General features: G+C 34.6%; 1 protein-coding gene across 2 annotated transcripts; it reads left to right on the top strand.

The window, feature by feature from the left end:
* The first annotated feature begins 20657 nt into the window (after positions 1–20657).
* On the top strand, positions 20658–58011 carry DCN (decorin). 2 transcript variants are annotated; one of them, XM_003823401.5, is made up of 8 exons: positions 20658–21308; positions 25340–25583; positions 39200–39312; positions 45028–45241; positions 46353–46466; positions 50340–50433; positions 51750–51888; positions 57285–58011. In XM_003823401.5, exons 2-8 carry the CDS (start codon positions 25373–25375, stop codon positions 57477–57479), a joined length of 1080 nt encoding a protein of 359 aa, XP_003823449.1. In that variant the 5' UTR covers positions 20658–21308; positions 25340–25372; the 3' UTR covers positions 57480–58011. The 2 variants fall into 2 exon arrangements, with proteins under 2 accessions (XP_003823449.1, XP_008975306.1); XM_008977058.5 differs by having other exon boundaries at positions 21130–24563.
* The last annotated feature ends 14078 nt before the right edge of the window (positions 58012–72089 follow it).

Raw genomic sequence — 72089 nt, 5'->3', positions numbered from 1 at the left:
TTCAGTACTGGCACAAGGCCTTGTGAAGGGAGCTTTGGTGGGAAATCAAAAGGAGTTCATTTTAGGCAGGTGAATCAGAGAAAAAAAAGATACCCCGTGGGCAGATAAAGGCAGATTAAAGGTAGGATTTCAGCTGTCACTCTCACCCATGTATAGACACCCTGAGCCAGCACCTAAACTGTCCAAATGCAACTAGAAGCTTTGCTAAGTAAACCCCCAATAAGTGCTTTATTTGCTTTCACTTCTTAAAAGGACTTTTGAGAAGTACTTGTTTTGTTCGTTTGTCATGCAAACAGAAATTGTTATATGCTGGTAAGCCTCTGGCTCATGGAAAGACAATAAATGTAAAGTATTATATAAATGAGAAAGTACAAAAACACCACAGTAATTACTTAGAGATAAGTGTTAGTAGCCTTGGTGAACCATAAGGGCCAACTAAAAGTGCTGTGGAAGAATACCAATAATCAATGACTCCTGTGGAGCACTGTATCATTTATAAAAACCTTTCCCTCTGAAGTCACTATTTCACCAGATCTTCCTAATAATTGTAGGAAGGAGTTGTTACTTTCTCATTTTTCAAGTGCAGACTCTAAGACACAAAATATGCACACTTGTAATAGTATATACGCCATGCTGAGAATATAAAAATGATTGTAATATAAAGTCAAAGGCAAAGTTCAGACATTGCAAACTGATGGACTATGTGGCATATGTTCCCAGTGTTATGTTTTGTTTAGACTTTCAAGTGTACCCCAAGAATTTTAAGCAAATATTTTGTTTGTAAATTGTCTATAAAAATTCAGATTTTTTTTTGTTTGTTATTTTAAAAGAGTGCCAGAGTGTTGGAGGTGAGTAGTAGTGACTCTTTTAGAAAACATGTCTCTTTCAGGTGGCCACAGTCTCTGCAATTAACTCAATGTAGGCAAATGCAATTACATGAGCCATCTTCAAGCAAAAAGATGGTCCCACCACTCCCTTTTTTTCTAATTCTAGAAATTAAAATTTTCTCTGATTCACTTACCCAATGTTTATATGTGTATTGAGTGTCTATTATGTACATCATTTTGAGCCTGGGATAGAGCAATAAACAAGGCAGAACATCTTTCTGCCCTCATGGACAGTACATTGTAGTTTGCGGAGGTTTTGGTGGGGCTTAATAGATTCTTCTATTCTATTTCACTGTAAAGGCTACATGCGATCATATTGAAGTATATTCATTCATTTAACATACTGTGGCGTTTGGGACTATTAATGAATTATGATATTTCAGGTGCTAGGCACATCTATCTAAATGTGAAAGCCCAACAATAATTATCTGGGATGGGGGTTATTATTTTCTTTATTTTAAGCATAATTTTATAAACCAAGTCTCAGAGAGGAAAACTTGCTCATAGTGCCTCAGCTGTGAAGCAGTGAAACTATGATTCATATTCAGGTCTGATTAACACAAAAGACCATCTTTCTTGTAGTAACTAATCATAAGCTGCATAAAGCCATTAGTTCTTGCTTCAACATTTTGCCTGGAAGTCATCTTCCCAAATCTGTAAGTTCATCGGGTCCATTTACTATCTTCCAATTTATAGCAGTAAATTTTTATTATAAGTGGGTAGCATAGTTTGCCATTTTTCTAGCTTCCTGTATTATTATCCCTTCCATTTGTGAGCCTTTTAAAGAATCTGTTTTCTTGGCTACCACCATTTAGTCCCAAATTCAATACCCAATATTTTAGGCATTTGTTATAACAATAACAAATGTCCAAGTCCTGCCCCCTCCCATAAAGAATTTACCTAGAAAATTTCTGCTTTATCAGAGTAGCTGTCCCTCATTAGCCTTGTAAAACCAATGTACACATATTTGCAGTGGTTAAAAGAGAGTAAGGAAACAGATACAAAATCAGATTTAATAATCTTGAGTGATTAATGAATATTATCCTCATTGATAATGTTAACCATGCCATGTAGAATACGTAGCTGTCAACAGATTTTGCTTTAAATGCATGAATGTGAGAATAATTAGGCCCTAAAGAAATTAATTTCCATAACAGTAAACTTAATTAAGTGTCTGGCAGAGCTGTTTTATGGCTATTGCAATTTCTTATGTTCATAGATGGAAATTCTCTTAAAACAAATGAATTACTTTCTGCAAGCTATTTTTTTCTTAAGAATAAAAATTACTTCTGAATGCTAATCTTCATCCACACTATAAATCAAGGAATTTTGTGTTTTCATATCAACCAGAAAAAAGCAGCTTGAATAATATTTACAGTTATCTTCGGGGTATAATTTAATACAAGTGAAAACATGCAGTAATGCATTCCTCCAAATACATAAATTATGTGTCTTTATGATTCATAGCTCTATATTCCATGCAACATTATGGGAAAATGAATTTCTTTTAGCAAACAACCAGGTTTTTTATCAATAATTACATACAAAAAACAATGAGGGGTAAAAAGGCAATCAAACAATAAGAAATTTTGGAAATCTTAGATTAAAATGACAATTGTTGAAAACAGGATTAAGAAATATCTGAACCCATCTATTCTTATATTCTCTCACTAAAACCTATAAAAGTTTCAAAAAGTAAAAATTATACATGTGCAAAGATGAATATATTCCTTTTCCTTTATGTTTCCATATATGATAATCAAGGTCTACCATGGAGGCAAGGTGTAGTAGGAATATTTAACACTGAATTTGAGATTCACAGTTTCCCAAATCTCAACTTTTATTATGATCTCCAAATAATCTCTCATATATATAGTCATAGAGATACCCTGGTGGAATTTAAAGGAAACTATGATCATATCTCTGCATCAACACAACTAATTTCAAATTTTATTTTTATATATCCTATAAAATGAAAGAGATATTGTTCTCTATCAAAGTTTTAGAGACTCTGATAATATGGCTCTTATTTAATGGAGTTATTTTTTTTAGAATAGATATTGGTAAGATCATGTAACCAGTTTTCAAATTGATTTGCATCAGAGTCCTAACTGTCTATGTGTTGGTTTATTCCACATATACTTATTTAGTACATATAGAGTACCCACTGTGCTAGGTTACAAAGGTAATAGTGCATTATCTTTATTCTTGAGAAGTGTATTAAGTGCACTCTCTTTTAATAAGAGAGAGACATATGAAAAAACAAACACAATGGAATGTCATAGTTGATTTGAGACAATTCTGTGTTAAGTACCTGACGGTGTAAATGACAAAAAGGAGTAACAGCTACTTGTAAAGATCAAGACAATGACAAATATCAATTTAGTCTTTATTGAGAAGTTATTTTTAAATGAGTATTAAAGCCTAACTGAATTTCATTAATTGATGGAAGAGAAAAACATGAGCTAGGAGGAAGTATAAAACTGTGATGCATTTGGGACATTTCAGGTGGTTCACTATGACCAGTGAGTTATGTACGACATAGAAGAACATAGTAAAAAATAAGACCAAAGACCTAAGCAAACTCTAACATTAATCTCATATTCCAAGTAGTGTGGTTTGTTTCAGTATTGTCCAACAAGAACCACTAACCACATGTAGCCACTCAAATTTAAATGTTAATTAATTAAAATTAAATATAATAAAACACTTAATTTTGCAGTCACCTTAATCACATTTTAGGTGCCCCACAGCAACATGTGGCAAGTGACCACATTTGGGATAGTAAAATATCAATCACTTCCATTGTTGGAGAAAGTTCTACTGAATAGCACTGAATCATATAGAATGGGAATCTCAAATTTTAATGCTTACAGAGATCAGATGAGTAATAAAAAATGAGTAAATGTGAATTAAGATTTTTTTAAGAGTAGGAACATTTTTAGGCAAATAAATATATAACTATTGGGTCATTGTGAGATCTTCCAGTTGCTCAGGAAATCAGATAAATTAAAATCATTGAGCCTAAGGTTATATCCAAAGTTTAACCTCTATTTATAACCTTTGTGCAGTGTTTCATGAATTTTAAGCAACAAATATCATAAGAACATTCTTTTTTTTTTTTTTTGACAGAGTCTTGCTCTGTCACCCAGGCAGGCTGGAGTACAAGTGGCTCAATCACAGCTCACTGCAACCTCCACTTCCCAGGTTCAAGTGATTCTCCTCCCTTAGCCTCCTGAGTAGCTGAGATTACAGGTGTGTGCCACCACACCACATCTGGCTAATTTTTGTATTTTTAGTAGAGATGGGATTTCACCATGTTGGTCAGGCTGGTCTCAAACTTCTGACCTGAAATGATCCATCCGCCTTGGCCTCCCAAAGTGCTGGGATTACAGGCATTAGGCATCACGCTTGGTCTATAAAGACATTATTAAGTCACACATGTCACTCTGGTAGCTTTATGGATGATGGGTTAGGGGAAGATAACATTGGAGGCAGATTATAACAATAGTTTATTCAAGACATAGTGACAGAGAGCTTCAATCAAGGGAGTGCCGATGGGAATAAAGAAGAGATAATAGACAAATATCACATGAAGAATCCTCAGGCCATTGAAAAAGAACAAGGTTGAAGGCATCACACTTCCTGATTTCAAAATACATGACAAAGCTACAGTAATTAAAATAGTATGATACTGGCATAAAGACAGACATATAAACCAATGAAACCTAATAGAGAGTACAGAAATAAATCCATATAAATAAGTTAAATTGATCTTTGACAAAGGTGCCAAGAATACAGAATGGGGAAAAATATTATCTTCAACAACTGGCCTTGGAAAAACTAGGTATCCACATTCAAAAGAATGAAATCAGACCCACTATCTTATACAGTATATAAAAATCAACTCAAAATTGTTTAAAGACTTAAATGTAGGACCTGAAACTCTTGTCTTGAAGAAAACATAGGGAAAAGCTTCATGATATGTCTTCACAATGATTCTGGGATATGACAAAAAAGCACAGGCAACAAAAGCAAATATGAATAAGTGGTATAATATAAAACTAAAAAGCTTCTGCACAGCTAAGGAGATAATTAATGGAGTGAAAGGACAACCTACGAAGTCAGAAAAAATATTTGCAAACTACATACCTGATAGCATGTTAATATTAAAAATATAAAAGGAACTCTTCCAAATCAATAGTAAGAAAACAAATAACCCGATTTAAAAATGAGCAAAGGACTTGAATAGACATTTCCCAAAGAAAATATACAAATGGCCAATGGATACATGTAAAGATGTTCAACATCATTAATCATCAAGAAAATCTGTATCAATACCACAATATTATTAGGTTGGTGCAAAAGAAATTGTGGTTTTGTTATTACTTTTAATGGCAAAACTGCAATAACTTTTCCACCAACCTAATACTTCACACCTGTTAGGGTGGTTGTTGCCAAAAAAAAAAAAAAAAAAACAGATTTTGGCAAGCGTGTGAAGAAATTGGAATCTTTGTGTACTGTATTTGCACTCCTATGTTCATTTCAGTATTATTTAAAATAACAGAATGTGAAAATAAACTAAATGCTCATTGACAAATGAGTGGGTAAAGAAAATGTGGTATACACATACGATGAAATATTATTCAGCTTTAAAAAAGAAGGGAATCCTGCCATATCCAACAACATAGACAAACCTTGAGAATATTATGCTATGTGAAACAGGTCAGACATAAGAGACAAATACTGCTTGATTCCATTTATATGAGGTGCCTAAAGTAATCAAATTCTTTGAAATAGAAAGTAGAATTGTGGTTTTCTGGAGACAGTTGGAGGCAGAAATGGAAAGTTGCTATACAAGAGATATAAGTTTCAGTTATGCTAGGTGATTAATTCCTAGAGATCTGCTTACAATGTTGTGCCTGTTGTTAACAATTCTGTACTTTACACATAAAAATTTGTTGAGAGTAGATCTCATATTACATGTTCTTACCACTATATCTATATCATCTGTATCTATATCTATATGATCTATCTATTGATCTATCTAGGAACAATAAAAAGAGGAAAGCAGACTATAGCAGTAGAATTTTGGAAGCTAAAAAGAAAGACAAAGTTCACCAATTTAAAATAAATGGCATTTATGGTTTCAGCAACAGCATGTAAAGAACTTGGAAGTAACTTCCATCCTTACAATTTAAAAAATCTGAAGAAACTGAAATACAAATAATCTTTCTTGGCTCCAGCAGAAAACTTAGGTTTCAGGGCAAAATGCCACCTAAAATATAGATAGATAGGTGAATTCGGAGAGTCACAGCTGAGATCTGCTTAACTGGAGCAAAAGTCACTGGAGTCCAACCTGGGTATAAACACTTCAATGGTAATTTTTATTGGTTGCTGGAAGCTGAATATGGACTAACATGAAAGTGAGAAACTCCTGGGTTCTGTAGTCTTAGGGGTAGACTGCACTTTCATGGGTTTTTCCTTTAGAAACTTTACCAAGTTCTCAAGTTGAAGATGTAAGTATGTGTCCCTCATGGCTCTGGAATGGGCAGAAGATGGTCATTGTATAATAAGTCTGGAGTGTTCTCTGTAACAGAGAACTACTATCCAGCAGAGAAGACATTACCAGGGTTGTATCCTAGCTGAGGGTAGTGGTTTCCTGCCAATCCAGCTCCTTTAGCCTTCCTGTTTTATCAAGGAGGTAGGAAGCTATACCAGGAGAAACATACTTAAGTCCAGTAAAACTAAGAATTAATTGTAGAAGAGAATGATTTATCTCCCCCATTTCTTATTAGGCTTAACAGTGGATTACAGCTGTAAGCTTTGTGAGGCACATACCCTCTTGGAGGAGTAGTATTTAAGCAAAGTCAAGGCCAAGCAGGGAGACAAAACAAGGACAGTAGGGGAATTGAAAACGTTGTCACTTAAAGCCAAATCAAATATTGATACAGTTCAAAACCTAAGAAAATTTACATATATCCTCACACTAAAAACCTATTTACCTTCATTCCTATCAATCAATAAAAATGCTTAGTTTTTAATAAAAAATGACAAGGCAGAAGCAAAAAAAAAGTCTAAAGAGGCAAGTAAGCATCAGAACCAAACTCAGACATGACACATATGTTGGAATTATCAGACAGGGAATTTTTTAAAAACTATGATAATGTTACAAGCTCTACTGGAAAACATAGACAACATGCAAGGACAGTTAGGTAATGTAAGCAGAGAGATGGAAACCTTGAAAAAGAATCCAAAAGAAATGTTAGAAATTGCAAACACTGTAACGGAAATGAATGTCTGTGACAGGCTCATTAGTAGACTAGATACATCTGGGGAAAGAACCATTGAGCTTGAAAATGGGTCTACAGAAAATTCCTAACCTGCAATTCAATGAGAAAAAATAATTGAGGAGAAAAAAATAAGTAAGTTTTAAAATGTGGACAATTTTAAAGGTGTAACATACACATAATTGGAGTACCAGAAGAAGAAAGAAATATTTGAAACGATAATACCTGAGAACCTTCTAAAATTAATGATAGACACGAAATCATAAATTCAGGAAGCTCAGAGAACACTAGACAGGATAGATACCAAAACAAAACCAAAAACAAATCTAGGCAAATCATATTCAACTTTGAACCCCTACTTCCCCCTATAAAAGACAGAGAAGAAAAAATATCTTTAAACATTTCAGAGGAAAATGCTGCATCCTACCTACAGAGGAAAAAGAGTACAGTGGAATTCTTGTCCCAAAGCAGGTGATATGGTTTGGCTGTGTCCCCACCCAAATCTCACCTTGAATTGTAATCATCCCCACGTGTCAGGGCCAGGTGGAGATAGTTGAATCAGGGGGGCAGTTTCCCCTGTAATGTTCCCATGTTAGTAAATAAGCCTCATGAGATCTGATGGTTTTACAAATGGGAGTTCCCCTGCCCAAGCTCTTTTGACTGCCACGTAAGATGTTCCTTTGCTTTTCCTTTGTCTTCCACCACGATTTTGAGGCTTCCCCAGCCATGTAGAACTGTGAGTCCACTAAACCTCTTTCCTTCATAAATTAGCCAGTCTCAGGTATGTCTTTATTAGCACCTTGAGGATGGATTAATTGAGTAGGCAAGGAAGAATGTAGTGGGATAAATATTTAAAGTGTTGAAAGAATAAAAAAAAGCTCAGACAATAATTCTATATCCAGCATAATTATCCTTCAAAGTGAATGAGAGATAAAGACTTTCTCAGACAAAGAAAGATGTAAAGAACCCATGGTCAACACACCTGCGTGCAAAAACTGTTAAAATTTTTCTTTAGGCAGAAATAATATTATATGAGTCACAAGCTTTGATTACATACACAAAAGAAGAGCCTCAGAGATAACAAAAAAGATAAAAATATTTTATTTTTCTTATTTTCATTTGATCTAAAATTAACCATTCCTTAAAAATAATAATAGGCACAAGTTATTGTGTGATTATAGCATATGGGTAAGTGCAATGAATGAAATGAATATCATAGGGAGAGGAAGAAGGATTTGAGAATAGTCTGTTATAAGGAACCTGTACTACAAGTGAAGTGTCATAGTGTTATTGAATGAAAATTAGATTAGTTAAAAATGTATATTGGAATCTCTAAGGAAATCATTAATTTAAATATATATATATATATATTCTAAGACAGGAGATTAAATGGAATTATATAAGATGCTCACTTAAAACCAGAGAAAGTGGGAAAGGAAAAAAAAGAAAAAAGGCAACAAAAAGACAAAGTTACAAACATATTAGATCTTAACCCAACTATATTAATAATAATTCTCAATATGAATGATCAAAAAACCACTTAAAATACAGATTGTCAGAGTGGATAAAAAGCAAGACCTAACTTTTTGTTGTGTAATATAAACCAACTTTAAAAATAAATAGATTGGTTCAAAGTGTAGGTATGGATGAAGATATATCAATGCCAACAATAATCAAAAGAAAGCTAAGGTAGCTGAATTAATTTCTAACAAAGTATACTTCAGAACAAGAAAATTATCATGGATAAACGAGGGCATTACATAATGATAAAGTCCATTTTAATTTTTTCTAAATGTGTATATACCTCAAAACATTGTCAAAAAACATGAGGCAAAAGCTGATAAAATTGAAAGGAGAAAAAGACAAATATACTATTATAGCAGAAACTTTCAACACCTCTCTCTTAATAACTGATAGATCATCAAGCAGAAAATCAGAGTATATTTAAGGTGAACATCACTGTCAATCAACTTGGGCTAATTGACATTTATAGAATACTCCAATCAACAATAGCACAGTATACATTCTTCTCAAGCTCACATGGAACATTAATCAAGATTGACCACATTCTGGAACATCAAATATGCTTTAACATGTTTAAAAGATTAGATGGCATGCGAAGTATTTTCTCAAACCCAATAGGATTAAAATAGAAATGAAACAGAAAGATAGTTGGCAAATTTCCAAATATTTGAAATTAGGTAACACACTTCTGAGTAACATTTGAGTCAGAGAAGATATCTAAAGAGAAAATTTAATAAATATTGGAAGTATTTAAACGTAAATGAAAAGACAACATATAAAAATCTGTGGGATGCAGTGAAAGTGCTAAGAAGGACATTTGTAGCATTAATTGCTTAATGAGAAAATAAGAAATATCTAAATTCAATAGCCTTAATTTTGCTTTAGGAAACTAGAAAAATTTTGCTTCTTTAGTTTGACTAAAAGCCAAATAAAAATAAATTGACATGATAAATGTAATTTTATACTTTTTTATATATTCTATTTTATATTGTATCCCTTCCTTTAGAGATGTTTGTAAATGTGAGAAATTCATATATGCTTTCTTCGTATGTATACTATGAAATGACTGTTCAGAACTATTATATATTTTTATAGATGTTTTCTTAGTGGTAGGAGGTTTGGGTAAGAATCAGCCACGTTTTCCTTCAACCCTCAAAGGGTAGCATGTTTGAAAACCCCTACAATATATTACAATTCATTATACTTTATAACAAAATGCTATAATATAGCCCATTTGGCATTTATATCCTATGAAAAATATATAAACACTCATGTATAAGTTTGTTAGCCAAGTTTATTGTTTCAATATACTATCAATACAATGTAATTTGATAGTATATTGAATATAAGATGAGTTCCAATTTGAGATGAGTTCACTTCCAGATCAAAAGGTAGAACTGACCAACTGTGAGATGAGAAAGCATCATGTATTTCTTTTTGTCCAGATCTCCATCTGAGCTTTGGGAGGCTTTTCCACTACCTCCTGCTAGTTCTGAATATTTCCTTTGGATCTTCTCACCCTCAGAGCAGTACTCTTCTAAGGGATGCTCCTCTTTGTAAACAAACTTTGTCATTTTGCAACCTGGATGGACCAGGCTATGCAGAGGGAAGTGGGATGGTGGGAGGGCACTAGAAGTTTTGTTTTATTTTTATTAATATTATTTTAATTTATAGATTATAATTCTGTACATTTTGTGGTATGATGTGATGTTTTCACTATGAATAAAATGTGAATGATTGAATTAAGTGAATTAACATATCTATCACCTCACTTTTGTTGGGAGACACTAGAAATTTACTCTCTTAGCTATTTTGAAAAATATAATACATTATTGACTATAGTTACACTGCTGTGCAATATAGCTCAAAAGCGTAGTCCCCAATTGAAATTTTGTGCCATTTGACCAACATCCCTCCATTGCCTCCTCCCCTCAACTTGCACCCCAGCCTCTGATAACCACAGTTGTACTTTCTACTTCTATGCATTCAATGTTTTTTATTCCACATACAAATAAGACTATGCAGTATTTGTCTTTCTGTGTCTGGAGCATTTCACTTACCATAATGTCCTCCAGGTTCATGCATGTTGTCACAGATGACAAGATTTTCTTCTTTTTTAAGGCTCAGTAGTACTCCTTTGTGTATATATACCATTTTCTTTATTTATCTGTTGATGAAAAATTAGGTTGATTCCGTATCTTCCATACGTATAGTGTTGTAATGAACATGAGAATACAGAAATTTCTTTGACACACTGATTTCAATTCCTTTGGATATATACCCCTAAGTGGGATTGCTGGATTGTATGGTAGTTCTATTTTTAGTTTTTTGATAAACCTCTGTACCATTTTGAGAAGTTTGAATGTTTGGGGTCCATATGTAGTAGAAGTAACACATAAGACATAAGATTAGTATAATCTTTAGATGGCTTTTTGTATTAAGCTGTTCTTGCATTGCCTCAAAGAAATACCTGAGACTGGGTAATTTATAAAGAAAAGAGGTTTAATTGGCTTACAGTTCTGCAGGCTTTCCACGAAGCATGGTGCTAGAATCTTCTTGGCTCCTGGGGAGGCCTCAGGAAGCTTACAATCATACAATCATGGCAGGAAGTGAAGAGGTAGCAAGCACTTTGCATGGCTGGAATAGGAGCAAGAGTGAGAGGTGGGAGTGGCAGGAGAGATGTCACATGCTCAAGAGAACTCATTCACCATGGCAAAGACAGAACCACGACACGAGGGATCCACCTCCATAAACCAAACAGCTCCTACCAAGCCCCACCTCCAGGATCAGGGATTACATTTTAACATGAAATTTGGGTGGGAACAAATATCCAAACTATGTCACTATTATTGGGAATCTTTTGTGACATTAAAGACAGAGGTTTGAATGACCTCACAAGGTTGGTGAACTAAGACTATGTGTCTGATATGATCCCAACAAACTAAAGGGGTCTTCAGATAGAAACCTTCCAAATATCTATACACCTGATATGTTTTAGGAATTAATTGTTACCAATGTTAAGTTAAATACAATGTCTTGGAATTTGGTTTTAAGAGCATCAGGTTAAAGGATGTTAAATATTTTTCAAAAAAAGTAAAATCTATACAATTGGTAGTAGGCAACATGAATTTAGATGATACATAGATAAATAGTTTCATAATTATTACATATGTATTTTAACGTATCACATAAAATATAACTACTTTATAATGATATGATTTTGCATATTTTATCATTTAGAATACTTCAAAAAGGTTATGAAGTTGTTAATCAACTGACTGCATTTTGAGGATTACCCAGTTGTGGGGAAATCCTGCCTCTGGCAAAAGCCTTGAGGTATGGAAATAAAAGAGGAGAGGCAACAGGAAGTACAGACAAGTAGGGTTTTGCAATTTAATTTTTGGGTGCCTGGGGGATCATTTGTGAAACTTTGAGCAGAGCCAGTTGGGATGGTGAAATCTCAACTCTGGAACCTGGCATGGCACTGGATGGACTGAGATGTCAAAAATTACCATTCTGAAGGGATATTCAGCTTGAGTAGAGCTTGGACTTGAACCAGTGCCAAGCTAACAGGCTTTTGCCAGCAAAGACAGAGTCTTCTAGCTGCTTAAAGGGATGTAACATGGAAAAATTGAATGTGTATGCCTCGGGGTTTGAAGAATCTTGACCTCTACAGGGCTAATAATCAACAACTATTTATTTAGGTTTACCATGTGCCATGCCTGTTTTAGGCATGCAAAATACAAAAGTGAACCAAAGTGACAATATCCTTGCTTTTCTGGAGTTTGCATTCTGGGAGCCACATCTAAGATGGCTTAGCATGATTTAACTGTGGGGTGAGCTAAATTATGGTTTTAAAACTGCAACTGAAAGTAACCTTAGGCAAATTTTGTCTGGTACTGATTTTTTTCTAAAACTCTTTACATAATATTTAAATTATTTCTGTTGCTTAAATTTAGACATTTAAGTCATTTGTTTTTAATTTCAAAGTACTCAGTTTTTGTTTTTGTTTTTGTTTTTGTTTTGAGATGGAGTCTTGCTCTGTCGCCCAGGCTGGAGTGCAGTGGCACGATCTCGGCTCACTGCAAGCTCCGCCTCCCGGGTTCATGCCATTCTCATGCCTCAGCCTCCCCAGCAGCTGGGACTACAGGCCCCCGCCACCACACCTAGCTAAATTTTTTGTATTTTTAGTAGAGACGGTGTTTCACCGTGTTTGCCAGGATGGTCTCGATCTCCTGACCTCGTGATCCGCCCGCCTCGGCCTCCCAAAGTGCTGGGATTACAGGCGTAAGCCACTGTGCCCGGCCCAAAGTACTCAGTATTTAAAAAAAAAAAAAAACACTGTACAGCAATAGATATTATTATTTTAGGAAGATATTTATTAAGTTGTTCCATAAAATAGTTTTTTTTTGGAAAATATTTCTCGTAAGACCAAGATTAAAGCTTTTATTTGACTATGACAAGTTAGTTGAACTGTATAGTCACAAGATATATCCTTTCCTTTTTTTCATAAAACTGCTTTAACAAGACAGGTATGTTACTGAAGCCTTATTGTCAATACTGATTAGAGAACTTAAAATACGGCCTGTTAATAGGGAGTCAGTGTCATCCCTCCACATACCTTAGCTGGTCTCCAAATTAAGTCCGCAGTGCATATTTTGTAAACAAACATTTGGTGACATTAGAGCTTCTTTGATGAATTATTTTTACAGAAAAGTTGTACATTTTAATTGCTATGTTTCTGTTTGGTACAGATTTTAATAAAAAAATGTTAAGCCTCTCCAAATTGCACCTTTAAAGAACCATAGCAAATTCCCAGTGCTTACTGACTAAAGCCATGCCTGTCTTCCTAGAAGTCTTTCCCTTGAAGCCTCATAGTGCTGTCTCCTCCCTTGCCTCTGATAGTTTCTTCCCATTTCACTCTCCTCCCACTTAAATTTGAAAAAACAATTCTAGCACAAAACAAAGAAATGAATACAGAAAGCTTTTTTTTTTCTAAATTGAAAACCTCTATGATTTTACTCATATGGGGTATCTGAAATGGGCAAATTTATGAAGACAGAAAGTAGAATAGAGGGTATAAGTGGTTGGAGGTGGGAAATCTGAGGTTATTGTTTCATTGATGCAGAGTCTTTAGGATGTAGAGAAACTTTTGGAAATAGATAGTGGTGATGGTTGCATGATGTAAATATACTTAATTCCACTAACATGAACACTTAAATATAAAATGGTTAAATTCATGTTATGTATATTTTTACCACAACGAAAAGCACACATACACAAAGGAGTCATTTAAACCACCGCATTTGCAATGGCATCATTAAGCATGAGTTAATGTAACATTGGTACTACCACATTTTAATTGTCAGCTAGCAGCAGTCAAGATTTGCAACTACATGGAATAAAAACAAAAAACCTTCACAGTATTTCCTGTAATCTCTCAGCAGCTTTCCCTATGTGGTTTTACTTTCCAGTGACAGGCACATAATGTTCTTATCATTCAGAGGGTTAACAAATCACCTATTTGGAGAGTGTTTTGATAGCACAAACTTCTATGGTTCTTGGCCCATGGAAAGAATTAAATACTCTGTTTCTAGTTGGATTTGAATTGTCATAGACGATGAGTAATGCTAGAAAAGTTATTGAAAATCGCCTCCAGGAATGAAGATGTTTCATAAGAAGCCAATCTTTTGATGAAGAAAGCTCCAAAGAGATTTAAACCTGAAACACCAAATGTGATCATGCCCCAGTTTTCTCTTGTTGCCCCCATAGGCTCATAATTATAAAGGAAGCTTGCATATTGGTGATTTAATGCTTTTATAAATGATAAGCTCAGACATTATTCCATAAAGAATGGGCACATAAATTATTTTCAAGCAGCCTATTTTCTCAGGTAGTAGAAATGGATCTATACAAGATACAGGATTATTTCCAAAAATAAAAACACTCATGATTCAAATAGCATGTTTTACTTTGTTGTCAAGTTAATATATATCTGCATCAAAAAATCATGTCATGAATTATTAGAGAAATAATCTCAAAAAGGCAAATTGCAAGGGATGAATTATTGCCTTTGAAGGAGCAACTTGAATCAAATCAAATAGTTCTCAAGGGGCTGAAACTATCTCAGAAAAAGTTCCTAAACTAAGTTATTATTTTATACTACCAACATTAGAATAAAACTTTTCATTCATTTGCCTACTTAAATTCTGCAAGGCTGTACCCTGTGGTGGAGCATTTACTTTTCCTAAGATACTGGGTAAATTGAAAGGAGAATATTTACACACCAAATAGGGGCTCTACAGTAAATACACGCTGCACAGACATGACCTGCATTTGAATGCTCCAAACTAAACAGGACATAACTTTCAGGTTAGAGTGTGAATAAAAGGCAAGTAGAAAAAGAAAACAATCTCTTAAAATCTTCAATCCATCCTGAAATTTTATTTATGTGTCATTAACTTAACAGAGTTTGTCTTACATGACAGTTCTGTTCTAAACCTTTACATATACTGACTCATCTTATTCTCATCTGAAGCAGTACTATCCATGGAGAAGGTCCCTAAGGTCACACAGATAGCCAGTGGCAGAACTGAGAATCAAACATAAGCAATCTGGCCCCTGGTCTGCATGCTGAACTGCTGCATTATGCTACCTTCCTGAAAAGCTAGTGAAGAGAAGAGATCTTTGTTGAAGGAAATCACAAATACAGGGTCTTTTTTGTTTTCCATATGTCAGGCATTCCACACTATTCTATTATATCGTATCTTGTGCTTGGCCTCAACTTCCGACTTCACACAGGGCATTTTTCTTTGTTGGAAAAGGAGGTAAGGCATTGTTAAAGGGTCTATTTTGGCAGGTATATGGTAGCAGGCCTGGTTTCAGCAGCATATTCAACTAACATGCAAAAAGGCAGGAGCAGGACCCGGGAAGGAGTCTTCCAGGTAATGTCTGGCTTTTATCATTCTCTTTTGTAGTTTTTCCCTCACTCCCAGTATACGCAGTTCCAAAGATCACCTCATCTGTAAAATGTCAAAATTTTTGCCATCACTCAGTGCAAGAAGCTTTCATTCAACACAAGGTCCTTTCCCATGTGAAAAACCAGCCAATCGGGAAAATTCCATATGAACCTTCCCTTCTTTCTGTCATTCTATAATTCAGATTGTGTGATTCTCCAACATTGCTCAGACCAGAGTCCCTTTCAAGATGATACATTATTTTAGTACCCTAAAAGTAAAGTTGAACTCACATAGAATGAGTAATTTCTTATAATTTTCACATACATCAAGAAGTTTAGTTAACGTAATCACTTTTGTTTGTTCTTCCTTTCCATTGGAAGCATCCTTGGAGATGAAAATGCAAACAAAGCAGTCAACTTTTCCTGCTATCACTTACAATGGCAGAAGTGTTGGTTAGAGTGGTGCAGAGGGCAGTGTTCAGAGTACGCTGCCTCATCACACATTATTTGTGCTTTTAAAATTGACTATGTACCATGGTGCCTGGTGCAGAATGAGTACTCCAAACTTTTCTGTTTAATGTATTACATCATCTTCCTGAGAAGTAGCTCTATTTTCGCCATGCTCATCTATCTTCCTTCCCCTTACTAAGATATTAATATACTGAGATTAAAACTACAACCTTCTAACTAGTTTCCTTGACTCTAGTTTCACCACCCTACATGTGCTTGCTAGATTTGATTTTCTAAAATAATAATTGGATCATGTTATTACCTCATTCAATTACCTTTGATAACATCTAGATTCAAGCATGATAATTGGCGCATATTCATCAACAAATTAATATTTGATGAACAAATGAATGAATAAATGGATAAGTGCTCCATGGGAGAATTTCAAGTCCTTCCACAGTTAGACCTTTCCCTCATTTATTTCATTATCTCCCTTTAGTTATTTCCATAAACATGGGACATTTATTTATTGTGTGACTTTGACATGTCAGATACCATGAGAGTTACTGAATGTTCAAAGAAATAAAGGAGCTCAAGGCTTCTTTGAAAGAAATTATCTGCTTAACCCACATTGATTTATTTATTGTCTTCTGCTTTCCCATTGCCAAGGTTTGTTAGTGTCATTTTGCCAACATAAAAAGCCATTTCTTTCTTTTCTCTCCATGCACATTCTTTTCATCCCTCAGGATTTAGCTCAAATTGTACCTTGTTCATTATAAACACTTACCTAACCACTCAAATGTAAAGTGATCCATCCCTCAATCCCTTCTCTGACTTTCTAAGACAATTATTTTAATTACATCATACTTTACTTTGGCCGGGAATTATACATTATAACTTTTCTGGTATGCTAAAGCTAAAATGTTATTATACAAATCTATAGTTTATGCTGTATCTCCTTATGCAACATATTTCCCTTGAGGCTATGCCCTTCACATCGTACTTTGTATTTCTTGGTATCTTCCATGGGGCCTGGTATAACACTTCCTCCCACAGTGGTTCCTCAGTCTATATTTTTTGATTAATTGATTGATGAGTTATTATAAATTTCCTTGTATTTAACAGAGAGGTATGTACCTTGTGCAGACTAATGGATATTCAATAAGTGTTGATTTACTGTCCAAGTACAAACTAATCAATATTATGGAAATAATAATTAATCTTTTACTTAATTACAACTGACAAAAGAGATGCCCCAGAGCATTCAAGAAGAGTCAGGAAATTAAGGAACTGAATATCTCCTTGATACTTTTTAATCTATTTTAATTCATTACTTATCCTTTCCCTGTCTCTATTCCCATTTCTACTTTACTGCTCAGAGTAGAAATTCTTAACCTGGAGTCTCTGTTTCCTTATAAAGTCCATGAATGGATTTCAGCTGGACTTGGAGCCCAATAAAATGTTATGCATAAAGAAAGCCAGGCTGTTATGTAACAACACAAAGTCAAGGCTTAAACGAAAGCTTATCTAACTCCAAACTATATCATAGCTTAGCTGATTTCTTCTGTTGTTAGGCAGAAAATCCACTGGACTATAAAAGACATGCAGTCTGGTTATTGTACTGGAGTGTCCAAGGTAAAGTTTGTAATAACAAAAAACACAAGAGAAGCAGCAGCAGAAGCAACAAGTGTTGCTTGAGATGTGTCAGGCACAGTTCTAAATGTTTTTTGTATTAAACTTCTTTGAACCTCACTATAAACTCATGAAGGGGATACCACTGTGGCTACTCACATTGTATAGATTAAAAACCTGGAGAACAAAGAGGTTAAGTTACTTGTATAAGGTACCAGGACACCAAACACAATGGTAAGGGATGGAGGAATAGAGGCACGGGAAGGTAGCCAAGGTAAAAGTTGTCTACACCAAATTTTCTTTCAAGCTATTCTGTATTCAAAGTGCCCTCGGTTCCACCCTAGTCATCTTTCTTGGCTGGGGAAGAACTCTGTCTACAGTGGCAACTACAGAGCCAGACAATTCACACCAGACCCAGATCTGACTTTGAAGAGTCAGTCTACAGACAAACCAGTCACATCAGGATTGTGAAGATAATCACTTGCCTCTAGACCTCTTAGAAAGTAAAGGGGTGTCAGAAGGAGACCTTTCTAAGCTCTGGCATTCTTCATATCCTTAATGGGCAGGTACAATTAAATACTTTGTATGTGATGTCAATGAGAGAGAATGGCCCTGAAATGAACTTCGACAATGTGCAGAATACAGTTAACCCTGTTAGCTAGTGGGTTGTCAGTAGAAATCAAAGTTTAAGTAGTTTAACAGTAGATGTGGGATGTGCTCTGAATTGGAATATTTCACATATCTATATGTCAGCGAGGGATTCAGGGAATCCTACCCCAAACATTCCAAGCCAGAATGACTTTAAGCAATCTGTGCACAGTGCTGTTTCTAGTCTTAAAATGGTTCCATTTCATGTTGGATTGCAAGAGACCTGGTTTCTGGTCATAGTGTCATGACTTCTTGGTGACTTAACTGCGTATGACTTTGTTGGGACATAGTTTCTTCTACCGAAAAATGAGTATGACAATAGATGTAACTTGTGATTAAAGATGCAGCTTTTAAATATGATGATGTTTGGTAAAATGCTTGAGATTTTGGAGGTGAGTTTCTTTCCAAACAACAACAACAAAAAGAAAATTTTTATTTGTTCCTGAACAAATTAAATAAAGTTTTAAAAGCATTGTAACTTGGTCATGGTTTGTAAAATAGTCTGAAAGATGTTATCTCAAAATTTTGATAATTAATTTTCTATATGTAAGAGTTTGCTTCCTCTTTCTTAAGATACATTATAGTTTAGTATAGTTTAGTAATGAAAAGTGGATTAGGCATGAGAAGACCTGGATATTAGTTTCTGCTTTGTTTCTTGCCAGCTCTGTGAACTTGGGCAAGTCACTGGGCTTCAATTTTCTCATTTGTAAAACAGAAATAGTAAATATGACTTATCTTGCCTAACTCAAAGGATTGTTTTGAAATATGTCAAGACATAATAAAAGCTTGCATTTACAGAGATTTTCACTTATAAGGATTAAGTTCTGAGTTAAGTGTTTTATATATATTGCCTTATTTAATCTCCACTCCAACACTATGAGTTAGGTAAGAATTTGTATCCGTTTTTCAGATATGGAAACTGAAATTCAGAGAGGTTAAGCAAGTTGCCTGAGTTCATATAGCTTACTATCGGGGGGAAGGAACAAGATCTAAATCTTAACCATAATGGTTCTGCTTTTATAAAAGTAAAATTATCTACATAAAAAGGCATTATGTCTTTTTTTCTCCTCCTCCTCATTTTTCTTCTTCTACTTTTTCTTTAATACTTCCTTTTCTCTCTCTCTGTCTTGTAATGATGGCCATAATTTGTCATATACACTTTAGTAGAGTTAAGTTTTGATAAACAGTAAGCCAGGATTGGGGCAAAACACCAGTCCGGGTACGGTCCATAGCCAATCATTTGATTGTCTTTACTAATTTAGCAAATGTATCTTGGTAACTTAGTATATACCATGGCTATTCTGGGTGCAGGGATTCTACAAACATGAACACAATGTCATTCCTCCCTTGGAGTAAGACACGTACATAAATAATGTGAGGCAGGAGTGATTATATGTCATCAAAAAGAGATAAATGCCATATAAGGAGAGTTCAGAAAGGAAATTAATAAATTCCAAGTAAAGGGGATCATGGACTTTTGCACCAATGTCCAGGGACAATAGTGCTTGCCTTTGTCTAAACTATCAGAATAACTAGATATGTCGTTATTAAATGTTAAGGAGATGCAGAGTAGGGTAAATTGTTTATCTGAGAGGCTGGGCTTAGGAAATAAGGCAAACTATAATGTGGTAACACGCCTCCCCCTCCTTAGATACCACTTGAGAATTTAATTTCTCTAAGTTTTTTTGAGGAAAAAGAATATTTACTGTGGAAGAATATACTTTGATGGCTGGAGGAGGGAAGGAAGGAGGCTGGAGGATGGGAGGGGGATCATCTCATGTTTCAAACTGTTGATTTCCAGTTTCCACCTGGTAACAGCCTAGGGGCCAGAGCATAATGATACAAGTCAAAACACAGAGACCTACACAGAGACAACTAACAGCATCCAGCAAGGGAATTATAAAAGCTCAAAAAAGATTTCCAGTGGCTAAATAAATACCTTTCCTTGTAGTTGCACTTGTTTTTCTTTTCATTTACTGAAATTTGGAAAGACACATAGACTCTATTGCCTTTTCAAAGTTCTAGTTTACATAAAAGTATAATCTATGAAAATAAAATTTTTCATATATAGATGATGAAACTATGTTGTGATCAACTACAGGTTATCTATGTATTTTATTTAAAAACTGGTGGACAAGGAGAAAGATTTTAAACTATGACTAATGAAAGCGATAGATGACATACTTTTCATATAAAACCATGACTTTCTTTCAGGACACTTTAGAAATATGTCCAAAATATACAGAAAAACTCCACAGCATAGTGCTTGAATTTACACAAACATTCCAAGGCAAGTAAGAATCCGAATGAGTAGTTTCACATAAGGCTACTCATTTATTTTTGCAGTCCACATTTAAAACAACTACAAGATTAATTTCATTCCATTTTTCTGGACTTACACAGCCCGAAAGCAAGAAAAAAAATGTCATTTTGGAAGTATAATAAATGCTACTTGTAAACAAGGCTAGAAAGGGTGGAGAATGAAATGAGATGGGGGGTGGGGAAACAAACCCTTTAGTTACAATATCTTAGGGAAATGAATCTACAATAAGACAAATTTCAAATCAAGTTGCTCCACTATACTGCATAAGCAGTTTAGAATCTTAAGCAGATGCAAAAAGAATAAAGCAAATGGGAGGAAAAAAAAGGCCGATAAAGTTTCTGGCTACAATACAAGAGACATATCATTACCATATGATCTAATGTGGGTGTCAGCCGGATTGTGTTCATTGAGAGAAACCTTATTTTTTAACTGTGCTATGGAGTAGAAGCAGGAGGTTTTCAACCTAGTGACAGTCACAGAGCAGCACCTACCCCCTCCTCCTTTCCACACCTGCAAACTCTTTTACTTGGGCTGAATATTTAGTGTAATTACATCTCAGCTTTGAGGGCTCCTGTGGCAAATTCCCGGATTAAAAGGTATGGTTTTCAATAATTGTCCTGAACTCTGCTACAGACTAATAAAACTTCGGTCAAGTTGAGAGCAAAAGGGATTATTTGGTGAGGAAAAGAAAAGGAAAAAAACTGTTAAACTTTTATAGTTTTTATGCAACATTTTAAACAAGTATTATTTGAAAACAGAAGTTAAATATTTGATAAAATGATTGAATGCATTGTTTTATTTCTTTCTCTTCTGTTTTTGCGAAGATGCCTCTTAAAAAACTGTAACCTAACACCATGACTCTCTATATTAATGTTTTTGTGTTTGTATTAATGAATGTTTAGCTCTTCAAGAGATGGTAACCGAAAAGTATTCTAAAGTAGCATATCTGTAATTGAGCTATATATTTAAAAAATGTATTTTTCTCCTGAATTTTTGATTGCTTTAAGAACTTTTAAAAGCCCAGAAGAACTGAACTCTGGTGATTAGCTGAAGATACCTAATGTATATTTCTTCAACCCCAGAAATGAATAGAAATTATCACCAGAGAAGTGAAAATAAACATTGAAAATATTTATGTTATTAAATGCCAAAGATATTAAAAACGCTGTATAATTTCTTAAATGTAAAGTGTCCCAGTCAGTATCTTCACTGCAAGTGAAATTTTAAGATACATTCAGTATAAAATGAGGATGTGGGTTAATTTTCTAATTTTAAAACAGGGTAACACAGTGACCACTGGTTAAGTGGGCTCCCAGTGATGTAAATACTTGTGGCTTTTTTTTTTCCTGTTGCTGTTTCTAACCAGAAAAGAGCCAAATGCCTCCTATAGTAACCCTTGTTTGTGGATAAATGCCGCCTTTATTCTTTATTTTAAAATTACATGTATTATCATTGAAGTTTTTAATCATCTAGTGCTGTAGGATTTTAATTTTGTTTTGCATTTATAGCTTCACTTATCCCTTGAGGGTTAAATTTTGACTTTGAAGGTGACACCAGAGGCATAGATAACATAATGCAAATGTTGATCTGGATGACATAGTTCATTTAATGGGCTTAAGTAGTTTTAGGAACCAGAAATTATTATTTTTGGTAAAACATTTGTAAATTATGGCAACTAGCTTCAGTGGAGTAGTGATATTACATTAGTAATTAGCATCTGGGACATTGTCATGCATTTTTAGACTACTTAAAACAGTTTCAGTATAATTTAAACAGCATATCATCTCAATAACAATCTCTTTGGTTACTACTTGGACAGCTGCTCTTTGCTCTTTATATTTCTGATTAATTAAGGAAAGAAGGAAATGACTAAAGGAATTATCAGTATTGACAGCCCACATTAAATGTTTTAAGATGCTGGGTCTTGAAGTACCATGACACTAATTTAAAACAGATGATTTTATGGAAGATTTTGCACAAAGTTTCTGGACATGCAATTATTTTTTCACAGTACAGTCAGGGTTAAATGCACACACACACGTACACTCTCTCTCTGTCACACACACATGAACACACACACATACACTCTCACACACACATACGAGCAAATGAAAATGAAATAAAAGTCGGTGATTGAAGTTAAAAGCTGCCTGTCTATATTCAGCTTCAATCAAAAAGAATATTGTTTGGAGAATTTGTACCATTTTAACAGGAGTAAACAAACATAAATTATAATACTATTTCTCTCAGCTAATACTCAACATTTTCTTTTTGTGGGTTGTTAGTGAAACAACCAGGCATGTTCTGCTCTGGAGAAAAGATTACAAAGCGACATCTGCATTAACTGTCGTTGCTATTTATTAAATCTGCAATTACTTTGCTTCATTTTTCTTTTAAACTTGTAAGACATTAAATATGCAAGGCTAGCAAGCTTGTGGTAAACCATAAACATTGCATTTTTAATGGGAAACAGATACAAAACCACTCCCTCAGATACAATCCAAAGGAACAGGCTGCCAAAACAAGAGTCTTCTCTTAAAGGGATACTCAGTAACTGAATGAGAGTGGGCTGCTAGAAGAAGCTTAATGTTGAACTTAAAGTGGCAGTGTGAATAATAATCTTTATAATATTTTGTTAAATGAAAAGCCGCAAGCCTGTATTCAACATGTGCTGCCTTAGACACATATCAGTAGTAAATATAAACTAAGAACAAACATGTAAGAAACTGAAACACATTTGTTTCTTCTCTAGAGAATCTAGGCAAAAATTCCCAGAAGATACCTTAAGGTTAGATCATACAAAGATCTTTCTTTTCTCTTCTCTTCTTTCTTTCTCTCTCTCTCTCTTTCTTTCTTTCTTTCACTTTCTTCCTTTCTTTCTTTTTCTCTTTCTTTCTTTCCTTTTCTTTCTTTCTTCTTTCTTTCTTTCTTCCTTCCTTCTTCTTTCTTTCTTTTTAATATGCTACAATTGGATAATGACTCAAAACAGCTGTAAGATTCTACTTACGAACGTACAGCTTTAATATGGATTCGTCTAAATGTACAATTCAAGGTAGAGATGATGGGACTAAATATCTGCTATGTTTTGGAGATATCAGAATAGTTTCAATGCAATTTAAAAAATATTTCATCTCCCAAATGACTTTGTTGCTATAAAGTATCTGTTGTTATTCAGATTTATTACGATTTTGTCACTCAGATTTATTTAGTGCACTTCAGTTGATTTAACAACATAGATTCGTGCTTGTGGAATGAATGGATAAATATGGAATACATTTATCAAAACAATACTTGTTTTTTTACAAAATGCCCTGTTAGCAAAATGAGATCATATATACATCACATAAAAATCAGAATTTTCCATATGTGTTTATTAGCTTATTAAACATAATGTTTGAGAAACTAGGAAACTGATTTATTTTTTAAAGCTGATCTTCCTTATACCAAGTTGAGGTTTTCAATCTGCTTTTTTTATATCAGAAATTCGATACTGAAAATAAGCTAATTTTGTGTTTTAAAAAATCAGACTGATTGCTTGGAACAAATGGAATAAATCGTCTTGTCAATAAAGTGATGGTCAATTGAGTCATTTGTGTGCAAAATATTGTGCAAGGCCCGGGTACAGAACAAGGAATAATAAGACACGCCCTGAAGGAGTACATCGTTTAGTGAGGGACAGACCAAGCACGCAAAACAAATTGCAATATAATGTGATAAGTTCTTTAAAAGAGGTAAGAGCAACGTGCTTTGGGAGCAGAGAAGAGGGAGAAAGCAGCATCTTGCCTGGATGAGCCAGGGGACACAGAAGAGAAGCCCACTATCTCATTTAATCTTTACAACACTCTTGCAAGGTCGGTATTCTACATGGCAAGTAGCTTTGATTGTCAGGGTTCAGGTGAGGACTGGGAATGGAGTGACAATGAAAAGGAATGTGGCTAGAGCTATTAATTCATACCAATTTATGAGTGGTCTGACATACAGCACAGGGACTGTGGACAGTATTGATAAGCCATAGGAAGTTAATAAATGGTTTGTAGTAGAAATTAATAAGACAAAATTGAATTTTTAGACGATGACTCAGGCAGCAAAGTGGAAGATGGACTGAAATAGAGGAAATATGCAAGGCAGAGATGAATTAGAAGCTCTTGTAGTACTTTAGGGAGAGATGAGAAGGGCCTGGATCAAAATAATTGTGGTAGGATGGAGAGATGTGACTGGCTTCCAGAGATATTTCTCAAGCAGAAATTGGAGATCTCCTATGTGGATAGAGATCATTTTATCTGACCATGTGTTAAGTGAGCATTGAAAAGCCCAACATGATTTATTATCATGACAATTTTGCAAACGACTTGGATATATAGTATATCATCTTAGTTTAGACCCAAAATTCCAACAAGCAGATTTAAATAATACTCAGATTTCTCATCCTAAGTAAATAGCTGTGCAAATGATACTATAATGTACCTGATCATCTTTCAATACATTTTTAATGCTCTGCTTCCTGATAACAAATGAAATATTATTTTGCACCTTTTCTCTGTGCTCACTGTATTGTGGCATATTATATAAGAAACAACACACGGATTAGGCAGTGCTACTCTTCTTAAATCTCTCATTTGTTTCCTAGGTTCCCTGGTTGTGAAAATACATGAGATAAATCATGAAGGCCACTATCATCCTCCTTCTGCTTGCACAAGTTTCCTGGGCTGGACCGTTTCAACAGAGAGGCTTATTTGACTTTATGCTAGAAGATGAGGCTTCTGGGATAGGCCCAGAAGTTCCTGATGACCGTGACTTTGAGCCCTCCCTAGGCCCAGTGTGCCCCTTCCGCTGTCAATGCCATCTTCGAGTGGTCCAGTGTTCTGATTTGGGTGAGTGGGATGCAGTTTCTCTTTACCTACCTTACTTGTTTTATTCTTGGGAATGGCAACTCTGAGAGTTTAGCATTTTCAGTTTTAATCTCTCTAAATTTGAGAGACAGTGCCACCTAATGAGGAGTAAAGGAAGCAGAACAGGATAGAAAGAAAAGTAGCGTTGTGGTTCTCTCTTTCTCTCTCTCTCTCCCTCTCTGTCCCTCTTCCTTTTTTCCTCCATTACTTTGCAATCTTGGACAAATCATTTTAAAAAATATTTCTGAGCTTTACATCCCTTCTTCTACAAAATAAAATTTTGAATAAAAAAAGTCTTATGTTCTAAAATTTCAGAGTAATGGTTTAATCTTAATTCTATAATATGCTTTTATAAAATATTAGATATTAAGAAAATCAGGTCAGTCTCTCTACTATTCACTTAGCCCAGACAACAGAGTTTCAACATTACTAAATTGTAAAATATGCAGTTATCAAAAGCAAAACAATCAAATTTTATGACAAAATCTTATCTTTCAAGTATCAAAATACTCCCTTAATCTCTGAGTCTTAGTTTTGTCTTTACTTTTGACATTTTGTAATCCAGCTGCTTATATTCTTTAGAAAGTTTCAAAGGAAATATTTATCACTAAGGTGTGGTGTAAATATTCAATATAATTGTGTTACATATATCTTTAGCCTAACACCCTAAAGACAGTTTGATTTATCATCTTTTCAGAAAAATTTGGTCTGGAAATTCCAAGAGCATTACACTTAGAAGATAAATCTCCAGAAAGATTGAAGCTCAGTGGATGGGCCAAAGGGGAATGAACTCAGTTTACATGGCAGCTGATTCACATTCCTCCTTTTGAAGGGGTGTATTTTCTTACTGGAGACGAAAAGAAAAAAAAAATCTTTATATCATGATTCTGCCATGTGTACTTCCTTCTGGAAGAAATTCCATACTATGATCAGGCACTTCTTTCAGAAGTCCTATATTTACTCAGAACATGCTTTCTAGCAGTAGTTTGCAGAAGAAAAATGCAACTTCTACAATTGGAATAAACTGCCTATAGGAACCCAGAAAAAATATAAAGTATATTCAGTAGTAACGACTGAAAAACACTTGAAATAGTTTCTTCAACACATATATTGTATAGCCATTTAAAACCCAAATACAAATGTTATATGAAGACTTTCAAAAGGCCACAGGATAATTCCAATGGATCTATTTGTTCACTCATTCAGAAGCTTTATTGGGAACCCATCATGGATGAGCTCTGCTCTAGGCATCTGGAGAAAGGATGAGGAAGACAAATATGGCCCTAGTTCTTGTGGATCTTATGTTCTAGTGGTGGTGACTATTATTTTTTGAATTGTGTATTTGCCACAGGGGAGATTGGATTACTCTTCAGAAATTTTATAAGCATCTAGAGATGACCTGCATTATTGCCTTGGGCAGGAAAATAACAGGGTTGAAAAAAATCTGAACAAAGAAATCACCATTTGATGGATATACACAGGATAATCTTTTCTGAAGTTACTAAAATGGCAAAGTTCCCAAAAAATGTAATGCGAGTTAAATTTCACTTTGCCTCTGAGAAAAAGTTAAAAGAATTTATTATTACTCTTGCTACATGTATTATCAAAAATGAAGGGTTGATATTTTTAAGGAAAGAAGAGTTGGCCAGTCACTTTAGTGAAGTTTTATTTTTTCGTAAATATAGTTTGCCTTTGCTGCCATGAAAAAATAGCTCATAAACCTTGACCCTGATGAAAGCATTGGGCCAGTTTTCCAGTTCTCTGTTATGTAAAAAGGCATGTCAATTGTTCAAAGTGAAACAACAACAACAACAACAAAATGTAGTCTTAGGAAGCAGCAAGTTCACTGACTTGGGATCTTTATGACAGTTTTGTTGTTGCCATTGATATTGTTTTGTTTATTTTTTGTTTTCAGATGAGAAAGTTTTCTACATGTTATCTTTTTTCTAGGAGCTCAAAGTGTACATCATTACTTTATTATAGCTAGGTTTACTGACTCATATACTAAGGAAGTAGCTAAAATTATAAAAATAATTTGTTTTTAAAACCATATTTAACTAAGGGAACTAAGTTCCAATAAGCAGTAGTCTCATGCAAGGTATTTTCAATATTTTGAAATTTACAGATGAATATTTAAATATATTATAAAAGTTTTAATCAGATATCTCTAAGAAAATACATTTCTTAAAGGGAAATGAAATTCACTTGACTTTAAATAAAACAAATGAACTCATTTCATGTTTTTAACTATTATCTAACTCTTCCTTACTTTATGATGCTGGCAAGCTGTTGAGAGCCTTGACATCTCCATCTGCAGAAAAATCACAGTCTTAGAAATCCTATTAATCGTGTGAGGTACCTGGGTCATAGTAGCAGCTTCATGCAGTTTTAAAATTATATGATGATTATATGCAGTAACAGATGAAGAAAAAAAGAAAGAAAGCAGGAGAAATGCACCACCTCATTCATTATAAATGCAATATAGTTGATTTTTTAATTTGTTTTATGTCCTCTAGTGATCTAAGCATGAGGCTTGAATTATTATAATAAAGAAAATAAATGCAATGCAGTTGGGGATGGCAAATGTTAATGCTTATCTGTATCAAAGACTAACACTGTCTTCAGGATTATCCTTGGTGGATTATCCTTGGCAGACACTTAATAAGCAGAGAGAAGCTACAGTGTTGAAGGACAAAAGTCCTTTGTCATCTTATTATCGAAATAATGTTTAATACAAATAAACTTTTTAAATTAAAATGTTTGACTACTTTTTACCACTAAGAAATATTCTTGGCAAAGTTAAACAACATCAAAATTTTAAACAATTCTTTCAAAGCTAAGAAGTAAAAACCTATGAAATTAAAATTATGTAATTACTCTGCAGGATAATTTGATGCCTCTGGAAAAATGCATGGACTGTTTTAGTCCCTAATTCTAATTTATCACAGTAGTATTAACACGCGCTTTTTTTTTTTAAGAGGATGAGGGATTGAGACAGTAAACATGAATTCCTCATAGATATTGGCCGAGTTGTTTCGTTGAACTTGTTGCAACTTACCTTGTAATTGGAACCACAATTTTATGAGACCCATATCTTGTCTTCTTTTATCTATCATGTTAAGAAATAAACCAGTTCCCTCTTAATTATAGCATTTATTTCAAAAAGCAATATTAAAAATAAATGTAGAGTTAGCAAATTCAGAAGTCTTTCAGTTACTTTATAATAATAAATCCACAATGTAACTCATTCTTCTAAAAATCAAAAAAATTTAAAACGTTCTGATTTTGATTGGATTTTCTATTTTATATGCTTGGCATCCTGAAGAAGACAGCTTCCCTTACTTAGGTACTCTTTGGCTCAGCCACTCATCTTTGGATCAAGTGTCACCAGGTAGTATAATTTGGTATGGACTTAACACCTCATTACTGAAATGCAAATCAGTCCTGACAAGTTAAATAAGAACAAGTATTGTCTTTTGACTAGTCTCCAAAATTAAAATAATAATTCTTGATGTATTTCTTATAAACAAATTTCAGAAGAGTTAAAATGCCTCTTAAAACTATTTAATAGTAGAAAGAACTTGGGCTGTGCAGTTAAACACCTCTGATCTCAAATTCTGCTTTGCTGTTTACTACCTGTAACCTTGAAACTTTCAAAACTTTGTTTCCTCATTTGATAAATGGAAATATATCTTATTTCACTGGGTAAGAATAGAAAAATGTATGTACAAATGTTTATTATAGTAACTTACATTTCACTTACCATTTCAGGCAAAGTTGGCTAAGAACATGAGGCTGTTTCTGATATTTCCTTTTATTTTTATGTATTAATGAGAATAATAGATATAGGCCATATACTTATTAGAGACTCTCAATGACTTATACTTATTATTCTCAATTCAAATTATATCATATTATACTCATTGAAAATAAGCCATATACTTATTAGAGACTTATTTAGAGTCTCTAATAAGTATATGGGTTGTCAAGCTAGAGACAAAATGGTACCATCTCTCTCCACCTCTCTAAAGAGGACCACATCATCTCCAAATGTAAATAGACAAGAACAAAAAAATTGTGCATTTACTAGGCAATTGAATGTTCTCCAAACCAATATTCCTTTGAACAAAATGAGTTTGTTTGATTTGAGAACAATGAAGCATTTGGCTATTTTGTAATCATGAGTGATTCATACCCCCACACACTTAGCCCTCTAAAAATGGTGCCAGAAGATGAAACACATTTAATTTTGCCATATAGAAGCATTACAAATAACTACTGGTTTCTAGTAATGTACCTTATAATGCAAATAATGTTTTAATTTTTAAAAATATCAGAAACAGTACAACCTTTTAAATTATATAGTTGCTTCTGCTTCGTAATCATTTTTCTTGAACTGGTGAAAAATTTTGTCAGAGGTTACCACTTGGGACATATTGTACTACAGCTTCTCGCTTGGCTGGGGAAACTGGTTTTCCAGAAGCAGACCTTATACAAGAGGTAAATGAACCATTAGACTTCTCCCATGAAATCAACCCAGAAAAATAAATTAGGACTATTTTGTAGAGGAACAGACAGAATGCTAGAGGCTCAGTTGCCTTTATCGTTTATGTCTGGCTCTGCAGCAGCAGGGGTGTGAGGTGCTCCTCATTCAGAGTTTCGAATGCACCAAAAGGGTGTTTCCAAAACATGATATGGGAAGGAGGCTGTGCATAGAGTATGACCACTGGATTGCCTAAATTGACATTGGGTAGGAGTGGAGTATGGGTGATCTTCACATGAAGCAAGAGTAATGCTCAATGTGACCTGGTTAAACAAGTCTCCTGAATCAAGGGGTTAAAGATGGAGAGGAGGAAGAGAGGGAGTCAAGAAGGCCAAAGGGAGCGTCTGTCTCCCTGACCTGAATGACAACTAACATAGCCCTGGTTTCCTTCTTAGTCCCCAGGAGGGAGAGAGAGGCAGCTGTGTGGGATCAAGGCATTTTGTGAGACTGCAGCTGTGATTCATTTTCCTTTGGAAGCACATCCCTAGCCCCAGGGGATATGGTGGGAATTGGTTAGCTAAAATATCAATTCCCTGGGTAAAAGAGGAAAACCATGAGACCCTCGAATCTTAACTTTTCTCCTTCAAAAGAGTGGAAAAAGATTACATAGTTCCTCAAAAATTTAAAAAAAAATGAGTCTGCAATTCAGTCTTAATAAAAAGAGAAAGCCCTTAGCATGTATACTGTAACACTCAAAACTCAGTTACTCTTGACTTAGTCTGTGGACTGCTTTAACTTCTGTAGCTTGCCTCCTTCTGCCTTTTTTACTGTAATCTACATTTGCTTTGATTATTCTATAATACTCAATTATATATACATATCTGTGATTATACAATATCTTTTATCTTTTTATATATCTATTTTATTTTTTTCTTCACTAGAAAAGAAGTATTGCAATAATTTATCTTTGTACAACCTCTACACAACAAACTGCCTTATACTTTGTAGACTCTTTAAACATCACTGAACGATTGATGAATGAATACACGAACATATGCATGGCTTGGTTCTTGAATTAATGCTTGGATGAATATTCTACAATATTCTTGACTCTAGCAAGCTGCAAAGAGAAGGGAACATGTCTGATTGAGAAACAAAAGTGATTTCTTAGTGCATCCTTGCTCCTTCCCTTTAAGGACAACTGTAAAACCAGGAAGCTTAGAAATTCCTTGAGTTTGACTGGAAAGAGAATAGAATTAAAGAGAAGAATCGTCTATGTATGAGGCCTGGTCTAACTGATAACGCAGTCAGATTGCCATTTTTAAGGTGGAAAAAGGGGAACATGCTTGCCTTGAGCAGAAAAGTTTTTGGTGGGGCTGGAGCTCCTAAATATTATTTTGGTCATTTGCCAAAAAACTGAAGTACACCACCAATGTCCCAATTATGAAGTTGAATACAGAATTATAAAAAAAATTGTTGAAAGTCAATAAGAATAAATCTTAGAATTTGGACTCCTGCCACATGGCAGAAAAAAAGCATGATGTTTTAAGACAACCTGGCCTTTGTCCAACATGATGTTTACCAGATTGCTGACATTTGCCAGCAGAACAATGCTATTCATCACTGGGACAACCAAAAGAAGGGAAGAAAAAAAAAGAAGTCTATTTCTTACTAGTCTTTATTCAGAAATGATTTTTTGGTAATGTCTTAAGTAGTATCTTATTTGCTTTAATAAATAACTAGATTTTAAAGAAGATAAACCTCCTTACAAAAACTGGGAGAGCAAATGTCTAATCCAGGCTACCTTGAAAATAGTGTGTTTTAGTGGAAAATTTAGAATTATGTTAAATAAAGGCTGCTCAATGAAAAATAAATGTAGGAAACCACTATGCTCCTGTTACTACAGCTGAGTGAATTTTACCCCAAAACATGGTGGCTTAAAAAAATAATTTAATTTGCTCACGACTTGAGGTATGGAAAATTTGGGAAGGGGTCTGAGGGGCTGTTCTCACTTGGGGTCACTCTTGCATTTGTAGTCAAATGTTACCTGAGATTTATAGTCTTAAGAAGGCTAGCCTGGGCTGGACACCTGTTCACTCTCATAACTGACAGTTGCTGCTGCTGTCGCCCACAAGCTTGGCTGTTGTATCCTCTGGATTGCCTCAGACAGCCTCTCTTTTTTTCTATGGCCCCTGGCTGTCCCAGAGCAAGCATCCCAGAATTGGGTAGCAGCTGTACAATATTTTCTGACCTAGTCTCAAATGTTATGGTGTTTCAGTCTATTGATTCCTAGAGGCATCACAAGGCCATCCTGAATTCAAAGGGAAGAGAGAGGAATTAGATGCTACCTCCTAATGGTATTGGGACAAATGCATATTGTAGAAGAGCATGCAGGATAGAAAATTTAATGTATGCCATCTTTGAAAAATATAATCATCTGCATATTTACTTACATTTCTATACATTTCTAATGAGAAGTTTCAGCATAATTATGTATTATGTAGAGAAAGCCCACAGATATTACATGTCCCCCATGAAGGTCATTATTTAATGATTACAAACTACATTAAGATGTTAAATAATTATAATTAAATTAATTTACAAATTAACTTCATAGTTACTTAATTCTTCTACTTAAGATTGTGAAAAAAGTATTAAGTCATATCTTGATGACTTTGTTTTCATTATGGAACATTTTTTGGACATAAATTGAACCTGGCTAGTTGATACATATAATTTAAAATGCTAACATTTTACTTTTTATATCATTTTATGAATAAACATAAAATTCATCAGTATCAATAGGAATTATTTAGTTAAAAATCACATACAATTAATACAATCATAGGCTAAAGGCAGAATTTAAATTTGTTTCTTTAAAAGTTTAAAAAATTAAGGTAGGATAACTGTTTCATAGAATACTATCTGTTTTTATATTTTTTGAAGATTAGGTTTAGTTCAAATAAGCATTTTTTAATTATCAGAGATAATCTCTAGTCCTCGTGTATTTCTACCACAATTTACTTCCGGCTTGGTGTTTTCAGATGAGGAAATGGAGCCTGAGGAATGCTAACTTACAGATTCCGGTCATCTCTCCTTAATAGCCGAGTTGATTTTAACCCGAGCCATTTTGACTCTAATGATGTACAAACAAAGAGTAATATTTTATAGATTTGCAAAACAGTGTAGCATTTGCTACCATTAAAATAGGGTTAAATTGACCAGGAGCAGTTTTTGAGGAGTCTAATTACTCAATTGGGGATCATGTGCTTCCTAAACTGAAGGCTTATCCAAAAGCCCTGAACTTGGTAGACAAGCACCCCAAAGGCCCTGAACTTCATTGGAACAATGATGAATGCAGAAAGACCAGGAAATAACTGTCAAGACAAAAACATTTCAGGACCAAGATCTTTAGATGAACACCTTGTGCTTGACATACCTGAAAAACAGATTTCAGCCTCTAGGATAATATGCATAGTAATTGTACAGAAAAGAAAGAGTTACAGATGAATAATCAGAAAGATTATTCAGAAGGATAATGAGAGCAACATCCTCTATTTTGCTTATTAATAATAATCATAGGTAGCAATACTTGAGACGCTGCTATGCACTATGGTAGGAGATTATTTTGTAGCATAGCTTATTGAATTCTCACAAAAATTCTGTGAAAGACTTAAGAAAACTGAGGACAGAGGGTTTAAACAATATGTCTTCTAATTTTCTTTTTCTTTTTCTTTTTTTAGACAGAGTCTTGCTCTGTCACTCAGGCTGGAGTGCAGTGGCGCGATCTCGGCTCACTGCAAGCTCCGCCTCCCGGGTTCACGCCATTCTCCTGCCTCAGCCTCCTGAGTAGCTGGGACTACAGGCGCCCGCCATCACGCCCGGCTAATTTTTTGTATTTTAGTAAAGACGGGGTTTCACCGTGTTAGCCAGGATGGTCTCAATCTTCTGATCTCGTGATCCACCCCCCTCGGCTTCCCAAAGTGCTGGGATTACAGGCGTGAGTCACTGCGCCCGGCCTCAATATGTCTTCTAATCTTAAAGATAAAGAAGAGGAACCAGAATTGAAATTCACATAACAGTCTTGTAAAAAAATGTTATTATAGGAGCATGTTTAAGTATGAAAATTCTGCAGAATAAAATGACCCCATTGGGTACCCACCACAGAGCTTCAACCAGTGTCAACTAATGCCATTATTTTTCTATCTCCACCCACTTCCATATCATTTTGAAGCAAATTCCAGATATATGATTTTATCTAACAATACACTTATCAGTATGTTTCTCTGAAAAATAAAGCTCTCAAATAAAATAGCCATATTTTATAGCTTATTTATATGAGTCAGGATCCAGATGAAGTACATACATTGCTTTTTTTAAAAATAGCTTCCTTTTTTTGGTTTTTTTTTTTTTTTTTTTTTTTTCAGACAGGGTCTCACCCTGTTGCCTAGGCTGGAGTGCATTGGTGCGATCACAGCTCACTGTAGCCTCAGCCTCCCCAGGCTCAGGGGATCCTCCCTCCTGAGTAGTTGGGACTACAGGCTTGTGCCACCATGCTCAGCTAATTTTTTGTAAAGATGGGGTCTTGCTATGTTGCCCAGGCTAGTCTTGAACTCAGAGGCTCAAGCAATCCACCTGTCTGAGATTCCCAAAGTTCTGGAATTAGAGGCAAGAGCCACAGCACCCAGCTAAAACATCTCTTAACTCTCCTTTAAACTACAGATTCACAATTTCTTCATTTTCTTTTGGAATTTAGAGGATTAATCAGATTCAGGATTAATTGTTTGTTTTTGAAAATACAAATCTATGAATGGGGATTTGTTTCTTCATTTAGAAGCTTCTAATTGATGCTTTTCCAGGAGAAATATATGCCATGTAGAGAAACTCTTACTGCTGGAGTAGTCACTCTATTAGACAGAAAAATCAGTCTTCTTGAGATATGTATGTGACAAAAGGTACTTCACAAATATGGCAAAGACACTGAAGAAAGTGAGAGCAATTTTCAGGTGCAGATAATGGGAATGACATATTTGATAGTAAGTAGCATTCATTTATAAAATATTCCTGGAAACAGGAAAAAATATAATTATTATAACCAGTTGTATCCTAATACTTCTGAGGAAAATAAAAACTCCTATGATAGCAGGTTATAGGGAGATGGTTATAACAGAACATGGCAGAAATGATCTCAAAGCCATACTCATAAACTTTTTATCATGGGACAGCAAGGCAGATAGACTTTAAAATTAATTAATCAGAAAGGCACTTCTTGTTTTCAAAGCAGCCAGAGCAAAATGCTGATGAGAAACAGTAATTAGTCCTCCTTACTCAGGAAAAAAATAAATAAACTAACAAAACAAACAAAGACCCTGAAATGCAGGACAGTATAGTTTAAACTTATACATCTATGGCCTGTAAGAAGTTTAGAGGTGCAAGATTACTGTTATACAGGGGTGGTCAGCATGAATATTACAGCGGAGAGGGATAACGGATATGCTTCAAGGGATTGTTAGAATGGAAATAGAAATAAATGAATAAGTGGAGTTTTACATAAAATATGCATTGCATGAACAAAAATGAGTAGCTAGGAATGAGTGTAATATGCTCAAGGAATAGCTGAAGATCAGCATTAGAAAATATGCACAATGATCACATGCATAAATGGCACACCACGGCTAGGCACGGTGGCTGACACCTGTAATCCCAGCACTTTGGGAGGCCGAGGCTGGTGGATCATGAGGTCAGGAGATCGAGACCATCCTGGCTAACACGGTGAAACTCCATCTCTACTAAAAATACAAAAAAATAGCCAGGCACTGGTGGCAAACGCCTGTAGTCCCAGCTACTTGGGAGGCTGAGGCAGGAGAATCGCTTGAATTGGGAGGCGGAGGTTAAAGTGAGCTGAGATGATGCCATTGCATTCCAGGCTGAGTGACAGAGCAAGATGCTTGTCTCAAAAAAAAACAAAAAACAAAAAACAAAAAACATAGTTCTGGAGTGAGGACTCAAACTATCCCGGTTCTTGATCTACTTTAGCCATGAGGCACCTTAGATAAGCTATTTAACTTCTTTGGGTTTCTGTTTCCTTACCTATGAAATGAGAAGATTAGACTGTCTTAAAATTCTCTGATTTCTGGGATAAGTAAAATTTTGAATGTTGAACGAGTTAATTTCTCATTAAAGTCAATACCAAACCTAACAAAAGAAGAGCCTGCCATCTGCTATCATAATCATTTTTTAAAGAAGGTGTATTTAAAAGTAGAAATGGAAGTGAAGGCAGGAACTGGTCTCAGATGGTCTCAGAAATTGTGTGTGTGTGTGTGTGTGTGTCTGTCTGTCTGTGTGTGTCTGTGTGTGTGTGTGTCTGTGTGTGTCTGTGTGTGTGTGTGAGATAATTTACATTAAAACTAACTACACTGCTCTTATTGTTTTTTTTTATTTTGATATAGATTGCTAAAAACCTCATCATAGAGTCTACCTAATCAGCATTTGGGAACCATAGATTAGGTGATATTTAAGGGCCCTTCCCTTTGTGACATTCAGAGAACTCATAATAACTAGAGTAAATTCTTCATTATACTCTGTCTCTTGTCTTTGAGCAAGCTAGTTAACACTCCAATGCCTTATCTACCCCTTACAGGTACAGCATATTACTGGGTCTGATGTCAGAACAATTATTTCAGGGGATACAGATAGGTATGCCAGAAAAAAAAGTCATGCTGGAAGCCAGGAGAGTTGTCATCTAATCCATATTTTGTCATTCCTAACTAGATAAGCTTGTTCATGTTATGAAACTTTTTAAAAGAATTGAAAGTATGAGATTACCATACTGCCTTACCTATCTCATTGGGTTATTGTAAGGTAAATAATAACATATTTTCATTTTTAAAAATAAACTCTAAAACTAAATTATCAATAAAAAATATGTGAAATCCCCCCAATAAACATAAACTTACTAATTCAGAGCAGGTTGTAGAACTATAATTTTAATCATTGAAATGACTCTTCAAGAACTAAACTACAAGAATTAGAATCCTGAGGATGGTATTCCTTTTCTCTGAATCTCTAGAAATAAGATGTATATAAATTACCTTAAGTAGTTCCTAGTGTTATAAAATTTTAGGATGACAACATAATCGAAAGTGTCAGCCATCCAGACACATCATTCTTTCCCTACACATTTGAAATTTTATCTGCAGTTTCGCATTGACAAAATGTTGAGAGTCACTAGAATTTAAGTTCGCCAATGAATAAAAGTAAGCATAAGTGGAAATTAGGACTGTGATGAAGGTGCCCAAGAAGGAATGATAAAATGTAGTAACTATGTTCCAAATGAAAAGAAGTTTGTCTTTTCTGGGTTGGAGAACACCAATTATCAAAGATTTGGCAGAAATCTACTATTCCTAATTGCATGAAATTATAAAATTGACATTTCTGAAAATGGCAGTGATTACAACTGTACAGTGTCATTAAGCAACCTCCTACAAGGTAGCTGTTCTGGTGTTTTACCGTTCATCACTGAAAACACTTAACTCTTGTTATTTCTATGGGAACTGTGTCTATAAGAGTTATACATTTATGTAACATATTTATGTAAGTTCAGAATTACTTGTATTTTGATACTTAAACTTATAAAGATAGGTGGTCACTGAATTAAGAACAAGATTCCACCCGCAACCCCAACTATCAATGGAGCAGTGATATTATAAATAAAAAATTATTTGGAAAAGACTCAGAAATAGGTAGCTTCAGGTACGTTTTCTGTAACTTTCATGGAAGAAATGAAGACAGTCAAAGTATGGCTACCATGGTGGTTTACAAGTATGTTTACATAAAACTCAAAATTGAAAAGTGATTTTCTCGACATAGCAGTTATTATATCCTGTTGTAATTTTATTTTAATTGAAAACAGTAAACTGAATTATATTTTTATGAAGTCATGGGCAATATCTGTCTTGGTCCTGCTATATTCCCAGGATCTAATAAATTCATGGTGCCCAAGAGGTATTCAATAAAGGCTTGTTGAATTTATGAAAAAATAATCTTCAGTACTTCAAGTTTCAGATATGATGGAGAGATTGCTTCTACCAAAGGCTAAAAAATATTTCTGATTTGTGTTATGCAGTCTTAAAATACAGAAATGATCACATTAATTTGAGTTAATAGAATATCAAATTTTTACTTAATGTCCTACTTCAATATGAAACAATGAAAAAAAAAGGCAAAAGGTCTTATTTAATATTTTTCTCTATTATGATTCACGATGATTTATTCGAAATAACTGCCTTTTGTATAATTCTGGTTCATCCTTATATGACTAGCTGAATGACTACTAAAATATTTTTTAATACCAGGACCATTTGGTAATTCAATGAATTTACATTTACAAACTAAAAACAATAATTCACTCAGTTAGACCAAAATCTAAAGTCCAAAAGTAATGCTTCATAAAATTAATTTCAGATATGTCATACTACCCAATTTATTTCATTCTAACTAGCCATATATCTATTGGTCATAAAATATCAACTGAAATGGATATTGTTTTGGCATTCCAATGAAAACTAAAAGAACCGTTATCCCAAAATGTTGGATAAATTTTCAAGATCCTGCCACAAGTTGATTATATGTTTATATGATTTTAACTGTAGATCTGTGACAGGGTTAGGTGTATCAAAAAGATCTTTATTATGGATGATTTGGCTAGAGTAATTATTGACACGGTATTTATGTAAAAATGTATAGATTTGCAAATCACTCATGCTGACTACTTATCAAAATAACTACTTTTCAATACAACAACAAAGAGGTAAAACATATAGATTTGAGCCACACCCTAATGCAACACAAATGTTCCCCTAATGCAGAGGAATAATTCCATGAGGAAAATATCATGTTGAGTTTATTATTAAATACAAAAAGTCATTTGACTTGGTTGCAAAAGATAAAGCAAAAATTTTACCCTACAATGAATGTAATTCTTAGAAGAAGAAAAATATGTTGTTACTGTTAAAATGATCATCATAACATTAATTTCTTGGTAAATATATGCTGTGTGATTCTGTAGCCACATGTCCTTTCTACTCACAGCACACTCCTATTACTCTTATGCTAGGTCTGGACAAAGTGCCAAAGGATCTTCCGCCTGACACAACTCTGCTAGACCTGCAAAACAACAAAATAACCGAAATCAAAGATGGAGACTTTAAGAACCTGAAGAACCTTCACGTAAGAACTATTTTTTTTAAACCACAATAAGATAAGACTCAAGGTATTTTTCAAAACACTACCTAGATAAGGCCAAGAGTACTATGTACCAACAAAGAAGCATATTAGTGTTTATTAACTTCACCTTTTTAGCAGTGGTAGGGAAGCAAAGCATCATATTTATTAGCCACTAACAATTTACCCAACTTTTTTAATACATATACCCCATATATCTTAGGTATTTTCTTCATAAAAATACTTTAGATCTTAATTATCTCTCACGTTTTCAGGAATAAAAATTGTCTTTCAAATTAAATTGTATTTTAATAGTGGAACAAAACACAAAATGGATTGATCCTGGTATTATTTTATTTCTTTGTTTCTTTTGTTTCTTTTCATGCATTTTGTAAGAGAGGTGTGAATGATGTTCTAAAGTCTCAAAGATTGGAATCAAGTGAAAAATAGATAATTATTCATATTTCATTTAGCGAAATATAATTCTATCTTCATATATATGTTTCTTGCTTTATCTTTAGGATTATGCATGCTGTGTCCTTATCTGTATGTTTATTTTGATTTTCTCTTATCTCTCTACTCTATCATAATGTTCAGTCTGTCAGTCAGGATTTCATCAGAAAAGAGATGCCACTCACAAAGGGGTTTCATGGAGGAGACTTTATTGAAACTTCTATTTGCAAAGGGGCATGGGAACCCAACAAGGCACTGTGAGGCACCCAGTCCCACAAAGGTCTAGAAGAATTTGAGGGTCTCAGAGCCATGGGAGAGCTGGGTAGTTCCACCTCTTAATTTCCTGCCTGTGTCTTGTGTGGTTGCATCTACTTCAGACCAAAAGACAAGGGCATTTGATTAATGCATTCCCCAGAGGTCAGCTTCCCAGGACTTGAAGAAGGGCCAAAAAAGGGCAAAGAATGAATATTGTGGTAGTTGGGAGAGAATATGCTATACAAGGGAAATGACCAACCCAATAAAATAGAGGTAAGCCTTGCTAAGAGAACCTTCTGTAACAGTAAATGCATTGTTTGTTCACACAGAACACCAGAATCACTATAAAATGCATTTTCTCACCCAGTTCTCTATCTGTAGGATGAGTGTGATGTGGTCTTCCATCAAAATATGAGTGCACATTAAATATAAATAAGGCAGACTTCAATGCCCAAAATATATACTCTGGAAATCTCACTGTGTCTACTTCCATTCTGGTAGACCACTCTGAAGCATTGAGTCTGGTTCTTGGCATTTAAAGAAAGGCATTCAAGAACATCTAGAGAAGGATGACCATGGAGATAAAGAATCTGGAAATTAGGTCTCATAGGCACCGTGGATGGAGAGGTGGATGTCTAAACTCAGTGTTGAGGGTCACTAGTGGCACATTTGAAGGGCCATGTTGAAGAAAAAGAATGGTATTTACTTGTTTCAACTACAAGATGACAGAATCCTCCTAGTGAGTAGAAGTTTTAGAGAAGCAGATTTTTATTCAACATTAAAAATAAAAATTAAAGAATCAGAATTTTCAGACAATACAGAGACTTACCTAGTGATTTGTTACCTGCCTGTGGAGATTAGAGTTCACAGCTTCGTATAATGAATGTCATAGGAATACATTCTTAATGTTGGGAGCATAAACATACCAAACTCTAATTTCATATCTACTTATTTATTCTAGTCATTATAGAAAATAATTGAGGAGGATATGTCATGAGAATAGGCACTACTTACTGAAGTATAAATATAAATCATCTGATATACATTAGAATAAAAAATATAGATACAAGGGAAATAATATAAAATAGAATAAACTGGTCATAATTATTACAGAGTTACTATAATGAAGATACCATTTAGTTATAAACTTTACAATAGCCAAGATGGGAAAAGCAGTAAACATTTAGCCATTAGAAGAAAATATACCAGATTTTTTTAAAGGAAGAAAAATTTTTTTCTAAAATTTTAAGACTCTACAAGGAACCATTTTAAAAAATGCAGAAAGGCCGGGTGCAGTGGCTCATGCCTGTAATCCCAGGACTTTGGGAGGTCAAGGTGGGTGGATCACAAGGTTAAGAGATCAAGACCATCCTGGCCAACATGGTGAAACCCTGTCTCTACTGAAAATAAAAAAAATTAGCTGGGCATGGTGGCGCGCTCCTGTAGTCCCAGCTACTCGGGAGTCTGAGGCAGGAGAATCGCTTGAACCCGGGATGGGGAGGTTGCAGTGAGTCGAGATCACGCCACTGCACTGCAGCCCTGGCGACAGAGTGAGACTCCATCTCAAAAAAAAAAAAAAAAATTGGTAGATAAAACAGTGCCATGATCAATTTATTGACGTGTCCAACAATATAAGCACAATATGATATGAGTAGTGAGTGTTATGGACTTAAAGTAAAAGAAAAAATTAGGCATCATTATTTATCCAATTACCAGACACAGTTTTGAGAGAATATGCGAGGAAGGAGTTTTAGACGATCAGCAGAAGTTTGAAGGACTTTCTGTACAAGAAGAAAGCAAAGGCAGAAGAAAATAAGAAACAGACAAATAAAAATACGAGTTGGCTAGAGTGAAAGAAACAGCTGAAACAATGGAGGATAAGGACAAGCTGGAGGTTCTGACCTTTGGGTCTCTTTCCGCTGATGAGAACCTTATTCACCAACTCCCTCACTTCACCTTAAGGTTTCACCGGGAATGAGCTGATGGGGAAACCAGCAAGGTTTTCAATGACTATTTAAGCTACTGTTGGCATAAGTTTAAAAAGGAGACCATAAAAAATGAATATTATTAAATTTAGATTACTAAAATACTTTTAAAACTTTTATTTGGATAAGTTTGCCTTATAGCTACTGTTTTAAAGGATGAAACATTCTTACTGTCATCTCAACTTCCTGTACATTTAAGTATACTTGGAATATTTTTTTAAAAAACCCTTTATATCCTTAAGTAAGTGACATCTAGTGTCCATGACATTCTCATTAAATCTGGCATTTGTAATAATGTGTTGTTTCTTTTCCTAAGACTCCTTCTGTTTTTAGGCAGCCATCATCTTGACAATCTCTTTCTTTCTACTTCAAAGTATACATCAGATGAATAAAGAGAGTTCATTAGAGCCTTCAACCATTCAGAGGATGTTAAGCAGCTATTTTTCTCTTACTGTTTCATTCATGATCCTTTCTATCCTTGTTATTTTGCAAATAAACATCATAATTTCACCTAGCAAAGCCACACTTAAGGAAGGAGAGAAATGAAAATTTAGCAAGGATTAAAATAGAAAGAATTTAACAGAATCATGTTCCCTGTATGTGCTTCATTATGAGTGGTGTGTGTTACATAAGAGTAGTTTTATACCTATATATAGTGGGAAAAACTATATAATTGTTCTATAAAATAATGGAAAATTAAGTGTGGTAATGACATTTAATATATTTTCTTTGAATTGAAGCTTAATAAGTTGAGTAAGGAAAATTTTTTAAATTAAAAATCAGCAAAAATTGTCAAAGACTGAACAAAAGCAAACACTTGTTTAGCAATTACTATATATACTAGGCACTATTCTTAGTACCTTATATACATTAACTTATTTAATTCTTATAACTATTCTTATGAGGTAGTCACACTTGATATCTCCTTTAAATGGGCACAGAAAGGTTAAGTTACATGCTCATAGTCACAGGCCAAGTAAGACCCAGAGCTTGAGATTCTAAACTCAGAATTCTGGCTTGAGTATGTGCACTAATAATTGCCTATAAATGTAACAGTCACCAAAAAAGCCTTTAGAACAATATTTGGTACAGTGTAAGACCTACATAAATGACTTTGGAGAAAAAAATCATATTAAAAGTCAGATTTTAAAAACATTTAACATAATACAGATTTTTCAGATCATGTTTAATACATTTAATTATATCACAGTTTCAAAATGGTCTTCTATGGATAGGAATTGAATATCTCCTTTGTGATTTTCATTAGGCATCCACAATTTTGGATGTCTTGTAATGATATATGTCACCTCACTCCACTCAGCTGGCTCTGGCTTTTCCCTGATTTTTTGTTTGTTAATGTCAATTTTTTTATGACCTTAACTCCCACAAGTTTTTGAACTTTTGATTATTAATCGCAGTGTGTTAGAATTGTGTATCAATCAACCAATGCATCTTTCAGGATTAGTTAAATGATTATGTTACTTAATAAGAAGTTTTAATTCATCGAGTAATGTGAACTATATGAGGATATACATATATTAATTAATCAGCTATTACCTTTAGAAAACATTCTTGCATTTCTGAGACTAAAAATACTCGCTTTCCTATTATAGGTCCCCTTTTGCCCCTCCACATTTTCATATATGCGAAACATATACTATAATTGAAAATGCAAAATTAGACCTTAATAAGTTATTTTAAGTTCCTTATAATTAGTTAATAAAGTGGCTTGAAATAATAAAACCATGTGGTTTTGTTAGACATACAGATAATTGAAAAAGAATAAAATAGTCCAAAAATAGGCCTAGCAATTGTTATAAGCATAATAATAATGAATTAGAGGTAATTTCTTATATAAGGAGAACTCAGAAATAAAAATCAAATAATTACCCAAAATATTAGCGTATTTGTCATATAAAACCTTTACACATAAAAAAAGGCAAAAAAAAAAATCAGGAGAAAAATATGTTAAGGCTCTCTGTGTCATATTGACCATATCTTTATTTTCTAAATCAATTATTAACCTATATTAAAATTTAATAAACATGAGAAGTATTTGTGATCAAGCAATCTCCTCTCTCCAAAAAATACAATAAATGGTAGGAAAATAAAAAAAATAGTTTAACCTTTTTAAATGACAAGGAAATACAAAGAAAACAAATGAGCTACAACATGATATTATTTTGGCCATACTCTTAAGAAACATAATATCAAATATTGCAAGGCTACGGGAAAATTTTAGTTACTTGCATTGCTGGTGATAGCATAAATTGGTATCATCCTTTTGTAGCGGAATCCATGTTCATGATCAATGAAGATGGACTTTTAAGTTAAAAAGCTGACTGCGGGATGGATGTCTGTGGCATTGATTATTTTCAGGTATCTAGGGTCATTTCAATTGTTAGCAATATTTATTATTTAAAAATTACATATATATATACACGTACATATACATACATACATGTCTGTGTGTGTAGAGTGCATGTATGTTTATGTATATATTATATATCTTATTACATTTCCCTTCTCTTCATTCCTGATTTTCAGGTCCTCATATTATAACTTTTTTTTTTTTTTGAGACAATCTTTCCCAGTCACCAAGGCTGGAGTGCAGTCGTGTGATCTCAGCTCACTGCAACCTCTGCCTCCCAGGTTCAAGTGATCCTCCTGTCTCAGCCTCCCAAGTAGCCGGGACTACAGGCACCCACCACCACGCCCAGCTAATTTTTGTATTTTTGATACAGACGGGATTTCGCCATGCTGGCCAGGCTTGTCTCGAACTCTTGGCCTCAAGTGATCCTCCCACCTCAGCCTCCCAAAGTGCTGGGATTACAGGCATGAGCCACCGCACCTGGCCTATACACTTCTTAAGTAAAGAAATAATACTTACTTAATTTTTTTTCTGATTTCTTGCAATTTTTTAGATTTCTCTGATATCCCTATGAATGGAATGAACAAACATGCCCTTGTTTTACATGTATGTGGAAGGTTTTGGATTTAAAGAGATGTTTTTCTTCACTATCTACAGGCATTGATTCTTGTCAACAATAAAATTAGCAAAGTTAGTCCTGGAGCATTTACACCTTTGGTGAAGTTGGAACGACTTTATCTGTCCAAGAATCAGCTGAAGGAATTGCCAGAAAAAATGCCCAAAACTCTTCAGGAGCTGCGTGCCCATGAGAATGAGATCACCAAAGTGCGAAAAGTTACTTTCAATGGACTGAACCAGATGATTGTCATAGGTACAGACATTTTTATAACTTTAAGACCAAAACTCAAGTTTTTATCTTAAGAGATTTCAACTGGGTTTTAAGTGCAGGAAGGTAAATTAGCTACAAGCTACATGCCTGGAGCCTATGTGATTTATAAGAACAGGGCCAAGAGAAATTGGGATTTTGAATCTGGACCTTACAGTGATGTTTTTATGTATGTCCTTGAGTATCTGAGAATATGGAGAAAACCCTAGGGCTGAAGTTACCCTACCACACACACAATATGCAAAGATGAGTTTAAATAGTGCTTAACTACAGATATTTTGAGATACCTTTCCGTTTTGGGGACCTGTTGTATTCTAAACACTCATAAATCATTTGCTTTAAAAATATGTTATGGCTGGGCGCTGTGGCTCATGCCTGTAATCCCAGCACTTTGGGAGGCCGAAGCAGGCGGATCACGAGGTCAGGAGATCGAGACCATCCTGGCTAACATGGTGAAACCCCATCTCTACTAAAAATACAAAAAATTAGCCGGGCGTGGTGGCGGGGGCCTGTAGTACCAGCTGCTTGGGAGGCTGAGGCAGGAGAATGGCGTGAACCCAGGAGGCGGAGCTTGCAGTGAGCCGAGATGGCCCCACTGCACTCCAGCCTGGGTGACAGAGTGAGACTACGTCTCAAAAAAAAAAAAATTTCTCTAAACATATAGTAAAAATTGTAATTTTATTATTGGCTTATAAAATGCTAGATTGAAATTCTTTAACAAAATTTTAAAATACCTTAGGAAAATAATAAATAACGTAAGATGGGAATTGTAAACTTGCTTTAGTTGATTTCTGGGCAAACCTGTGTATGCATCTTAAATAATTTTATTGGTATTGCTTTCACTAATAGTCTTTTTCATAAGTCATTATTATTCATAAGTCATTGTCTGTTTGGCTTTTGTTTGTTTTAATAAGGGAAATTTTTATCCTATTTTGCTATTCTCCTGAGGAGCATGCTCTTTAACTTCACTTTTGTTTTTTAGTCAAGTTGATATTAATCCCTATTTCTTTATAGGTTGCTTGCTGAAACAGATACTACAGTGACTAGTAATATCCTAAAATTTCCTCTAAAAGCCTTGCACTTATTACATTTGTAGAACTGGGCACCAATCCGCTGAAGAGCTCAGGAATTGAAAATGGGGCTTTCCAGGGAATGAAGAAGCTCTCCTACATCCGCATTGCTGATACCAACATCACCAGCATTCCTCAAGGTGATAGAAGATTCTCCAAAACATTTTGAAAAATTTAAATTCAAAGGCTTTAATTAAAAAAAAAATCTTGTGGAAACTGGAATTGTCACCTAAGAGGCCAACCTTATTTCCAGCAAATTCTCTATTACTGCTAGTGTTTCATCCAGTGTTTATATTTCCAGCAAATTCTCTATTACTGCTAGTGTTATATCCAGTGATTCAGTCTGGATGACCACGGGGCCATCCAGGCTCACTGTAGAGATGGGTAGACTCCTGTTAATGTCTAGTTTAGGACACAACTTAATGCACAGTGATTTTATAATATTGTGAAATCACAAAGAAAAAGTACATTTATTTAAAAAATAGCATGCCTTGGTGTTTGTAAAAAAAAAAAGATATATGGGAGTACCTCTGAAATTGATCCAATTTTTACCTTGAGTCTGCAATAGCTTAGGGAATTTTTTTTCCTTTTTAAGACACTCCAGTTATTAATATCTGAATGATAGTGGTAGTTGTGTGTTGTGAAGAGTGTAGATTTTGGAGTCAGTTTGCTTGAGCCCAAATTACCATAAAATGGTTCAAAGACTTTGAAAAAGTTATTCATTTGTCCTCTATCTCTTTATCTGTCAAGTGGAAGTAATACTGCTATCCACTTCATTGAGTTGTTTTAAAGTTAAATAAATAATTAGAGAAATATTTAGCATATAGATAAGTAGGGAATTAATATAACTCTCTATTATGCATTAAAAATGTTCTGAACAATCAGTATATGTAGGCGATGTACCAAACACTTAAGACAGGGCAGGGAATAGGATATGCTACATGCCTTTAGGAGCTTACTCTCTAAAACCAAGCTAGACAAATACACAGCAATGACCACATAGCCACAAGGGTAAGTTCATTGTTCCAAGGGATTCCCAGGAGAGGCACAAAAGCCAGTCTTTGTGAATTACAAAAGGCATCAAACCACCAATAATAAATTCCTCTAACTTGCACATCGTCCCTACTCTGGGTTTTTCAGTCTCACAAAAGCCCTCTATATTATCTAGTTTTCCCCTCAGTCTGTCCCTTTCTCAACTTAGATGCCTTGTTCTTGAGTGCGTACAAAATGTAGACATTTTGCCACAGAAAACACCAGTTGTCCTTTATTGTTCTTTTACAGAAATTTCAACTCCTGAGAGTACATATTCCATAGGATGCTTTCTTACCACCCCTTGCCCTCCTCCTAGTCTTTTGAATACAGAGCATGCTTTTGACTTCCTTAGTAGCAACTACTGGCATAGATAGATACATAGATGATAAAGACTGATTTATAATTCATAAAGCACTTTCATGTTGAGTCTCCAATTTGTTGCATGTAACAAGTAATCTTTTGCTATCCCCAGTGCAGGAATGAAATATTTATATCTCATATAGATATAAATTGGGGATTGATATAGATAGATAGATAGATAGATAGATAGATAGATCTTATTAAAATTCTTGCTGAAATTTATTTCATGCAGCCAGATGACTTACATTTAGCACAATCTCAGACTTTGCTGTCCCTCTTAATGCATGCTCCAAAATATCCTTCACTGATACCTTTTATCATTTCATGATCTCTTTTCCTTTACTTTGCTATGTCTTCTATCTATCCCAGGTATTCTTTCCTCATCATTTATAGCTTGCTTTTATTTACTACCGCTTAATAGAAAAGTTAAGTAACTACAATTTATTAAGCATGTATTTAGTTCCGGGTATCATGCCAAATGCTTGTCATGGAGTCTTCTATATGATTCTTACAACGTCCCTATATAGTAGGGTTATAATTCCTGTTTCATAAAAGTGGAAAATGAGGCTTAAACAGGTAAAGAAAATTGTAATTAAGTTCTTAGAGCTAGGAAGCGGCAGAGATGGAATTGTGTGGTGCTGATGTCAGAACTCGTGTGTTTACTTATTTCACTCTGTTGGCATATTAAGTCCTCCTTTCTATTCATCGTTATGCTTATCTAATACATGATTCCACCTTGCTTAGGCTGGCATACCTATGCCTGAATATCAGCAACCTCCTGGTGATATTTTCTCCCATCACTCATGGAAATGGAAAGGCAGTAGAAAGTAGTGTAGAGACTATAAAAATCATACTCTTAGATCAACCTGGGTGAGAGACCTAACTCAGTCATTTAGTTGTACTGTGACTTTAGGATAATTATTCTGCATTTCTATAACCTCAGGTTTGTTAGATGTTACATGGAGCTATTAATAACCCTGTCTACTAGGATTATTGTGAGGATTACTCTATAGAAGTAAGGCTTGTACTGTACGCGCAAGTACTTGGCCCAATGTAAACCTCAATATATTTTATCTTAAAAAAGGAAAAGAAAAAAGAAAATTTAAAATAAATGAGCAAACAAATAAATAAAAGAACTGGAGTATGGGTTCTTTAACTCAATGCCACAGTTGCAGAAGCTAATGATGCACTTTACAAATTTGTCTATCTCAAACCTATTGCAAGGTTTTCTCCCATAGTCAAACTTCTTCTTAGCTATAACTTTACATTTGGGAAACTGACATCCCAAAAAGGGAGACACTTTGAAACTAAGTAAGGCCGATGGTTGTGATAGCAATTGGTGTACTGGAGGCACTGCATTAAAAAATATACTTTTTTTGCATTACTTTGTAATTACTTTGTAACTTTGAGTCTTATTTCTTTAACTGTGAAAAGGGATTAGTGACCAATAATTTATATTTTGAGAGGCTTAAAGGATTTGAAGTAGGAAAAGTGCCAAGGTCAATGTTCGGTGCGTAACAGACATACAATAAATAGATGTTCCTTTTCCTAGCAGCTCTAACACAAAATATGCTACCATAGGAAACTAAGAATCATTTTCAAGTCAAATATGGACTAAACTATTTTATTAAATGGACAATATTGACAGAATTCAGTGTGATGTGATAAAAATTTTAGACAAAATGAAACCTGTGGTTTTTCAATTCTGTGTCTTTATAGACAAATAGCCAAGACTTTCTGCCAATCAGATGTTCTTTCTACACTTAACCAATTTGCTATTTTCTCTGTATCTATTGCTATTAAGTGGAACAATATGTTATTTTAAAAGCTGTATAAAATATAATACAGCCTCAGATGCTAGGAGGAAATGAAAATAAAATATTTAAACTTTTATATTTATAATACTCGATCTTTGGAAATCACAGCCATGCAAGTACTATCTAGAGGTTTAGTGGGTATTTTGGATCTAAAATTATTACCCCAGGTGCTCCACATATGGCAGATCACTTGATTATAGACCTCTCCACTCCTTCTGCATAAACATTCTGGATTTAATAGGCATAAGTAAATGTTAGCTGTTTCTACACAGACATTTTGCAGAGGTATTTGATGCTTTTATGGAAAAGTCAATTAAGGCTAAGACCAGCACAGCATATCAGTGTTAATTTTTAATGATGCTCATTAATGAAATAGACAATTAAGTTTGTACATGGGTTTAATTTATACGTAATCTCTTCATTATGGTTCGAATAGTGACTTTCCCACTTTATAGTTACTATCTTTTATCAACGTCAATTTTAGCCCATTAACAAAGGTGGAAGAGAATAATGAGACTCAGCGTTGACTTCAGTTCTTCTATTCCAAGAACAAAAATTGACTACATGATAGAAATCATCCAGGTTTTTGTTAAAGTCAACCTAAGAGAAAAATAGCAAAGGCTTCCACTACTTCCAAAAGCACACATTATTATAAAAGGGATGAAAAAAAAGATAAGTAAAGCTGATTCTTTGAAACTGTGTGTCTTTTAGAAAATTGATGGCATATGTCTTCTTTAAGTCTGTCCACATTCTGTACTTATAATGTTTATCTGCTAATTTAACATCTTTAATTCCACATTCCAGGTCTTCCTCCTTCCCTTACGGAATTACATCTTGATGGCAACAAAATCAGCAGAGTTGATGCAGCTAGCCTGAAAGGACTGAATAATTTGGCTAAGTAATTATATTCTTTCATGACATTCTATCAGAACAATGGCTAGGTATATTAGTGCTTATATGATAAGAATTATAAAAATGATGATTGATTTTTGAGTGTACTACATTTCACTGCTGTTGTTGTTTCTATAATCTCAAACTTCAGCATATCCAATTATTTCTTGAGAAGAAGCCAATGAAATAGTACCCTTACTAAAACCACCAAGATCAGCTTCATATTTTATGAATACTATACTGTTTATAGATTAGTTATATTTTATACACAAAGTGTGTGATTAAATCAGTATGTGCATTTAATATGTTCTAACTTATTTGCATCAAACAGAAAGTTAAGTAAATTATAACACAGTTGCTAGAATTTGAAAATGCATTAAAATGAAATCTACCAAGACAGAGAAATATTGAGCATCACACAAATTACTATTTTAATAATTATGAGATTCTCTAACCCCCTCTTCTCTGAAAAGTTTAAAATAAAATATCTCTGGACATTTAATGTAGATCAACAAAAGAAAAGCTTTTGTTGTTGTTGTTTTTGCTGGCCCTTCTTAATGATTTTTTTTTTAAATAAGTGATACTAGTACTTGTCCTGGTTTCAAACATAACTTCAATCTGGCAAACGTTTTCACTTGTCTTCAAGGAACACTATGTTCTTTTTGATCTGTACATATTGCTGACTGTCCCTACAGAGAAGCACACTATCATGCCAGATTTACTCATTCCTGTTTTTATATATAAATTTCATGGTGGATAAATAAATATAAAATATATCTTTGAATGTGTATATATATATATATATATATATGCATGTGTGTGTGTATAATCAACTCCTTTACTAGGTAAAATATTCTTTGATGGGAAAAGTGGTTTTTGATCCATGAGACCTCTGTCCCTCACAATGCCTAGCATAATATCATGCACATAATAAGTTTTCAATAATATTTGTTTATTAAATATACAAATAAATGTTTGAATAAGTGAACAGTTTTTAAAAATAAACTATTAGGAATATTATGTTCCAATATTATGGTTGTCCATAATTTGATGTTGGAACTTAGGATATTATAAGGAATAGGAGACTATGTCCAATCATGTTCTGTCAGATGAATCTCAAAGACAGTAACTTTGAGCCGAGACCTTAACAATAAATGGACTTTGTCCAGGCTCAGAGAGGTTGGAGAAAGCACTCCAAGAACTGGGAAGAGTAAGTGCAAAAACAAAAAAATGTCCTTTCCTATAGACTTGATTAACTACACAATGCTTGTAAGAAAGGCATCCATGTGTGGTGTTTGCTTTCATTTCTGCTTTCTGTTGCAGGTTGGGATTGAGTTTCAACAGCATCTCTGCTGTTGACAATGGCTCTCTGGCCAACACGCCTCATCTGAGGGAGCTTCACTTGGACAACAACAAGCTTACCAGAGTACCTGGTGGGCTGGCAGAGCATAAGTACATCCAGGTAATGCAAAGCCACTGCTTATGTGAGGAATATCCAAAAAGCAAGACCCCCACCCTGCTTATGGGATGCTGGGAAGCAGGAAGCTCTTCTTAGAAGTTTTTTTTCCAGAGTGTCTTAGTTAGAATTTCTATGACAAAATACCATAAAAAAATTAAGCACAATTTACATTAGCTAGATTTCAATAAAGTTTTTGATTTAGAAGTATGGAGATGAAACTTAAAGTCTTCTGTAATGCTGATATTTTTTTCAGTAGGGGTGGTGGTGTTGGTGCCATAGTGAGTAGGGGGAGTTTGAAGCCACAAGTAAAATAAAAATTCTTTTTTTTTACTGTCATTAATTTTAATTTTCAAATTATTCAAGAATTGACTGGAAAGAGCTTCTTTGGTCTAGCTCCTGATTCTTTTTGACATGGCCTCATCATTTTTCTTTATTTCCTCTAAAAAAAAATGAGATACGTTTGCAGAATGTGCAGGTTTGTTATATAGGTATACGTGTGCCATGGTGGTTAGCTGGCCCTACTGACCCATCCTCTAAGTTCCCCCGCTCACCCCCTACCCCCTGTTGTGTGTTTTGTTACCCTCTCTGTGTCCGTGTGTTCTCAGTGTTCAACTTCCATTTATGTGTGAGAACATGCAGTATTTGGTTTTCTGTTCCTGTGTTAGTTTGCTGAGGATGATGGCTTCTAGTTTCATCCATGTCCTTGTAAAGGACATGATCCCATTCCTTTTTATGGCTGCATAGTATTCCACGGTGTATATGTACCACATTTCCTTTATCCAGTCTATCATTGATGGGCATTTGGATTGGTTCCATGTTTTTGCTATTGTAAAATAGTGCTGCAATAAACATTATGTGTGCATATGTCTTTATAGTAGAATGATTTATATTTCTTTGGGTATATACCCAGTAATGGGATTGCTGGGTCAAATGGTATTTCTGGTTCTACATCCTTGAGGAATTGCTACACTGTCATTCACAATGGTTGAACTAATTTATGCTCTCACCAACAATGTAAAAGCACTCCTATTTCTCCACAGCCTCATCAGCATCTACTGTTTCCTGACTTTTTAATAATCACCATACTGACTGGCATGAGATAATATCTCATCTCCAGCCACAGGGAATCATTAATCTATTTTATCATTTTTGTTTGTTTCATAGACCATAGTTTTGTGTAGATTCCGGGAATACTTTAACATCTAGAAATTTTATAATTTTAACTCCTGTATTTGGTTTTATAATCTAATTTTGAGATAATCCTAGTATATGATATGAGTCTAATTCATTTTCTGTATGTGGATAGCAATTGTCCCAATGTCATTTGTTGGAAATAATATTCTTTCTCCAATGAATTGTCTTGTCACTGTTGAAGATCACTCGATCATAAATGTAAGGGTTTATTTCTGGACTTTCAATTCTATTACATTTATCTATATGTCTAGTCATATGACAGTATTATACCCTTCAATTACTGTAGCTTTTGATTAAGTTTTGAAATTAGAAAATGTAGGTTCTCCAACTTTGTTCTTTTTTTTCAAAGTTATTTTGGCTATTCTGGTTCCTTTGCATTCCATATCAATTTTAGGATCTACTTTTTCATTTCTGGAAAAATATTCTTGTAAGGCTTTGAAAGGTATTGTTTTGAATCTACAGATCATTGGGAAGAATTACTATCTTAATAATATTGAGCCTTCCAAGTCACAAACAAGGGTTATTTATATCTTCTTTTCTTTTACTCAACAGTTTTTGTCATCTTTAGCATACATGCCTTGCAATTCTTTTACTACATTCATTGTTTTTCATTCTTTTTGATGTTGTTTTGAATTGTTAATTTTTTTATTTGTTTGTTGCTAATGTATAAAAATACAATTGATGTTTATATATTGAGCTATCCTGGTACTATGCCAAATTTGTTTTTAGTTGCAGTAATTTTTGTGAGTTCCTTTGGATATTCTATATTCAGGATATATTATTTAAAAATAGACAGCTTTAGTTATTTTATTTGGATTATTTTAGGTCTCCCCCTCCCCCACAACCCACCCTTTGCATTGGCTGGAATCGCCAGTGCAATGTTGAATAAAGGTGATGAAATTAGACATCTTTGCCTTATTTGCTAGTTTAGGAGGAGGGAGCATTCATTTTACCATTAGTTACGATGTTAGCCACAGGTCTTCTCTAGATGCTCTTTATCAAGTTGAGGAAGTTCCCTTCTATTTCTGATTTACTGAAAACATTTATTATGAATTTTTTTCTTACATGTTTTTCCTGCTTCTATTGAGATAATCATGCGAGTTTTGGCCTTTATATTTTTGATATAGTGTATTACATTGATATTACTTTGATTGATTTTCATATGTTAAACCAATTTTACAACCCTGAGATAAATCATGTTTGGTCCTATAGCATGAAATCATTTTATATGTTGTGTAATGTAGCTTCCTAATATTTTGTGAAAGATTTTTTGTCCATATTCATAAGAGGTATTTGATTACATTTTTTTTTTCTTATGATGAATTTTGTCTGGCTTTGGTCTTAGAAAATATTGACCCCATAGAATGAGTTTGGAATCTACTTTTATTTTGTTCTACACAGACTAATACTTACGTCTTGATATTTTCTTCTCTCACTTTCAATATTAACCATAAATTGCTCACCAAACACCCCTTCCTTTACTTGCTAATCACTACTGGAATATAGAGGATGGTAAATGACAACAAGAAACTTCCAAAATATGAGAATCATAAACCATACATATAAGTGTTGCTTTCACTTTAATATTCCTTGTTTCTGTTTTTATATGACATCTACTAATTCGCTTTTAAGCCCTTACAAAAACAAAGCCGTTTTCACCAGCACATGAATGTGAATGTCCTAGTGGGTAGAACAATATTTCAAGTTTTTCTTTTTCTTTTTCTTTTTTTTTTTTGAGTCGGAGCGTCTCGCTCTGTCACCTAGGCTGGACTGCATACAATGGCACAATCTCGGCTCACTGCAACCTCCGCCTCTCGGGTTCAAGAAATTCTCCTGCCTCAGCCTCCCGAGTAGCTGGGATTACAGGCACGTGCCGCCATGCCAGGCTAATTTTTGTATTTTTAGTAGAAACGGGGTTTCATCATGTTGGTGAGGCTGGTCTTGAACTCCTGACCTCATGATCCATCCGCCTCGGCCTCCCAAAGTGCTGAGATTACAGACATAAGCCACCACGCCCAGGCTTTCAAGTTATGTTTTAAGGGAGTACTTCATAGGTTTTACAGCTCACTTAAGATCTTGTTGGTGGCGGGAAGCAGTGGCTCATGCCAGTAATCCCAGCACTTTGGGGGGCTGAGGTGGGCGGATCACGAGGTCAGGAGATCGAGACCATCCTGGCTAACATGGTGAAACCCCCTCTCTACTAAAAATACAAAAAATTAGCCGGGCGTGGTGGTGGGCGCCTGTAGTCCCAGCTACTCGGGAGGCTGAGGCAGGAGAATGGCGTGAACCCGGGAGGCGGAGCTTGCAGTGAGCCGAGATTGCGCCACCGCACTCCAGCCTGGATAACAGCGCGAGACTCCGTCTCAGGAAAAAAAAAAAAAAAAAAGACCTTGTTGTCTTAGTGTTATATTCTAACCTTGCTTGTATGATTTCAGAGAAGTTGCTTCTTGACCTACAGAACTCATATCCTCAAAGTGAACTGTAAACTCATTTCTAACATTCTTTGTATAAGTCTGGTTTTTAGTGACCCTAAGAAAATCTATGGCCAAATTACCATTATCTTAAACATGATTGTAAAACATAATTCAGAAAAAAAACTCTGATTAATTATATTGCACTGTATTCAAGTAAAACGTATTACGTAAAATACGTATTTGTTAAAACTTCCTAGGTCTATTTATTCTAAATGCTGTGATGTTTAAATATTTAAGAATTTCTTGGAGTTTGTGATTCTTTATTTCAATTCCAGTACTTTATGCTCTCTTTTTCTTTTTCACTACACAGCACTTTCTCATTCTATATCACTTTGTTCAAAGGTGTATATATTTTTTGTCCTGAAAACATAATATTTCATGTAGACCCAATATAGTCATGTAGACCTGATATATGAAATAACATTTATTCATTCAACACATATTTATTGAACACCTGGTCTGTTCTAGTACTGGAGATATAGCCATAAACAAGCAGAACCATTCTTGTCTCATGGAGCTTTTACTCTAGAGGAGAGAAACAAACAATATCAAATAAGCATAATATGCTACATATTGATAATGCTATGAAGAAAAACATGTAACGTAATTCTGCCCCAGAGAATGGCAGAATGGGATGGTCAGGGAAGGTCTCTCTGGTCAGAAAAAACGACTTACATGAGGCAACAAGCCTTGAAGACACCTTAGAGATTATTCCAGGTTGAGTAAACGGTGTTGATAACTTAAGAAGAGATCATGCTTTGTACATTAGAAGAGCAGCAAGTAGACCAGATGACTGGCTTTTACAGTAAGAGAAAAGGAGGTCAGAGTAGAAGGATGTCAGATCATGTAGGATTTGTAGGCCCCTTTGAGAACTTTAGATTTTATTATTCTGCATGAGATTGGAAACCACTGGAGTTCTGAGGCAAAGAACATATAATTTGGTTTACTTTCTAAAGCAATTGCTCTGAGAGCTTAAAAAAAGAATAAAATTTAGGAAGGCAAAAGGGGAAGCAGGAATAATAATCAGGGCAACTTCAATCATTTGGAAGGAAACAATGGTGACTTGGACAAGGTTGTCGGAGTAGAGATGGAGAGAAGAGCTAGATTAAGTGTACATTTTGAAGGCTGAGCTAGCAAGATTTGTTGTTGATTATGTAGAGAGCATAAGAGAATTGGAGCTCAAGGATAATGACAATGTATATAGCCTGAGCATCTGAAATGATTGGCATGCAATTTACTGAGATGAGGAAGACAAGACTAAAGAAGGGAAAAGCAAATTTTCAAAAGGAAGGGAGAAATCAAAAGTTTAATCTGAGAAGTAGTCAGTTATTCAAAGTGGGGCCTGTCGTGGTGGCTCACGCCTGTAATCCAAGCACTTCAGGAGGCTGAGGTGGCCGGATCACTTGAGGTCAGAAGTTCTAGACCAGCCTGGCCAACATGGTGAAAACCCAACTCTACTAAAAACAAAAATTAGCCGGGCATGGTGTGTGTGCCTGTAGTCCCGGCTACTCAGTAGGCTGAGGCAGGAGAATAGCTTCAACCTGTGAGGCAGAGGCTGCAATGCACTGAGGTCATGCCACTGCACTCCAGCCTGGGTGACAAAGCAAGATTCCATCTCAAAAAAAAAAAAAAGTGAAGGATTAAAAAATAATAAAAAGAATAAAATGTTTACCTGAAGGGCCTCAACATATTTAGAGAATAATAATTATTTTCTATCGTTTCATGTTGTAGGTTGTCTACCTTCATAACAACAATATCTCTGTAGTTGGATCAAGTGACTTCTGCCCACCTGGACACAACACCAAAAAGGCTTCTTATTCGGGTGTGAGTCTTTTCAGCAACCCGGTCCAGTACTGGGAGATACAGCCATCCACCTTCAGATGTGTCTACGTGCGCTCTGCCATTCAACTCGGAAACTATAAGTAATTCTCAAGAAAGCCCTCATTTTTATAACCTGGCAAAATCTTGTTAATGTCATTGCTAAAAAATAAATAAAAGCTAGATACTGGAAACCTAACTGCAATGTGGATGTTTTACCCACATGATTTATTATGCATAAAGCCAAATTTCCAGTTTAAGTAATTGCCTACAATAAAAAGAAATTTTGCCTGCCATTTTCAGAATCATCTTTTGAAGCTTTCTGTTGATGTTAACTGAGCTACTAGAGATATTCTTATTTCACTAAATGTAAAATTTGGAGTAAATATATATGTCAATATTTAGTAAAGCTTTTCTTTTTTAATTTCCAGGAAAAAATAAAAAGAGTATGAGTCTTCTGTAATTCATTGAGCAGTTAGCTCATTTGAGATAAAGTCAAATGCCAAACACTAGCTCTGTATTAATCCCCATCATTACTGGTAAAGCCTCATTTAAATGTGTGAATTCAATACAGGCTATGTAAAATTTTTACTAATGTCATTATTTTGAAAAAATAAATTTAAAAATACATTCAAAATTACTATTGTATACAAGCTTAATTGTTAATATTCCCTAAACACAATTTTATGAAGGGAGAAGACATTAGTTTGTTGACAATAACAGTACATCTTTTCAAGTTCTCAGCTATTTCTTCTACCTCTCCCTATCTTACATTTGAGTATGGTAACTTATGTCATCTATGTTGAATGTAAGCTTATAAAGCACAAAGCATACATTTCCTGACTGGTCTAGAGAACTGATGTTTCAATTTACCCCTCTGCTAAATAAATATTAAAACTATCATGTGACTTCATGTAATCAGGCTGAACATTTCTACAATTACTAGATGTATTAGACATAAGTATTTTCTTTAGTTAAACCACCCATGTTAGAAATGTTTTCTGTAGAATTTATAAACAACTATCAATGCAGACAATTTAATAAGCCTGGGGATGATTTACTTACAGTAAACATTTATCAAATTGTACATTTGTGCTATCAACAATTAATAAGCAAATATGTGAAAATAGTTTCTGTCTTCTATGAAGTTAGATATTTGATGGTTAAAACCCCTATAAACCATAGTTTCATATGGGAAAAAAATAATTGAAATACAGTGTAAATTTAAGTAATTTATTAAGTATAGCAAATAATTGAAATATGGTGGACTAAATTTTGTCACAGAAATATATGCAAGTTATAGTAGTGGCTCACATGAGAGGTAATCAATTCTGCTAATAGTAGCAGAATGAGTGCAGTGGAACATGAAAAACTTGAGGAGATAACAGTTGAGGTGGGTTTCCATAGATGCATAATAGTTCAAGAGCAAGATTTGGTGGGGAGGCACTATTCAAGACAGGAACTAAGTTCAAAATCCAAGACGTATGCTGGGACACACCTCTGACAGGTTGGCATAAAGGAGGCTTAATCAAACTATTTTTCTTCTTCTGAAACAGAAGCAATAATTTTCATTTACATTTGACATATCCCGAGCTAATATTAACATTAGGGAAAGTTACTCTTTTCCATCTTTCCACATTCTTGCAGGACCATAAAATCTGAATTTTCCTGTATTTTTAATAAGAGGGAAGAAACCTCTCTTTTTCTTCTCTTTTTCATCTCCCAAGAGATCTTCCTCTCATGACTACAGTTGAATAGGTGGTTTCTATTGGAAGACATTCAGGAATTCAAGGTGCATGTCCATAAATGGACTTTTTTTGTTGTTCAGAGCTGGACCTTGAATGATGCATCCTTCTCTCTGTTGTAACCATGAATAATGCACCCTTCATGCTATAGCCTTTAACGATTCACCCTTCTTATTGTAACCTTGAATGATTCACCCTTTATGGTGTAGCCTTGAGTGACGCACCCTTCATGTTGTAGCCTTCAATGATGCACACTCCATGTTACAACCTTGAACGATATACCCTTTATGTTGCAGCCTTTCTCTTATGGGGAAAAGCGTGCAGATATCCTGCTGCTTAACTGACAAGTGTGGTGAGAAATAAGTAGAAATCTAAAGAGGGGAAGACCATTTTGGACACTTATCTGCAAGGCAGATCCAACACACTTTTCCAGTAGTCAAGCTACTTCTAATTTTGTTCAGTATCAAAATGAGAAACAGGCCTGATTCTCCAGCACTCTTGTCAACACAACTTCCCCCCATATTTATATATATACACACACATATATATCTTTATATATATACACACATATATATCTTTATATATATATGTCTTTATATATATATCTTTTTGCATATATACATATATATGTATCTTTATTTCCTTTAAATGAGAAACAGGCCTGATTCTCCAGCACTCTTGTCAACACAACTTCCCTCCATATTTATATATATACACACACATATATATCTTTATATATATACACACATATATATCTTTATATATATATCTTTTTGCATATATACATATATATGTATCTTTATTTCCTTTGAAATAAAGATAAATATAGCTGATTTCTTTGGCTTCGACACTTACTATTTGCATGACTAAGGGAAGCTAGTTAACCTTTCTGTGACTCATTTCCTTGTCCATAAAATGGGAATATTAATTGTACATGTCTTATGGATTGGTGTGTGAATTCAGTTAGTGAGTGTAGAATATAACTTATAGATCAAAGTAGAGTAAATGGAAAGGGCTCAACTATGGTGTTGCTACTGCCATTGTTATTACAGGCACACAGTTCGAGCTATAATCATTTCAAGGGAAATTCTTATGTGTCAGTTCTGGATCGAGGTCTGAGATTCTGCATTTCAAACAAACTTCCAGGAATGCTGCTGCTTCTTGGTCCACACTTGGAGAAATAAGTCAGCAGAGAGTCCTCTCGTTTCCTATTGTACCATGTCTGTCTTTTGTCTCCTGCTTATTGGCCTCTTTAAGGAACTCACAGCTGCTATAATAAAGTACCAAAAACTGGGTGGCTTAAAACAACAGAAACTTACTTTCTCACAATTCTGGAGGCTAAAAATTCAAAATCAAGGTGTCAGCAGGGTCAGATTCCTTCCAAAGCCTTTAGGAGAGGACCTTTCCTTGCTCCTCCTAGGTTTCTGGTTAAATCTAGGTGTTCTTTGCCTTATGGCAGTGTGACTCTAATTTATGCCTCCATCTTCACCCTCACATGGCCTTCTCTCTCATGTGTTTGTGTCTTTTCTCTTCTTCTTCTATGAACACGAGTTATATTGGATTAAGGCTCACCCTAATTTAGTATGAACCCATCTTAACTTGATTATATCTGCAAAGACTCTATTTCCAAATGAAGTCAGACTCACAGGTATTGGGGGTTTGATATTGAACATATCTTCTGGGAGGAGACACAACTTAATCATAAATATCCACTTTCTTTTTTCCTTATTAAATGTTTAATTTTTTTTGTTTTCATTAAAACTGTTGTTCGATTATGTGTGCTTCACATAAAAGGTTGGAAACTTATGAATTTGTCTCTGACCCCTCCTGGTTGGAAAGGCCTCTGTTGTACATTTATGCTAGCCTAGGCCATACCACTTTCTGTCTTCAGTACAGCCATCTTAGTTTATTCAAGTGACACAGATTTTCCAGAACACAGTATTCATGATCTTTTAAAGCATTTCTCTTCAAAGACTTTGATCTGGCAATAAATGTTACTATGTAATTCTCATGACATAAATTAGTCATAACTTGGATCTCCTCTTCTTCTGCTCATTCATTTGTCTGAATCATCACTATTATCTTTTTTATATTCCTTTACCGTTCTCCATAATGCTTTTCCAAGAAACCGTTTTATTCCACAATTTTATTGCAGAGGCAGCTGCAGGATATCATAATCTTATCTTTATACGAAGGAAGAAATGCCTAATCCCTCAAGTAAACTAAAAATGTTTTATACAGTCATTTCTCATTCATCCAATGTTCCAGGCAGTCCCAGTCCAAGACTGCCCCTTCACACACACAACAACTCTTCACAAGACTTCACTGTCCTTCAGACTCTCCTGCAGCACAGACATTCGAGGTTGCTGAGTCGACATTGCAGTTATTTCACTCTTGATTTTGCTGCTCAATTTTAAGTTCCCACACTTATTGCTAAAACATTCCTTCTAGTGGATCTGTTTATGTATTCAAGCACACCATCTGTCACAATTATTTCAAATCACAGGTCTGTGACAGACTGTCAAGTTCACACCACAAAGTATAATAGTGGAAAACAAAGTAAAATCAAGAAAGGGAGAACACTAAACTTATTAAAACCATATACAAGCATAGGCATTCAGGAAACTAAAACAACCTTCAAAGAAGTTGAACAATTTTGAGCCAAAAGAAAGGTCATATGCACACCCTACCCCAGTATAAGATAACCAGAAAAGGACTGGGTGAGTTGCCTCCTGAGTATTATGACTGCCATCAATCACTTAGGCATTGGAGATCAGGAGACTCTTCCCAGGCCACACATTCTGCAGTGACTGTGAGGGCTGAATGAATGCTTCCAGGCCATCAGGAACAAGCATAGAAACACAAATCAATTTTAAAATACACTCAAAAATATCAAAATAATCCAACTTTTATGTCTTGATCAGATATATCTACTAGCACATATTACTTCATTTTTTTCAGCCAATATTTATTAATAACCTGCTGTGTGCTTGACAGTGTTCTAGTGGCAGAGACACAGCAGTGCAAAATGCCTTGCCCTCTGAAGCAGATGTTGCAGCAGGAGGAGACATTCCAGGACATGACAATTAAAGTCATGACAGTTAAAGTGGAGGAATGTCAAGCAGAACTGGGGAATAAGGGATGTGAAGGGGGTGAGACTTGCTATTTTATATAGGATGGTCAGAAAAAGGACTTATCAGGAGTGACATTTGAGCAGGGAGATGAAGAACTGAAGGGAGCAAGCCAAGAAAAGAGGCCCTGAATTTGGAAAATACATGGCAGGTTCCAACAAGAGCAGAGAGGACAAACGTGAGCAGAGTAAAGTGAGCAAGAAGAGATAATATATGATACAAGGTCAGAAAGGTAATGACAATTGCATCCTGTAGGACTTTTTAAGCCATTGTAAATATGAGCTTTTACTCTAAGAGAGCTATTAGAGGGGTCTCGGTAGAGGAGTGACTTGATTCAACTGTCTTTGAGAGGATCCCTTTGCGTGTATAGACTGTAAGGTAACAGGAATAGGCCAAGAGAGAATATTTCGGATGCTAGTGCAATAGTCAGGTGAGAGATGATGAAGACTTTGACCTGGATAATAGTAGAAAAATTGTTGAGAAGGCATCAAAATATGGGGTTTGTTTTGATGGTAGAGAGGCCAGGGATGGCTGAATGATCAAATGGGGCATGAGAGAGAAAGAAAAGAAACAGAGATGACTTCAGGAATTTTGGCCTGGGCCACTGGAAGGATGAAGTCACCATTTACTGAGATGGTAATGACTGGGAGGTTGAGTTGGAAGAACTGAGAATCAAATATCTGGTTTTGAATCTGTTCTTTTTGAGATGCATATTCAACTTCCATATGGAGGTGTCAAGGAGGATTTAGATCTAGAATTTTGGAGTTCAAGGGAAAGGGTTGAGCTGTAGACATAAATTCTAGAGATGCCAGAATATAGATTGTGATCCTTCTTTATCAGCACAGAAATGACTTGACTTTGTCCAAACTAAGCAATCATACTGTACATGTTAGCAACACATTTTACAGGGCCAATTTGGCCTTTTGCAATGTTCTGTGGTTTCTAAGATAAATAAACATATTATATGTTTCCCTCTGGATGCCTTTGCTATGATCCTGTCAGCATTTCCAAAACAGTTCTTGCTTGAACACCACCAAGGAAAGAAAAAAACCTCTTGAGAAAGAAATCATTGTTTGTTTTTTTTTTTAAATCCCTGTGTTTTGGCTTATGAGTTTAAAACTTATAAAAACAGTCTAGTTTCTGTTTTCTTCAAGAATTCACATTAACAAAAGTGTGGCTTGGTGCCTGTTTTGAACGTGAGTTGATAACTTGCTGGTGGTTTGACAGTTATAAACAAACAGTCTTATAGCATAAAGAAAGCATATTCCTGAAATTGCAGGAGGTCTCATTGAGCCTCAGGCACTATACCAGCATGTTTAACTAGAAAATCATGAAAACACATACAACTTCTATAGCTAAGGCCATTTTTACATGGAATTGCAGCATAAAATGACTCCATCTAATTCTGTAAAAGTTTATATTGATGACTACTTTATAAAGCACCCATATTGCCACTTGGTCTGACAACGATATGTGAAAAATATAAAAAATTTCTTGAAGTAATATATTTTTCCTCCTCTTTCCACAAAACCAGGTATGTGTGTGTGTGTGTAGTTATCGTCTTCCAATCTTAACATGTTTATATGAGAGAAAATAAAATTTTAATTTAACCATTCATTCATTTACTCCACTAATTCACATATTTATTGAGGACTTAGAATATGACAGGAACTATGCTAGGTCTAGAGAAAATAGAAAAAAAAAGTGTATTTTCCTCCCTCTAGTAGATAACTTTGGAATGTGAAAGTGATATATTTCAATAAACTTGAAAATTGAACAAAAAGACAATATCTGAGAAGGTTCTGAAAGGAAATGAAAGTCAAAAGTATTACATACCCATTCACGATTAAAAATTATAATGTTAAACAAATTTCCTGTGGCTGTCCTGACTTCAGGAAAAACATCTGGAACATTGTAAGAAATACCAGGCCACCTACAAATCACAAGACAAAGTTTTACTGAGGTTCAGGAAATGATAAACAAAGCTTATGGGACCAGATGTTTCTGGATGCTGTTATTTTGATTAAGATGATTCTTCTTTCACACCATCTGGATTGATAGATTAAAAAAAAAATCATTCCTTCCTAGCTTCAGTGACTCCTACTGATAAGTACACCAGAGATATATCTACCTAAGATAAATGCTGGTAGTACTAGGATTAGTAGTTTTTCGAAAGGGAAAGTTAGTTCAAAAACTCAAACTACTCATGAATGGGCTGTACAAATTAGTCCATGTTTAAAAATTACTGTCATATTCACAGAGCCTACATTTTTTTCCCAGACACTAACATCCACTTTTAAATTCTTTTCCCAGAAAGAATGTCTCAGATGTAGTTGGCAAAAGATGAAAATCAGGAAATAAAATGTAAAAGCAATCTTTTCATAGATTTCTAGGGCACCTTAATCTTGGTCCTTTGTGACTCTCAGAAATAGTAAACTTATTTCAGTTTTGTATCCATTCTCTGAGTTTCTTTCAGTACCAATAATAACAACAATGGCAGCGTTACTTATATGCACTTATATGGCAGCTTTTGGTTTACAAGTGTATTCACTGATATAATCTCATTGCTGTTTCACAATCAATAGTGCAATAGGGTTATTTTATGACAAGAAAAAGAGACAAAGAATAAATAATTTAAGAGGGATTCGATTAATAAGTGACTAGTGCTCTGAGATTAGATATAGACTTAATCCATTAGCCAGGGGAAACAGAGTTGAGGAACTAACAGAGTTAGGGAAGAAAAAGATTTCTTCTAGTGACTCCATGTTCTTTGTGGCATGCCCTCTACTCCTCGACTCCCTTACTCCCTCTGTCTCCCATTTATGCCTTCCATCCCCCACCATGCACAGAGAGTCATATCCTTGCCAGATGAAAGTGTTATAAAAAGCAGCTCTGGCTCAGGAAAGGAGATATCTGGAATGGGCTTCAGCTGTTGTCTAACACAGACCAGGTCTCAAAGCTGAGAGACAATGTGCCTGGGGCTCTAAGCCTGGTGCAGGCAGCCTGGGTGGAGGCCTGAAATTTAGCTGCAGGCTCTGATCCAGCTTCTCTTGAGGCAGTGCACAGCAGGCATTAAGAATAAAGCCAACAAGGTTTTGCTCCTGTCACAGTGTTACCTAGTTGCTTTGTAGTCTCAATTGTGTAATCACTTTTTAGTATCTATAAGTTCTATATTTTCATGTGCTTTAATGATGGCAAGCATTGCCCCTTGTTTCCATATTTAGAACTTCTTTGAGCATTTCTTCTGGGACCAGTCTAGGGGTGACACATTCCCTTAGCAGCTTGCCTAGGAAAAACTTTAATTCTTCTTCATTTATGAAACTCAGCTTGGCAGGATATAAGATGCTTGATTGGCATTATTTTTTCTTTCAGAAAGCTAAGAATAGGCCCCCAATCTCTATTGGTTTGTAAGGTTTCTGCTGAGATGCTCACTGTTAGTGTGATGAGATTTTCTTTATAAATGATTAGATGTTTCTCTCTAACTGCTTATATTTTTTTTTCCTTCACATTGACGGGGTAGTCTGATGACCATATACTTTGATGAGATTTGTCTTGCTGAGAATCTTCCAGGTGTTTTCTTGAGCTTCTTGTATCTGGATGTCTAATTCTATAGCTATACGAGGGATGTTTTCCTGAAATTTTCCATCATATACATTTTCTAAGCCTTTTATTTTTTCTTCTTCTCCCCCAGGAATGCCTATAACTTGTAGGTGTGGATGCTTAACATAATCTCATATTTCCAGAAGTCTTTGTTCATTTTTTTGATTTTTTTTCCTTATTTTCATCTGGGTTAATTAAAAGGATGAGTCTTCATTATTATATCAAAAAGACACTTGCACTTGTATGTTTATTGTAGACTATTCACAATAGCAAAGACAGAATTGACCTAAGTGTCCATTAATGGATAATTGGATAAATAAAATATGGTGGATATATACCATAGAATACTATGCAACCATAAAGAAGAATAATATCATGTATTTTTCAGCAACATGGATGGAGCTGAAGGCCATTATTCTAAACAAAATAACTTAGAAACAGAAAATCAAATAATGCATGTTCTCACTTAGAAGTGGGAGCTAAACAATGAGTACACATGGACACACATGGTGAAATAATAGGTAGTAGAGACTCCAAAAGTGGTGAGAATGAGAGAAGGGTGAAGTTTTAAAAATTACCTGTTGGGTATAACGTTCACTCTACAGGTTACAGGCACACTAGCAGCCCAAACCTCACCATTATGCAATGTATCCATGTAACTACCTAAATCTATAAAAACAATGATTAAAAAAAAGAGAGAATAAAAGCCTGCGGTCAACCTGACCTAGGGTAGTCTTTGTTTTGGTGTTCACAAGCTGTGAGACATTAGGCATATCAAAATGAGAAACAATAATAAGGTGCCTACCACTCAAGTTATTTAGGGCCATTAACTAAGATACTGTATGTAAATAGTGAAAGACAGAATGCTTTCCCCCTAAGATCAGGAAAAAGCAAGAATGGCTGTGGTCACCATTTCTATTAAACTTTGAATAGAAAGTTCTAGATAGTACAGTAGGAAAAAGTAACAAATAAAAAGCATGGAAACTGGAAAGGAAAACATAAAATGATGTTCACTTGAAAATGACATGTACATGTTCATCAAAAATACTAAGACATGAATAAAAAATACCCACTAAAACTAATACATGAATTTAGCAAAGTCATACGATGCAGTGTTAGTATATAGCAATCAGTTTAATTTTTATTTATTAATAGAAAAGAACTGGAAAATAATTTATTAAAAAATTTATCTTAAATTCAAAAAAAGACACATGAATAAACTTAAGAGATATGTGTGATACGTACATTAAAATATATAAAATATTCCTAATGGAAATTAAAGAAATTAAATTGAGACATATACCATATACATCATTTAAAGATTCAGTATTGATAACTGACATATAGATTTATTACAATTCTAATCATAATTTTAATTAGCCTTTATATAGAAATTGATAAGCTGATTCTAAAGTTTCTATGAAAATGCAAACAATCTAATGGATACAATGCCCTTTATAAAAAGGAAAAATTGAGGACTTTCACTTTCAAGTCTTTGCATGAAGATATAGTGGTATTGGCAAAATGACAGACATAAAGATCAATTGAACGGAAAACAGTTATGAAATTAGCCCACCCAAAAACAATCTAATGATTTCCAACAAAATAACAAGTCAATTCAATTAGGAAAGGAAATCTCTTCAGCAAGTGGTGTTGACACAACTGGATACTGGTATGGGATATCTACATTGACTCTTACCTTATATTAATATTATATATACAAATTAACCCAAAATGCATATGTATAATTAAAAGCTAAAATTAAAAAAGAATTCTAGAAGAAAATAATGGAGAAAATCTTTGCAAGGTTGACATAGGCAGAGTTTTTTTTAAGATAACATATGAAAAGCATGAACTATCATAGAAAAAAGTAATAAATTAAAACATATCAAATTAAAAATCTTTGCTCTTCAAAAGACATCTCAAGAACAAAGAAAGAGAGCTACAGACTGAGAGAAAATGTTTACACTACATATATTTAACAAAGGATTTCTATCCAGAGTGCCTATGTGTATGTGTTCATGTGTATATGTATGTCTGCACAATTTCAAAATTTAATAAGATCAAGCAAACAGCTTTCAGAAAATGAGCAAATTATTGAATATCCACTTCATGAAAGAGAATATATAAATATTCAATTTAGCTACCACATGATTCAGCAATCCTACTGCTGGGTATATACTCAGTATATCAAGGAGATATCTGCACTCCTACGTTTGTTGCAGCACTGCTTGCAATAGTTAAAATTTGGAAGCAAGCTAGGTGTCTATCAACAGATGAATGGATAAAGAAAATGAGGTATATATACACAATGGAGTACTATTCAGCCATAAAAAATAACGAGATCCAGTCATTTGCAACAACATAGATGGAACTGGAGATCATTATGTTAAGTGAAATAAAGGCACAGAAAGACAAACATTGCACATTCTCACTTCATGTGGGATCTAAAAATCAAAACAATTGAACCCATGGACATAGAGAGTACAAAGACGATCATCAGAGGCTGGGAAGGTCAATGGGGGACTGGGGAGCAGGTAGGGATGGTTAATGGGTATAAAACAAAAGAGTTAGCAAGAATGAATAAGTACTACTATACGATAGCACAACAGAGTGACTATAGTAAATAATAACTGCAAATTTTAAAATAACCTACAGAGTATAATCAAATTGTTTGCAACTTCATGGATAAATGCTTGAGGTGATGGATACCCAATTCTTCATGATGTGCTTATTTCATAGGCATGGCTATTTCAAAACAGCTCATGTACCCCATAAATATATACAACTACTATGTACCTACAAAAATTATAAATAAAACTTTAAAAAGAAAATATACAAATATTCAAAAAGCACATAAAATCAATACCAATAGTTATCAGGGAAATGTTAATTAAAACCATAATAAGATATTACTATGTACCTATGAAAATGGCTAAAATTTAAAACTCCTAATACGAAGTCTTGAAAATGATGTGGAGCAACTGGAACTCTCATATATTGCTGGTGACAAGGTATAATATTATAGGCACTTAAAACATTACTTTTGATAATTACTATAAGTTAAATGTACACCTACCATATGACCCAGCTATTACATTTAAAAGTATTTTTCATAGACAACGCATGTCCACACAAAGATGACTTGGACATAAATCTTCATAGCAGTTTTATTTGCAATAACTGAAACTTAGAAACAACTCAAATGTCCATTCACAGATGAATAAAATTACTTTACAAAGTAGTTTATTCATAAAATAGAACAGTACTTAGTAATAAAAGGAGGGCCAAGGGAGATATGAACTGCAAAGGAGATAGTGAAAAGTTAAGGTGTTGATGGTAAGGTTCTATACAAAGTATTAGTTTTACAAGTATATACATCTGTCATAACTCATTGAATGTATTCAGGTTATGGTATATTGATTTAAATAAGAAAAGACAAGACATGGGAAATGTTAGTGCTGCGTATGAGATCTGTCTCCAGCAACATGGGCATCATGACAAAAGTAGAGGTTGTAAAGATAGAGACAGCCAGGAGTCAACAGCTGTGAAGGGACATATCCAGTGGGCTGTATAAGTCGTGATACATGGCATCTGTGTTAAATTTTCCTATTCCATGTTATGGTTTCCCTAATACCTAAATCCAAATAGTATCTGTGCTCTGTGGATTGAAGAGAAGGGTGAGTGTAAAGCGTGGGACAGCCCTAAGAAATTCATCCTTTGGTGTTGACTCATTATTACAGAAAGACCAAAAAAGATTTATGAAGAAGTTCAGGGTGTGAGGTGCAAGCAACATGAAGTAATTCTTGAAATTCCATCTCATGTGGTTTTTTATAAACACATAGGAAATTCCCCAAAAATTTCACCATCATGCAGGATGAGGTACTCAATTTATGTTTCTTGTGTGTTGAAGGAAAAGGCAACTCAAAATGGTGGGGAAACTGAAGCACATCTAGTTACCTATTGCATCTCATTCTGAATTATTTTTGAGAAACATTGGGAAGTTAGAAACAACTGATTTGATTTTTTCCACATCCTTACTAAGAAACTAAACACAAACCAGTTCTAGTTATAAGATAACAGTAGATGTTTTAGGGGAAAAAATCTACCCCCTGGCGATTTAATACAATAAAAGTTAATTTCTTGCTCATAAAGAGTCCAATGTGAATATTCATTGATACGCAACTTGCTTTTCTGTGGTGATGCTGGGGTCCAGACTCCCTCTGTCTTGTGGCTCCACCTTCCCTGAGATGCTTGGCATCCTGGCATTCAGCTGGCAAATGGCAGATGGGAGTGTGAAAAATGAAATCCCATCTCACATACACCTTCATCTAGAAATGCCAGCCATCACTTCCACTCACATTACATTAGTGAGTATTAATCATGGCACCTCCTTTTGTGATAGTCAGGGATAGAAAGTGAAATCCCTGGTGAGGAGCTGCTCTCCAGAGAAAACTTTTGGTGGGTTCTTTACCAGAAGCTGCATGTTTTCAGCAACAGAATGAACTACATTATTGATAAATGTCCTGCCAGACTCCAGGAAGAATTCCCATAACCAAACTCAGGTATGAAAAAGAATTGGAGAAGCCATAAAATAATTTTCATAAAATGGGGGAGTCATGGAATAGAATTAAAGAGCCTTCCATGCATACTTCCCACTGTATTATCTTACTGCTCAAATACTGATCCTTTGCTGGCCAAAATGAGATCAAAAACACTATTTATCTAAAGTTAATTTCTAGGGTAACAAAATATTTTAAAATCCCTAAACTGTGCCCCATTAAACTATTTTTGGCACTAGTTTTGGGATCAGAACTTCAAGAAGTTCATGTAAAATTGCATAGAAGATAGTATTTCATGTTTAACAATGTGAAGTTGGAAATAGAGAGGCAATTCATTTTAAGAATATCTTACATAGGCATTCGTTTTCATGTTTCCTGAAAGCACCACAGATAGGCTCTTGAATCTCTAAGTTATTTGTTAAATTTCACTTTTTACTGTGTCTGGCAAGATAAGATGACCAGGTAATGGAATTAGAAACTTCCTTTTAGCTCAGCAGATTCACATTCAAAAAAGCCCTTGTAAAAATACAAAATGTTGCTCACCACTTAATTTTCCAACTTAATATCTAAAAGGATTATTCTTTAAAAGCTGGAAGAAAGGAAAGGATGTCAAGTAGAACCTGAAACTTTTGTTTATGGGCAAAATACCAGACTGGATAGAAATCACTCAAGGATGAGAAAACATTTTCAAAATAGTTACAATCTGATGAAAAGATTATGTAACATAAAGAGAAACACTGAAGTAGTGGAAAGAAAGACCTCTTTTGAAAATCATTTTTTAGGAAACAAATGTTGACAGCTCTATCTTCTACTCTAAGTTAATGCTGAATAAATTGTATGTATGAAATAAGAGATATTGAGATAGAAAAAATAGAAAACTGGATGGTAGGCAGAGTTTAAATAAATGAAATATGATATGAGAATAAAAAAATGTATAGCTTCAGAAACAGTACAGAGGTGAATAAACACTACAGTAATTCAAATGGGCAACATTTCTGATATTGGTTATCTACTAGGAGGCCAAAGAAAAGACACAAAAATGAAAGAATCTAATATGATGAAAAGTAAATGTGAAAAGAGAAGTCTACCTTATGGATAATTGGTGATCTTTAAAAAGAAACTAATCTAAATAGTGCAGAAAGAGTATCAAAGACAAAGCAGGGGGAAAAAAGCCATTTTCTGTGTTGAAAGTTTGAATTTTCAGGCTAAAAGTGGGCCAATGAAGCATTAAAAACATAATAAAACCTGGTAGAGTATTTGAATTTCAAAAATGAACATAAATATCAATTTAAAAAGTCACACAAATATAAATGGGGATAAACATGAATGAAACATACTCTGTACAAATAAAAAACAAAACAATGATAGTTACTTCAGACTCCACAGCACTAAACCTCAGAAGAAAATGAAGCAATATTGTCAGAATTTTAACAGAAAAAATTTTAACTCTGCCTATGTGCTTCTTTATGTTACTTTCTTGGGACTTGGATCATAGTAGGCAGTGAATAAACATTTGTTGAATGAATGAAAAAAAGGAATAATAAAAATGTGAGTGGAGCACATCTTTTCAAATCACCAGGAAACAGTTTAGTGTACTGATTGTGGACACCCTGAATGTTAAACAAGAGGAATAGTTTTTTCTCATCAATTTTTAAGTACTAGTAGTATACCTGGATTCCA

Source organism: Pan paniscus, chromosome 10 (assembly GCF_029289425.2).
Source record: "Pan paniscus chromosome 10, NHGRI_mPanPan1-v2.0_pri, whole genome shotgun sequence".
Classification (NCBI taxonomy): Eukaryota; Metazoa; Chordata; class Mammalia; order Primates; family Hominidae; genus Pan; species Pan paniscus.
This window is presented reverse-complemented; position numbering and strand designations above follow the sequence as displayed.

Coding starts and splice junctions, on each gene's coding strand:
- DCN (XM_003823401.5), top strand. CDS start 25,373: ATGAAGGCCACTATCATCCTCCTTCTGCTTGCACAAGTTTCCTGGGCT. Junction 46,467..50,339: donor CATCACCAGCATTCCTCAAG/GTGATAGAAGAT, acceptor TCCACATTCCAG/GTCTTCCTCCTTCCCTTACG. Junction 51,889..57,284: donor CAGAGCATAAGTACATCCAG/GTAATGCAAAGC, acceptor TTCATGTTGTAG/GTTGTCTACCTTCATAACAA.